At 42.6% G+C, this 72,089-nt stretch overlaps 2 protein-coding genes across 3 annotated transcripts; both read right to left on the reverse strand.

Moving 5' to 3' along the window:
• Window positions 1-17,708: 17,708 nt before the first annotated feature.
• sdc4 (syndecan 4) lies at window positions 17,709-34,354 on the reverse strand. 2 transcript variants are annotated; one of them, XM_045223125.1, is made up of 5 exons: window positions 34,103-34,354; window positions 19,208-19,400; window positions 19,078-19,121; window positions 18,770-18,953; window positions 17,709-18,386 (listed from the first exon to the last, which is right to left on the reverse strand). In XM_045223125.1, exons 1-5 carry the CDS (start codon window positions 34,157-34,159, stop codon window positions 18,235-18,237), a joined length of 630 nt encoding a protein of 209 aa, XP_045079060.1. In that variant the 5' UTR covers window positions 34,160-34,354; the 3' UTR covers window positions 17,709-18,234. The 2 variants fall into 2 exon arrangements, with proteins under 2 accessions (XP_045079060.1, XP_045079059.1); XM_045223124.1 differs by having other exon boundaries at window positions 19,208-19,403.
• A 5,491-nt stretch (window positions 34,355-39,845) lies between these two features.
• On the reverse strand, window positions 39,846-48,094 carry LOC121566668. Its single transcript, XM_041876624.2, has 2 exons — window positions 47,897-48,094; window positions 39,846-47,275 (listed from the first exon to the last, which is right to left on the reverse strand). Exons 1-2 carry the CDS (start codon window positions 48,092-48,094, stop codon window positions 46,511-46,513), a joined length of 963 nt encoding a protein of 320 aa, XP_041732558.2. The 3' UTR covers window positions 39,846-46,510.
• Between the last annotated feature and the right edge of the window lie 23,995 nt (window positions 48,095-72,089).

Below are 72,089 nucleotides of genomic sequence, written 5' to 3' on the forward strand. Positions count from 1 at the left end.
TATCCCACTGGCTATAAGGTGAATGCACCAATTTGTAAGTCGCTCTGGATAAGAGCGTCTGCTAAATGACGTAAATGTAAATGTAAATGTAAGTACAACACTGAATAATACTTAAAAGGCCAATTATATGAATACAGAAGGTATTACTGTAGGAATGCATTCGTAATTACAGATATATGATCACATAGGAGCTATTACTGTATGTCTACAGTACATTGTAAATACTTTTCTGTATTAGGTTATTACTTGTGGAAATTGGTATATCACTTAAGTAACTACAATGTTGGTAACAACTTCTAATGAATTGGCTAGAGCTATGGTATACAACTCTAGCAAGCTAAAGCAGCCAGCTTTTCTAGCTAACAGTAACAACCAGCAAATAGTTTGGCTAAGCTAACCACACTGACCGTTGACTAGCCTAGCTAGTAACATTAACCTTAGTTAGCTTATTAACTTAGGTTGCTAGCTAAATAGGCTACTGTACAGGCTAGTGACTGCATTTGCTTATGAAGGACATCTAATTTGATCTATTTGAGTGGGCTTCTATTCGGCTACACACGGCCAAGCTATAGCCAGGCTAAACATGACCAAGCTATAGCCAGGCTTAACATGACCAAGCTATAGCCAGGCTCCTTGCTAATGTTATTATAATGTAATTAGCTAGCTACCTACTGTAGTTAGCTAGCCATCAAAAAGTTAGTTGACAGTTGGGTAACCAATGTAAGCTGGCTAGCCTAACAACCCCTGTCAGCAAACTGGCTTATCCTGCTATGGCAACGATTAACATGCCTTTTGAATAATATAATTCGCAAAATACAACTAGCTAGCTACTGTTTGTGTAAACCAGCTAATGTCAGTTAGTCCTTAGCTAACGTTAGCTAGCTAGCTACCTACCTATGTTGCTAAAGACAGGATGGGACCGAGAACGAGATGGTCCCACAAAAGGAGCCTCACATGCAATCCACTGATTATCAAGACAAATTCAATAGTACATTTTAACTACATTAATATCTAATCATTTATTTTCCTTGGTTAATGTCGACTGTCACTGCGCTTTTGTCCTCGATGTCGTTCAACACCGTGAATGTCTTATTTTTTTTTGCAGAGTAAAGTTACTACAATTTCCTGCATGTGGGTATTTCACGGCAATTTCTACAATTCCCAGCTGGATAAATTTTTTTACTTATAAAGTGCTTGCCCAATTCCCATCCTGTTTTGACCTGACCCAAGGATGTTTTAATTGAACATGGCTTGTGTGCTACGTGATTCGGCAAAAAACTGCCGAAAAACTAAAAAGGTTACCAAATACCTTCAGATTAAAGGTCTGCTCAAGAAATATGTGAGGTGTTGTAAGGTATACACTAGGAGTCAGGAAGCAGGTGCAGAAGGTGAGTTTAATAAAGAGAATAAGCAGATAAACAAAACCGGAGCAGGGTACTAAACTTGAACAAAACCAATACTGACTGAGGCTACTGAGGGTTAAATAAAGGGGAAGTAATCAAGGTAATGATGAAGTCCAGGTGTGCATAACAATGGGGAGCAGGAGTGCATAATGATGGTTGCCAGGTGTGCGTAATGTGGGTTGCCAGGACCTGTGGTTAGTAGACCGTCCCAACAGCAGAGTCCCAACAGCAGTCCCAACACCTTACCACTGCTACACCTGGCTATCAGCTGAGCCTTGTCTGGCAGCGAAACAGTTCATTCAGCCTCATTTACTGCCTTAAAAAAAAAAAACATGGCTGACTTGCTTAAACAAATGTGGTTTCTACTGACAATTGAGATGTACAAACTATGGCATAAGGGTACAACGAGCAGATAAGAGGCAATCCGTAATTTTGATTAAGACATTAATGAGCGAGCTAGGATGGACGTAGTCAATATAACTATTTGTTCAGCACTTTTGAAATGTACAGCGACAGAATTCAGAACATGGTCCGTTCTTACAGTATTTTCCCTGTACACCAAGTCAGAACCGTAGGATAAATAAAGGGGGCATATATGCAGACAATCTAATCCGCATCCGGGAGGGGGATGAATGGAAGACCGCTTTCAGCACGGTGTCTGGTCACTACGAGTACTTGGTGATGCCTTATGGATTAGCCAATGCTCCATCAGTGTTCCAGGCATTCGTTAACGAGGTGTCCGGGACATGCTCGGACACCAGGTGGTCGTGTATATCGACGACATCCTGGTCTACTCGGCTACCTTGGATGAGCACATTGCTCACGTCCGAGTAGTCCTGGAACGCCTCCTGGCTAACCACCTATATGTCAAAGTTCCAATTCCATCAGGAAGCTGTCTCCTTTCTGGGTTACCAGATCGGCCCGCAAGGAGTGATGATGGACGGCAAGAAGGTAGATGCTGTCAGGTCATGGCCAGTCCCAACTACCATAAAGGGGTTAGAAAGTTTTTTGGGGTTTGCCAACTTCTACCACAGTTTCATCATGAACTTTAGCTCTATCGCCTCTCCTCTCACCTCTCTCCTCAAGGGTGGAGTCCTGCAGCCGACGAAGCCTTCCGCCTACAGAAGGAACATTTCACCTCCGCCCCGTTGCTCAAACACCCAGATCCTACACTGCTCTTCATGGTGGAGGTGGACGCTTCAGAAGTGGTCGTGGAGGCTGTCCTGTCCCAACGACAAGGTCATCCACAAAAATGTTATCCATGTGCATATTACTCAAAGAAACTGTCTCCTGCAGAGAGGAACTATGACGTCGGCGATCGGGAGCTTCTGGCAGTGAAGTTGGCATTAGAGGAGTGGAGACACTGGCTGGAGGGCGCCAAGGACCCATTTCTCATCCTCACCGACCATAGGAACTTGGACTACATACAGACAGCAAGGCGGCTGAACCCGCATCTAGCAAGGTGGGTCCTTTTTTTCACTAGATTTGACTTCACTCTGACATATCGCCCAGGTACAAAGAACACCAAAGCCGATGCCCTGTCCCGTCTCTACGACTCGGGAGAGATTCCTGCCCTGAGTGCACCCATAATTCCACCCTATCGAGTTGTAGCCCCCGTGTTCTGGGACGTAGATGTGGACATTCACCAGGCCCTGGAGAGCGAACCCACACCCACTACTTGTCCTCCTGAGCGCATCTACGTTTTTACGGGGCTAAGGGATCGGCTGCTGACCTGGGCGCACACCGCTGTCATCGCTGGACATCCAGGTATCACACACACTAATCAATCTATCTCCGAAAAGTACTGGTGGCCCACCTTGGCGCAGGACTTCACTCGCTACGTAAACTCCTGTTCCGTATGTGCCCAAACTAAATCTCCCCGGCACTCTCCAGCAGGGAAACTCCCCCTTCCCGTGCCTCAGCGTCCCTGGTCTCATCTGTCCATTGATTTTGTCACTGATCTCCCCTCCTCTGATGGTATCACCACCATTTTGGTGGTTGTGGACAGATTATCTAAATCCTGCCATTTTATCCCTCTCTCTGGTCTCCCTACCGCTCTCCAGGTCGCTGAGGCACTGTTCCAGCAGGTCTTCCGGCACTATGGCCTTCCGGAGGACATCGTCTCCGACGGTGGCCCCCAATTCACGTCACGGGTATGGAAAGCCTTCATGGAGAAGCTGGGGGTCACGGTCAGCCTCACTTCCGGGTACCGGCCTCAGTCTAACGGGCAGGTGGAGAGGATGATCCAGGAGCTGGGGAGGTTCCTGAGGAGTCACTGCCAGGACCAGCAGGGGGAGTGGGCCCGATTCCTTCCCTGGGCGGAGTACGCCTAGAATTCATTGCGTCATTCCTCCACCGGGCTGACTCTTCCAGTGTGTTCTGGGTTATCAGCCAGCCCTGGCTCCGTGGACCCCGAGCCAGACCGAAGCTCCTGCGGTGGACGAGTGGTTCAGGCACGCAGAAGAGGTTTGGAATGATTTCCACGTGAGGCTCCAGTGCACCGTCCGCCACCAGAAGGAGCAGGCGGATCACACCACAGTGAGGCTCCCGTGTTCCATCCTGGTTATTGCGTCTGGCTCTCCACCAGGAACCTCTCACTCCGCCTGCCCTTTGAGAAGCTGAGCCCCCGGTTTGTGGGGCTGTTCAAGGTTCTCCGGAGGGTCAATGAGGTAATATATAGATTACAGCTCCCCACTCTCTACCGGATCTCACCCTCGTTTCATGTTTCCCTCCTCAGTCCCCTGGCTGAATCCGTCCCCCATGATACCCCTCCGCCTCCCCTGGACGTTGAGGGAAGCCCTGCCTATGCCGTCAGATCCCTCCTGGACTCCCGACGTCGTGGGGGTCGGCTGCAGTACCTGGTGGACTGGGAAGTACCGACCAGAACCCGATAGCCATATCAATGACAGAGAACACAGTGTGAACAGGTGACAATGACAAAAAAATGGTTGAGGGGTTAGCCACCAGTGGAGTGAGCTTGGAGATGGTTTTATTTGAATTTCTGTAGTCCACTGTCACCCGCCAGTCACCGTTTGGTTTCCTCATTGGCCATACCAGACTATTAGAGGCAGAGTGTGTATTTTCAATGATACCCATGTCATATAGATCTTTAATCACTTCTTTAGTAGCGGCCATAGCTTCCTTGGTGATGGGGTATTGTTTTGTGCAAGGTGGGGCAACACCTGTCAAGCACACTGGTTCCATGTCCAACGTTCCATACTCATTTTTCTTTGTAGTCCAAATAGGATGGTTCTGAACTGTAGAGCCCTGCAGTTATCTAATTTGCCACGTCACCTTTCCTTCAGAGATGGTCATGCTTCACAAATCATGTCCAATCAATTGAATTTACCACAGGTGAACTCCAATCAAGTTGTAGAAACATCTCAAGGATGATCAATGGAAGCAGGATGCACCTGAGCTCAATTTCGAGTCTCATAGCAAAGGGCCTGAATACTTATGTAAAATAGGGTATTACATTTTTTAAAATAATTATACATTAGCAAACATTTCTAAATACATGTTTTCGCTTTGTCATTATGGGGTATTGTGTAGATTGTATATAGTGTTGTGTATGTTTCCTTTTCTTTATTTTATTTTGCCATTTTACAGCTTTTTGCTGTCTTTGAGAGTTTGGGTTCCTTATACTAACACCACATTCCATGTGTACATGTGTTTTTGTTCTAGTACGGCTATTCCCAAACTGGGGTACGCGCAATGCCATCAGGGGTACGCCAAGTAAAAATGTGATTCACATTTTCAAACAGTCCATTTAGATTTTCCAACAGGGCTATACATTTGGGTGATATTTTTTTATCACCTGAGTAGCCTTGTTTCACTGCCAAAAATAAAATTAAACCATCTAGTGTTCAGCGAAATAACAACACAATGTCAAATACAGTTAGCCTAGTCAAATAATTAACATCCAATCACATTAACCGTTACTATCTCGCGGGAATTCCACTAACGGTCCGTATGTAGCCAAATGTAGCTGCTGCTCATTCCTTTTGCTCAAAAATTGATAAATGGTTAAAAAAAAGTACGGCCCACGTCCATAGAGACACATACCATCTCTACTGGTAGTACTGCTACTACCAGCAGCACTACACCTGCACCTGTCGACGACACAAGTTGTTCTGCTTCCACGAGCACATCCAACGCTAGCATCAGAAATTCTACATTTGTTGCTAGCCCAGCTAGCACGGACACTGACAGTTGTGAATCTGATGCAGCCGAAGAGCTACTGCCCGCTTACCCCGGAAAGCACCGAACAACAGACAGGGACGTTGGAACATCGAAGTGGCGCAAATATGATGAGAATTACATTGATTTGGGGTTCACTTATATTGGGAGAAGTGCCTTTCCTCAGCCACAGTGTGTTAAATGTACAACAGTACTATCTCACAACTCGATGAAACCTTCACTCTTGCGCAGAGTCTATGATTAAGAAGTTGGAGGGCTTCTCTGTCTGCATTAACAAGGACAACACACAGGTCTTTCTATCATTGTATGATTTTTTGTGTGCAAATGAACTCAAGCTTACGGACAATGTCAAATGTGATATACCGAAGCACCTGAGTGAGCTGGGTGCGCAATTACGCAGGTACACAAACAACTGGATTCGTTATCCCGTTCATGCCCTGCCTCCAGTCCACTTACCGATATCTGAACAAGAGAGCCTCATCGAAATTGCAACAAGCGGTTCTGTGAAAATGTAATTTAATCAGAAGCCACTGGCAGATTTCTGGATAGGGCTGCGCTCAGAGTATCCTGCCTTGGCAAATCACGCTGTTAAGACACTGATGCCCTTTGCAACCACGTACCTATGTGAGAGTGGATTCTCGGCCCTCACTAGCATGAAAACTAAAATGATTTAAAAATGGAAAATGATTTAAGACTGAGACTCTCCCCAATACAACCCAACATTGCAGAGTTATGTGCATCCTTTCAAGCACACCATTCTCATTAACCTGTGGTGAGTTATTCACAATTTCTGATGACCAAATAAGGTTTTATAGGTAAGATGGCTAAATAAAGAGATTATTATAATATTATTATTTGTGCCCTGGTCCTATAAGAGCTCTTCGTCACTTCCCACGAGCCGGGTTGTGACAAAAACTCACACTCATTCTTAAATAAATGTATTGTATAGTGTGTGTGGCAGGCTTACAATGATGGCAAAAAACAATATTTGAGAGTGCACTGACCCTGGTGCTAGAGGGGGTACGCAGCTGGAGGTTGAATGTTTGAAGGGGTACGGGGCTATACAAAGTTTGGGAACCACTGTTCTAGTAGAAATACATCTATAACATGTTTTATTCAACCCTGCATTTCTATCTGATATTATGACACCTTGTGGCCCTTTTGGGTACTTTAGATTACCACAGGTGTCTGCAATTACCTCTGGATCAAAGTGTGGCCTTATTTGTCCCAATATTGTTTGTGGAGATACGCTCTGATGAAGGTCGACTGACCGAAAGCTCAGCTATATTAAAATACATTTGCATCTGACTGGAAGTGTGTGGAGACTTTTTCCTTTCTTGACACACTAACATCGGTGTGCCTGGCTGCTGCTACCATACCCCCTTCAAAGGCACTTAAATATTTTGTCTTGCCCATTCACACTCTGAATAGCACACATACACAATCCATGTCTCAATTGTCTCAAGGCATAAAAATCCTTCTTTAACCTGTCTCCTTCCCTTCATCTACACTGATTGAAGTGGATTTCACAAGTGACATCAATAAGGGATCATAGCTTTCACCTGGATTCAGCTGGTTAGTCTGTCATGGAAAGAACAGGTGTTCCTAATGTTTTGTATACTCAGTGTATATAAAAATACAAGTATACACTGAGTACAAAGTGCTATCCACCAGCTTTGGAGTAATAAGAAGAATGAGTAAGCTAGTTGTTCCTGGAGACTTCCAGTCATTTAGCAATGGCTCAGAAACTACCTTCAAACTGCACATAGGGACATACAAATGGTATCCATGAGTTCATCTGATTTCTGGGTTAGTTAAAAAAAAGGGCTTAGTTGCCAAAATGTTGCACTATTCCTTTAATGTTTTTGAACTTCGTGAACCTGTCTAAAAACGATGACAGGTTTGTACATGTTCCCTCAGAAGTTCAAATTATCTTAGGTCTCACTTTGTCAGTGGTTACTGGGGGTAAGGTTATACGTTATGTGATTTTATTTATTTATTGAGAGCTTTAAAAAAAATGCAAACAGGTAACCATTGTCATATTCTTTACTTTGTACTCTCATTGTAAAAAATCATGTAGAAGCAGGGTTCCTTCATATTCCTTTCTAAGATGTATTTATTGTTGCCTTTGCTCACATTTTGGTTCTCCCATTGATCGGGTTCCTGCGTATAAATATTTGGGCTTTTGGATTGACATACTGATGAGCTTGTTAAAAAGCAAAGATTTAAAGTGGGCTTCTTTTTTAGAAATAGACATTGGCCCTCCCCGAACAGCAGGAATCAGATTGTACAGTCAACTTTCCTGGCAGTTAGGGTTAAACCCTAAACGAATTAAGGAAAATCCCCTTTTAGTTTTAGTGCTTCTCACTGCTGAAACAATTTGCACAACTCATTACAATTGGATGTTCGGGTGCCGCTCGGGCAGTTTAGGAAAGTAACTATTTTTCTTAAATGTTGTGTTTTGTATTGATTGCTGTTTTGTTTTACATTGTATTGGTTGTTGTATTGCTGTGATCAGGGCACACTTGGGAATGAGACCCTGGTCTCAATGAATTTTCCCCTTGAACAAATAAATGGGGGCCAATCCTCATTGAAACAATAACAAAGTGACACTCCGCCTCTGTTTTGGTAAAAAGCTGTGATGGGCCTGGAGAAAGGTAACCACTCAAATTCATAGACAGAGCTATGGATGCAAGGACTGACCATCCAAGATATCAGAAATATCGTTTTTACCATGTTTTGAGGCTTTTTATTTTTTGTTTCTTTTTTTTATAACTTTATTTAACCAGGTAAGCCAGTTGAGAACAAGTTCTCATTTACAACTGCGACCTGGCCAAGATAAAGCAAAGCAGTGCGATAAAAACAACAACACAGAGTTACATATGTGGTAAAACAAAACAAAGTCAAAAATACAACAGAAATAAATATATATACAGTGTGTGCAAATGTAGCAAGTTATGGAGGTAAGGCAATAAATAGGCTATAGTGCAAAATAATTACAATTAGTATTAACACTGGAATGATAGATGTGCAAGAGATGATGTGCAAATAGAGATACTGGGGTACAAATGAGCAAAATAAATAACAATATAGGGATGAGGTAGTTGGGCGGGCTAATTTCAGATGGGCTGTGTACAGGTGCAGTAATCGGTAAGGTACTCTGACAACTGATGTTAGTGAGGGAGATAAGTGTCTCCAGCTTCAGAGATTTTTGCAATTTGTTCCAGTCATTGGCAGCAGAGAACTGGAAGGAATGCCAAAGGAGGTGTTGGCTTTGGGGATGACCAGTGAGATATACCTGCTGGAGCGCATACTACGGGTGGGTGTTGCTGGTGACCAATGAGCTAAGATAAGGCGGGGATTTGCCTAGCAGTGATTTATAGATGGCCTGGAGCCAGTGGGTTTGGCGACGAATATGTAGTGAGGACCAGCCAACAAGAGCGTACAGGTCACAGTGGTGGGTAGTATATGGGGCTTTGGAGACAAAACGGATGGCACTGTGATAGACTACATCCAATTTGCTGAGTAGAGTGTTGGAGGCTATTTTGTAAATGACATCGCCGAAGTCAAGGATCGGTAGGATAGTCCGTTTACGAGGGCATGTTTGGCAGCATGAGTGAAGGAGGCTTTGTTGCAAAATAGGAAACCGATTCTAGATTTAACTTTGGATTGGAGATTCTTAATGTGAGTCTGGAAGGAGAGTTTACAGTCTAACCAGACACCTAGGTATTTGTAGTTGTCCACATACTCTAGGTCAGACCCGTCGAGAGTAGTGATTCTAGTCGGGTGGGCGGGTGCAAGCAGCGTTCGGTTGAAGAGCATGCATTTAGTTTTACTAGTGTTTAAGAGCAGTTGGAGGCTACTGAAGGAGTGTTGTATGGCATTGAAGCTCGTTTTGAGGTTTGTTAACACAGTGTCCAATGAAGGGCCAGATGTATACAAAATGGTGTCGTCTGCGTAGAGGTGGATCTGAGAGTCACCAGCAGCAAGGCTGTACAGTGTTTGTTTACATTTGCAATGTTTACAAACATTGGAGTAAAACAAGCTTATATTTTGGGTTCTGATGGGGTACGACAGTAGAACAAAGCTCATAAGGCATTTGTAAGTTAAAGAATCAATGTGTGCATATCATTAATTTATACATCTAAAAATGGATGTAGCAACTGCAGATTGCCCTTTTAAGAGTCCAAATAGGAGCAGAAACACATCCATTTTACAGTGGCTTAATTGGGGCTTCTGTATACCCTCTTGGGAATATAACTTTATTGAGTCTCTTCATATTTTCATCAATAGCCCCCGGGCATTAAAAAAATCAACAAAAGATAAAGTCTGGTGCCTCAAAGCATTTGGTTATTTTGTCCTTGACTTCTAGGGGAAGACATTCTCTAGTACAGCTGCGATCGAGCAATTTCAAATGGAGCAAAACCACCAGAAAGATGATTACATTTTCCATGCAACAAGTTCCAAAACAATAAAAATGAAAAGAAAACAGAGGGCGGCGTGCACACAAAAGCCCTCATTGTTGTGCGGGAAAGGAATGTCTCAGACTGTGTCAGAGGTTGTGTGGAATTTGGTTTTTGAATGGAGACAAAAGGCTGCCTATGACTGTGGGAGAACTGCAGCCAGCACCCAGGCAACCTGCCCCTACACTGGGAGGAAAGGATAGCTGGCTCACACATTTTGGCCATGTGGATCTAATTTGTTTAATTGCCATTAGACCAGCCGACGCACTGCTTACCTGCTGTCCAATGTTTTTTGGAGCTCTAGTAAATAAAAAAGGACTCTTGGTGTATCATCCCCTTTGCTCCACTCCAGTTGGTTGTTGCCATGGAAACTAAACCACCCTCAATCCAAAATGGCTCTGGCAGCATATGGGAACTGTAGGTGAACCACAAGAAAGAAAATCAACTGCAAATGTACACTGTGATACCCCTGGCATGAGCTCATTATAGATAGATAATGCATTCAGTAGTGAGTGACTACATTGAAACTAATCGTGTTTAGTTCAATGAACGACTACCCGCGACCCTAGATTACAAATCTGTTGAATTTCAGTTGAGAATGCAAACCCCACAAAGCGCTCGAACTTCAGTGTAATTTCCTGGAATCCATCTTAATTTGCCCTTTGACCCGGGGGTGGGGGGGGGGGGGGGGGGTTGGAACCCTCTCATCTCATCCTTTATCCAGGACTTCCTGTTCATATATCAGACAGCTTTCAGGATAAATTATGGCCTGGGTGGGAAAATCAAGAACAGCTTGTGAAACGTAATAAGAATGAAAAACATAAATGTGATATTTTTGGCCTTTGATGCCCGAAGGCTTCAGATCAAGAGTATTATATTATGTCAGAGTAGTTTAAAGTTCTAACCATATTTAATTTAAGGAGGCCAATGAGCAAAATGTTCTACAGTACGAGTACATGTACATAATAGTACATTCAGTATTTAAAATCCCTCAACGTCACCTTCCACATCTTCCTTAAAGCATGCTAATGTATAAGGATACAGATGGCACTTACTTGATTGTGGCGTCAAATTCCTCCAAATTGAAATCATCGGTAGAGCTGTACTTGAGTCAAGACAAGTTAAAGCCTGTCTACCTCAGGGTTTCAAGTTCAAAGCTTTGGGAAAGATGTTGAAACACTCTTATGCAATTATATTTCTTCTAATATAATGGTTCAGTGGGCCTGGCAGTATGGCGTTTGGAAATTCCCATTTAAAAAAAATATCCACACAGAATGCAGTGCGTTCCAAAACTCTCAAAACAAATCTGAAACGAGAAACCCAGACAGGTTGAGTGAGGCAATGCCCAAATTAGAGGGACACGATCCAAGCAATGTACAGTTGAAGTCGGAAGTTTACATACACTTAGGTTGGAGTCATTCAAACTTGTTTTTCAACCACTCAACACATTTCTTGTTAACAAACTATAGTTTTGGCAAGTCGGTTAGGATATCTACTTTGTGCCTGACACAAGTAATTTTTCCAACAATTGTTTACAGACAGATTATTTCACTTATAATTCACTGTATCACAATTCCAGTGGGTCAGAAGTTTACATACACTAAGTTGACTGTGCCTTTAAACAGCTTGGAAAATTCCAGAAAATGATGTCATGGCTTTAGAAGCTAGCTAGGCTAATTGACATCATTTGAGTCAATTGGAGGTGTACCTGTGGATGTATTTCAAGGCCTACCTTCAAACTCAATGCCTCTTTGCTTGACATCATGGGAAAATCAAAATAAATCTGCCAAGACCTCAGAAAAAAATGGTAGACCTCCACAAGTCTGGTTCATCCTTGGGAGCAATTTCCAAACGCCTGAAGGTACCACATTCATCTGTACAAACAATAGTACACAAGTATAAACACCATGGGACCACACAGCCATCATACCGCTCAGGAAGGAGACGCGTTCTGTCTCCTAGAGATGAACGTACTTTGGTGTGAAAAGTTCAAATCAATCCCAGAACAACAGCAAAGGACCTTGTGAAGATGCTGAAGAAAACGGGTACAAAAGTATCTATATCCACAGTAAAACGAGTCCTATATCGACATAACCTGAAAGGCCGCTCAGCAAGGAAGAAGCCACTGCTCCAAAACCGCCATAAAAAAGGCAGACTACGGTTTGCAACTGCACATGGGGATATATTGAAGCAACATCTCAAGACATCAGTCAGGAAGTTAAAGCTTGGTCGCAAATGGGTCTTCCAATTGGACAATGACCCCAAGCATACTTCCAAAGTTGTGGCAAAATGGCTTAAGGACAACAAAGTCAAGGTATTGGAGTGGCCATCACAAAGCCCTGACCTCAATCCTATAGAACATTTGTGGGCAGAACTGAAAAAGCGTGTGCGAGCAAGGAGGCCTACAAACCTGACTCAGTTACACCAGCTCTATCAGGAGGAATGGGCCAAAATTCACCCAACTTACTGTGGGAAGCTTGTTGAAGGCTACCTGAAACGTTTGACCCAAGTTAAACAATTGAAAGGCAATGCTACCAAATACTAATTGAGTGTATGTAAACTTCTGACCCACTGGGAATGTGATGAAAGAAATAAAAGCTGAAAGAAATAATTCTCTCTACTATTATTCTGACATTTCACATTCTTAAAATAAAGTGGTGATCCTACTGACCTAAAACAGGGAATTGTTACTAGGATTAAATGTCAGGAATTGTGAAAAACTGAGTTTAAATGTACACTGCTCAAAAAAATAAAGGGAACACTTAAACAACACAATGTAACTCCAAGTCAATCACACTTCTGTGAAATCAAACTGTCCACTTAGGAAGCAACACTGATTGACCATACATTTCACATGCTGTTGTGCAAATGGTATAGACAACAGGTGGAAATTATAGGCAATTAGCAAGACACCCCCAATAAAGGAGTGGTTCTGCAGGTGGTGACCACAGACCACTTCTCAGTTCCTATGCTTCCTGGCTGATGTTTTGGTCACTTTTGAATGCTGGCGGTGCTTTCACTCTAGTGGTAGCATGAGACGGAGTCTACAACCCACACAAGTGGCTCAGGAAGTGCAGCTCATCCAGGATGGCACATCAATACGAGCTTTGGCAAGAAGGTTTGCTGTTTCTGTCAGCGTAGTGTCCAGAGCATGGAGGTGCTACCAGGAGACAAGCCAGTACATCAGGAGACGTGGAGGAGGCCATAGGAGGGTAACAACCCAGCAGCAGGACCGCTACCTCCGCCTTTGTGCAAGGAGGAGCAGGAGGAGCACTGCCAGAGCCCTGCAAAATGACCTCCAGCAGGCCACAAATGTGCATGTGTCTGCTCAAACGGTCAGAAACAGACTCCATGAGGGTGGTATGAGGGCCCGACGTCCACAGGTGGGGGTTGTGCTTACAGCCCAACACCGTGCAGGACGTTTGGCATTTGCCAGAGAACACCAAGATTGGCCACTGGCGCCCTGTGCTCTTCACAGATGAAAGCACTGAGCACATGTGACAGAGTCTGGAGACGCCGTGGAGAACGTTCTGCTGCCTGCAACATCCTCCAGCATGACCGGTTTGGCGGTGGGTCAGTCATGGTGTGGGGTGGCATTTCTTTGGGGGGCCTCCATGTGCTCGCCAGAGGTAGCCTGACTGCCATTAGGTACCGAGATGAGATCCTCAGACCCCTTGTGAGACCATATGCTGGTGCGGTTGGCCCTGGGTTCCTCCTAATGCAAGACAATGCTAGACCTCATGTGGCTGGAGTGTGTCAGCAGTTCCTGCAAGAGGAAGGCATTGATGCTATGGACTGGCCCCCCCGTTCCCCAGACCTGAATCCAATTGAGCACATCTGGGACATCATGTCTCGCTCCATCCACCAACGCCACGTTGCACCACAGACTGTCCAGGAGTTGGCGGATGCTTTAGTCCAGGTCTGGGAGGAGATCCATCAGGAGCATGCCCAGGCGTTGTAGGGAGGTCATACAGGCACGTGGAGGCCACACATACTACTGAGCCTAATTTTGACTTGTTTTAAGGACATTACATCAAAGTTGGATCAGCCTGTAGTGTGGTTTTCCACTTTAATTTTGAGTGTGACTCCAAATCCAGACCTCCATGGGTTGATACATTTGATTTCCATTGATAATTTGTGTGATTTTGTTGTCAGCACATTCAACTATGTAAAGAAAAAAGTATTTAATAAGATTATTTCATTCATTCAGATCTAGGATGTGTTCTTTTAGTGTTCCCTTAATTTTTTTGAGCAGTGTATTTGGCTAAGGTGTTTTTAAACTTCCGACTTCAACTGTAGCATGATAATTTTTTGATGAACCATCCTGAACCAAATTTGCCAAAACATCCCACAATATGGATATTCATTAAATGGTTTTACTCCTTGACAGGGTGATTACATGAAAAGTCCTCAACCAGCATTTTTCCCAGCAGCACACAACATCAGGAACAGGCATCGGCATGCCTCCCCATTCTGTCTCGGTGTCAACAACACAGCTACTCACGGTCCACTGCTGTGCGAATTACCATCCTTGGGGCCCTCATTGATCTTGTTAGTCAGTCTCACTCAGATGTATTAAAAACTGCAAACATTTCTATACGCCCTATGGCAAATTGAGTAGAATTGAATGAAATTAGTAATACAATTGCAAAATCTTCTCTATGCCCCATCGCAAAATGTGTAGAATTGCACAAAAAACTAAATAATTCTCTGCTGTCAAGAGGCGGGCTGCTAAAATGTTTTACTACCCAGACCAGTGAGCAAATGCAGCCCCTCTCCCCCTTCAAAGTTGCCCATCCCTGATGCATCAGGATGGTGAGGTCTCTTGTCAGGGTACAGACTATGCTGCTGGAAAGAGCTTGTGCCAATTTGGGGTGAGATCGATCTCTTCAGTAGAGTTCAAAACAGCTAGTGTTCTACAGTACACCAGTCCTGTACTCAAACATTAGGACACAAGTACAGGGAAGTATAATGTATCATGATGGGGACGTCTTATGTCAGGGTACAGGCCATTCCGTGAGGCTTAGTTGTTCGAGTATGGCGCTTGCAACACCAGGGTTGTGGGTTTGATTCCCACGGGGGACCAGTACGACAATGTATGCCCTCACTACTGCAAGTCACTCTGGATAAGAGCATCTGCTAAATGACATACATACACCTTGTAAGCAAGCTCTGGTGTTTTATAGCTCCTATTATATTGCTGGGTTAATAAAAACAGGTGAACTGCCAATAGAAGAGTAATGTATACGGGACGACCTCATGCTAATCTTTGTGTAGCTAGGAAATGTAACATTGATAATTGAAAACCTGTGGAATACTGAGAAACAAGACTGACCCAACCATTTAAAAAATGTTAATGTGCATAAAAATAGCTTTATTTCCAAATAAATCAGAACCTGCATCCAGAAATCAATGATTCATTGACTTCTACACTCGATTGGTGATTCACATCTCTTTTGTTGTGACAAAAAAAAAAAAAAAAAAGCAGCAGATTTTTCCCCATGCAAATGACACATGGCTCAATTCAGTTCCCCTGAACAATTACATAGCAATCCTTCTACAAAACATAAATATATACGGCTTAAAATTGTCTACAAGAAATCGAAACCCTTACAAAATAAAAAACCTGTTTCAAAACTATTTGCTTCTGAAAATCTTGAACTAGTGTACATAAAAATGTTATCACATACAACAGCTTAGAGGGGGAAGTGCCCCAACCTGAAAGGCAATAAAATATGACAGTTAAATTAATACCAACATTTTTTAACAAGTAATCTACTAAAACACTAAGAACAGACACAGAAAAAGTTAGTACTAGCATTGGTAGTTAAAAAACATATTTCCCACTATAGGCTTCTTAGGCATGAAGAAACCGATTATTCCAAGCATTTACAGTATTGATGTTAAACTGAAAGTATTGGGAAGTGAAGAAAAAAACAATTTTGGCATTTAAATATTTGGTAAATAAACATCTGCCAAGAAATGGCTAAGTACCAAGTTTAACATCTATTCAAATGGCTATATACAGATCCCTGGAAGCGTACAGTCCATGTGCAGTGACGATTCTTGTTTTCTGTCAACAGCGATAAACCATAACTTCTTCAAATAGCTTAGTTTACAAGTATGGTAATCACTTTGAGATAAGGCCTGACATAATTAAAAATGAGATCACCAATCATGTACGTGTGATGTCGTCGTACACATAACTGAGTGGTCTGTGGGTGGATTGTGGGTGTATTCACACAGTGATTTGTCAGAGGAATAACAGCATGTTGATTTGTGTACCGTCCAAATGAAATCATAACACCTTGGATAATCAAGCTTGGCCCATGCTATATTGATATTGTAGCATGTAAAGTTATTTTCATCAATCTGGGATTCACTTCAGTCAATCTGTTTGTTCTTGACAAAATACATTTGAATCAAAATGGAACCTTTCATGATACCACTGCACATGGAATATATATATATATTACACACACACTGCATTCGGAAAGTATTCAGACCCCTTCCGTTTTCCCACGTTATTACGTTACAGCCTTATTCTCAAGTGGATTAAAGAAATGTTCCTCAATCTAAAAATAAACAGAAATACCTTATTTGCATAAGTATTCAGACCCTTTGCTGTGAGACTCAAATGTTTCCATTGATCCTCCTTGATGTTTCTACAACTTGATTGGAGTCCACCTGTAGTAAATTCAATTGATTGGACATGATTTGGAAAGGTACACACCTGTCTATATAAGGTCCCACAGTTGACAGTGCATGTCATAACAAAAACCAAGCCATGAGGTCGAAGGAATTGTCCGTAGAGCTCCGAGACAGGATTGTGTCGGCGCACAGATCTGGGGAAGGGTACCAAAACATTTCTGCAGCATTGAAGGTCCCCAAGAACACAGTGGCCTTCATCATTCTTAAATGGAAGAAGTTTGGAACCACCAAGACTCTTCCTAGAGCTGGCCGCCCGCAATCGGGGTGGAAGGGCCTTGGTCAGGGAGGTGACCAAGAACCCAATGGTCACTCCTCTGTGGAGATGGGCAAACCTTCCAGAAGGACAAGCATGGTGGTGGCAGCATCATGCTGTGGGGATGTTTTTCAGCAGCAGGGACTGGGAGACTAGTCAGGATCAAGGGAAAGATGAACGGAGCAAAGTACAGCGAGATCCTTGATAAAAACCTGCTCCAGAGCGCACAGGACCTCAGACTGGGGCGAAGGTTCATCTTCCAATAGGACAACGACCATAAGCACACAGCCAAGGCAATGCAGGAGTGGCTTCGGGACAAGTCTCTAATGTCCTTGAGTGGCCCAGCCAGAGCCCGGACTTGAACCCGATCAAACATCTCTGGAGACCTGAAAATAGCTGTGCAGTGACGCTCCCCATCCAACCTGACAGAGAAGAATGGGAGAAACTCCCCAAATACAGGTGTGCCAAGCTTGTAGCGTCATACTCGAGGCTGTAATCGCTGCCAAAAGGTGCTTCAACAAATAACTGCGTAAAGGGTCTGAATACATACGTAAATGTAATATTTCAGTTTATTTTTAATACATTTGCAAGACTTTCTAAACCTGTTTTTGCTTTGTGATTATGGGGTATTGTGTGTAGATTGATGAGGGGAAAAACACAATTTAATCAATTTTAGAATAAGGCTGTAACGTAACAAAATTTGGAAAAAGTCAAGGGGTCTGAATACTTTCTGAATGCACTGTATATATAAAATGCAACAGTGACAGACTCCTGTAATACCAGTATCGACACAAGAATGGGTACCAAGGTTAGAGTAGGAGGGAGGAAAATAAATAGCTGTACCAATATTTGTACCATGTCACCTCACTGAGTGTGAAGTTCTCATTCACCTTGTTAGTGTCATTAAACAGAGAAGGTGGGAGGGAAATGTATTTACATGGGCAAGAAAAGCTAAATAAAAAAATATTGTACTGCATTGTTTGGCAGCTGAAATGATCCTCTTCCTATTAACGGATAGTTAATAAAGTGTTGCTTCCGATTCAAAATGAACCATTTTAGAACTAATGGAAGAAGAGAAGCAGTTTTTTTGTTTGTGATAGTTTCTCCCTCCGGGACTTCCCAGCTGCGCAGAAAGCAGACAAGAGGAGAGGTTTGCTTTCGAGAGGTACTGGAGAGCAAGCACGCGGCCCGGCGAAGGTGGGCTTTATGCGTAGATCTCTGTGGTGGGAGCCTTTTTGTAGATGGGCTTCTTTCCCAGGTCGTAGCTGCCTTCGTCCTTCTTCTTCATGCGGTTGACGAGCAGGAGGATGAGGAGGACAGCAAAGAGCAGCCCCACTGCTCCACCAGCAATCAGAGCTGAAACAAATCGCAGTGGAATTACAATTAGCCCCACTAATAAGAATAATAATAATAATAATAAGCCATTTAGCAGACGCTTTTATCCAAAGCGACTTACAGTCATGCGTGCATACATTATTTTTTTTGTGTATGGGTGGTCCCGGGGATCGAACCCACTACCTTGGCGTTACAAGCGCTGTGCTCTACCAGCTGAGCTACAGAGGACCACTAAAGAACATTCTTGCATTACTTTGATTTGACAAGCTGCAAATGAAGCCACATTTCTGACTAAGTGAAATTGAACTGCCACAAATGCTTCCCAAAAAGTGTTTTTATAGATTTTGTATACCTTTTTTCAAAGTTAAATAACAAACTCAACTTCAACAGTTCCGTTGCCTCACCTGCTAGGACCTCAGTCTTGTTGAAGATGCTCTCCTCCCCTGCATGGGCCATCAGTACGTTTGATGGGTGCTCCTCAGGCTTGGGAGAACCCCGCACTGACACTTCATTGTTCTGGACCAATTGGATCTCATTAACTGTGGGTTTGGGCCTCAGGTCTGTAATCTTGTTGTCGTTCATATAAGGCTATGGGACAAAAAGCAGTGAGAATTAGGCCTACAAGTCATTACACCAGAAAAAGAGGAAACAAAACATTAGCAATTTGTGGGCTCCCGTTTGGTACATGATAGCTAATTACGAGAAACCTTACCTTTGACTTCATGGTATTGTCGTTTTTGATTGTTATAGTTGGTACTGTAGAGAGAAGAGAAAACTGTTAACATTTAATTATATTCTATCAGCTAGCTAAAGCAAATGAAGAACTTCTTGCTAAAACCAACCTCCGTCTCCAGAGCCAGAGAAGTCGTCATAATCCTCATCGTCGTCCGTCTCGTCCTCGTTGTCAAATGTGTCGTGCTCCTCATCGGGGAAGCCAAAGTCGGAGCCGTTGGCGGAGTCTCCAGACGAGACGAGCTCGTCATGAGATATGGCTTGGGTCGTCTTCATGGGCATCCATGTCTCAGTCTCCCGCAACTGCTGGCACAAACACACACAGCACTTAAGAGGCAGAATACTAATCCAAGAGCAGCAAGTAGAAACAAAACACAGAACCTAGCTGGCATATGGCTACATTTCCAAAACCACTTTTCAACCGTGGAGAACTACGTCAAGTCTTAGCCTACATCTAGTAGCTTATTTTGAGAAATCATTTATTTTATAGGGCTGGAAATTGCCAGGGACCTCATGATACAATATTATCATGATACTTAGGTGCCGATACGATATGCATTGTGATTCGTACGATTCTGTGTATTGTGATTCGATCCTACAATTCGATACTGGCAATTACCAGCCCTAATATACAGGAAACTTCCAAAATAAAGGAAACACCAACAGTGTCTATAGAGCGTTGAGCCACCACAAGCCGCCAGCTCCTTGCTACATATTCTACAAGTGTCTGGAACTATTTTGGAGGGATGAGACACCACTCTTCCACGAGATATTCCATCATTTGGTGGTGGAAAACAGCCTCAGGCGCCACTCCAGAATCTCCCATAAGTGTTCAATTGGTCCCACTGTTCCTTGTGAAACAGCAACAAGTTGAGCAATCTTAGTCACTGAAACTCCTGCCAAACCATAACCCCCCTAAGTCACAGAGATCTCTTCTAGCCATGGTAGCAAAAATAATGGGCAACTGGGACTGCCCAGCATTTTTATACATGACCCTAAGCATGGTGTGATTAACTCAGGAAGCACCTGCTTTCAATATACTTTGTATCCCTCATTTACTCAAGTGTTTCCACACACACAAAAATATAAAACGCAGCATGTAAAGTGCTGGTCCCATGTTTCATGAGCTGAAATAAAAAAAAGATTCCAGAAATGTTCTATACACACAAAAAGCTAATTTCTCTCAAATGTTGTGCACAAATTTGTTTACATCCCTGTTAGTGAGCATTTCTCCTTTGCCAAGATAATCCATCCACCTGACAGGTGTGGCATATCAAGAAGCTGATTAAAACAGCATGATCATTACACAGTTGTCTCCAGCAGAAGGTGCACTAAAATCCCACAGATGCCTCAAGTTGAGGGAGCGTGCAATTGGCATGCTGACTGTAGGAATGTCCACCTGAGCTATTGCCAGAGAATGTAATGTTCCTTTCTCTACCATAAGCTGCCTCTGTCTTTTTAAAGAATTCGGCAGCCGAATAATTTCTGCACAAACTCAGGGAAGCTCATCTGCGTGCTCGTCGTCCTCACCAGAGTCTTGACCTGATGTGTTACGCTGCATGAGACAAATGGTGGTCACACCAAATACTGACTGGTTTTCTGATCCACGCTCCTACTACTTTTTTTTTTTGAAGGTATCCGTGACTAACAGAAGCATAGATTAGGGCCTAATGAATTTATTTCAATTGACTGATTTCCTTATATGAACTGTAGCTCAGTAAAATCTTTGAAATTGTTGCGTTTATATTTTTGTTCCATCTACAGTACCAGTCAAAAGTTTGGACACCTACTCATTCAAGGGTTTTTCTTTATTTTTACTATTTTCTACATTGCAGAATAGTAGTGAAGACATCAAAACTATGAAATAACACATATGGAATCATGTAGTTACCAAGTGTTAAACAAATCAAAATACATTTTATGAGATTCTTCAAATAGCCACCCTTTGCCTTGACAGCTTTGCACACTCTTGGCATTCGCTCAACCAGCTTATATAAAATAATATAGCCAAAGCGACTTAGTCATGCGTGCATATATATATATATTTTTGTGTATGGGTGGTCCCGGGGATCGAACCCACTACCTTGGCGTTACAAGCACCGTTCTCTACCAGTTGAGCTACAGAGGACCACATGAGGTAGTCACCTGGAATGCATTTCAATTAACAGGTGTGCCTTGTTAATTTAATTTGTGGAATGTATTTCCTTCTTAATGTGTTTGAACCAAACAGTTGTGTTGTGACAAGGTAGGGGTGGTATACAGAAGATAGCCCTATTTGGTAAAAGACCAAGTCCATATTATGGCAAGAACCGCTCAAATAAGCAAAGAGACATGACAGTCCATTACTTTAAAAAGACATGAAGGTCAGTCAATCCGGAAAATAAAGAACTTTGAATGTTTCTTCAAGTGCAGCCGCAAAAACCGTCAAGCGCTATGATGAAACTGGCTCTCATGAGGACCGCCACAGGAAAGGAAGACCCAGAGTTACCTCTGCTGCAGAGGATAAGTTCATTAGCGTTAACTGCACCACAGATTGCAGCCCAAATAAACGCTTCACAGAGTTCAAGTAACAGAAACATCAACTGTTCAGAGGAGACTGCATGAAAATCAGGCCTTCATGGTCAAATTGCTGCAAAGAAACCACTACTAAAAGGACACGAATTAGAAGACTTGCTTGGGCCAAGAAACACAAGCAAATGACATTGACCGGTGGAAATCTGTCCTTTGGTCTGATGAGTCCAAATTTGAGATTTTTGGTTCCAACCGCTGTGTCTTTGTGAGACACATGTGTGGTTCCCACCGTGAAGCATGGAGGTGGTGGTGTGGGGGTGCTTTTCTGGTGACACTGTCAGTGATTTATTTAGAATTCAAGGCACACTTAACCAGCATGGCTACCACAGCATTCTGCAGCAATACGCCATCCCATCTGGTTTGCGCTTAGTGGGACTATCATTTGTTTTTCAACAGGACAATTAACCAAAACACACCTCCAGGCTGTGTAAGGGCTATTTGACCAAGAAGGAGAGTGATGGAATGCTGCATCAGATGACCTGGCCTCCACAAATCACCCAATTGAGATGGTTTGGGATGAGTTGTAGCGCAGAGTGAAGGAAAAGCAGCCAACAAGTGCTCAGCATGTGGGAACTCCTTCAAGACTGTTGGAAAAGCATTCCTCATGAAGCTGGTTGAGAGAATGCCAAGAGTGTGCAAAGCTGTCAAAGGCAAAGGGTGGTTACTTTGAAGAATCTAAAATATATTTTGATTTGTTTAACACTTTTTTGGTTACTACATGATTCCATGTGTCATTTCATAGTTTTGATGTCTTCACTATTATTCAACAATGTAGAAAATAGTAAAAAGAAAAACCCTTGAAATGAGTAGGTGTCCAAACTTTTGACTGGTACTGTATATCACACAGAGTGTAAAAAAAACATCTGCCCTTTCCATGACGGACTGACCAGTTGAAAATGATGATCAATTTTTGATGTCACTTGTTAAATCCACTTCAAATCATTGTAGATTAAGGGGAGGAGACAGGTTGAAGAAGGATTTTTAAGCCTCGATACAATTGGGACATGGATTGTGTATGTGTGCCATTCAGAGGGTGAATTTGCAAGACAAAAGATTTAAGTGCCTTTGAACAGGGTATGGTAGTAGGTGCCAGGCGCACCGGTTTCAGTGTGTCAAGAACTGCAATGCTGCTGGGTTTTTCATGCTCAGTTTCCCTTGTGTCAAGAATGGTCCACCACCCAAAGGACATCCCGTCAACCTGACAACTTTGGGAAACATTGGAGTCAACATGGGTCAGCATTCCTGTGGAATGCTTTCGACACCTTGTAGAGTCCATGCCCCGACGAATCGAGGCTGTTCTGGAGGGCAAAAGGGGGGTATTCACACCCCTAAATCAATACTTTGTCGAAGGACCTTTGGCAGCAATTACAGCTGTGAGTCTTTCTGGGTAAATCTCTAATCCACACCTGGATTGTGCAGCATTCGCTTGTCATTATTTTCAAAATTCTTCAAGCTAGACAACCATTTTTCAGGTCTTGCAATAGATTTTCAAGTAAAAACGCTAACATTCAGTCTTCTTGGTAAGCAACTCCAGTGTACAATTGCCCTTGTGTTTTAGGTTATTGTCCTGCTTAAAAGGTGAATTAATCTCCCAGTGTCTGGTGGAAAGCAGACAAGGTTTTCCGCTAGGATTTTGCCTATGCTTAGCGCCATCCCGTAAAAAATGTTATCCTGAAAATCTTCCCAGTCCTAACGATTACAAACATACCTATAACATGATGCAGCCACCACTATGCTTGAAAATGTGGAGAGTGGTACTCAGTAATGTGTTGTATTGGATTTGCCCCAAACATAACACTTGGTATTCAGGACAAAAAGTTAATTGCTTAGCCACTTTTTTTGCAGTATTACAGGAGTGCCTTGTTGCAAACAGGATGCATGTTGTTTGGGAATATAGGTATTATGTATAGGCTTTCTTTTCACTCTGTCAAGTATTGTGGATTAACTACAATGTTGTTGATCCATCCTCAGTTTTCTCCAATTACAGCCATTAAACTCAGCAACTGTTTCGAAGTCACCAAAAACATAATTCCACTTTGACATTATGGGGTATTGTGTGTAGGCCAGTGACAAAACTACATTTACTCAATTTTTAATTGTAACAAAATGTGGAAAAATATGTCTGCATTTGTATTGATTAGATTCACAGTGCTTTTCAACAGTCAAATGTCATGTAAAAAACCCTTTATGGCAATATCGCAATGAGACGGTCATCACTAGTTACCACAGCCACAAATTCAGAAACCCCGCCTATTTCTACAATTTATCTTAACCACACTGCTAACCTTATGCTTCGCCTTAAATTAAATTAAAAGACCAAAAATCACAATTTTTGTTTACATGAATTTTTACGATATAGCTTTGTGGCTGTGGTAACTAGTGCAAACCCAATGAGCGCTTGTTATGACAAGCGCACGCTAGCTGTTTATGATGACAATGTTTTCTTACTGAAACCATAATGTAAATTACTGTAATTCAATACAAAATGTATTGGCTATATATTTCAACTGCAAATGGCATACACTGATGACAAAACTTTCATGCAGGAAAATAGTTGCTGCACTGGTTTCAATCACATTCTAATTACACCAGCATCAATCTTCTCATCATGAATGCAAAACACATTGAGTTGCGCCGCACAAACTGATGCGCCTGGCACCTACTACCATACCCCACTCAAAGGCACTTAAATCTTTTGTCTTTCCCAATTCACCCTCTGAATGGCACACATGCACAATCCATGTCTCAAGGCATACAAATCCTTCTTTAACCAGTCTCCTCCCCTTAATCTACACGGATTGAAGTGGATTTAACAAGTGGCATCAATAAGGGATCATAGCTTTCACCTGGTCAGTCTATGCCATGCAAAGAGCAGGTGTTCTTAGATGCAAGACTTAGCACTCACACAGTCACATACAGTATCTGTGCATGTGAACCAGTTCATTCATAGTTACAATGTGATAGATACAGGACCAAAACAACGGAGAAGTTGAGGCGCACGCTTCTAAACTCGAAATTCACCCATTCGGCAGTTTACTTTCTGCATCAACATTACATCGCTGAGTCTACAAAAAGTTAGCTAAATTGGTTTGTGTTTTTGCAAGTGGTTTTATCCAAGTTATTTGATTGCTCCTAGTGTCTGAAACTTTGACAGTGCCACAACTTGAGGTCAATTGTTTAGGTGGTAGCTAGCTAACTTAATCTTAGCTGGCTAGCTAGCTACATTTAGACATAGCTGCCTAACGTTACTTCACGTTGCCATGCATAGTCTGTTTTAAGTGCATTTGCAACAGACCAAACTTCATGTAGGCATAGGGCGCTAATCGAATTGAGATTAGGTTTAGAAAGCAGTGTACAGTTTCACTAAGGTTCAGATGACAACATTTAGTGGGTTAAAAGAGATTGCTGTCACCATGTTGTTATAATGAGAAATGACCCATGCGAAGCTAGCTACAATAGTTGATTTTGAAGTTTGCCTTGAAAATAAAAGTCCCTCCGTGAAACTGATGCAAATTGTGGAATCATGTCATATTTCAGCCAAATAATCCTAAACAAGATTGGAATAATGTAAAAGAATTGTATTTGCATTTATATATGTATGAAATGTTTAATTGTGAAACACTATCAACACTCCTAATGCACCTTTTCAGGTACTACTAACACTTTTGCCATATAACAGCTGCTCAACTAACTTCAACATTGACCAACAATGAATAACAGTACCTAGCTTGAACCCCTTATTAGAAGATACAAATTAACATGCAAATTCCACTGAGGTGTTAAGGGCAAGGACTGTGCAACTTGGCATGATGGTAAATGCCCATAGTCCAAACATGATGGCGCTATAACAAGCGATTGTAAATGCAAAACTTTGAAAGATACTCCTCTGGCACCGAATGACCGATCTGCACAAAACTTGATATATAGCATCTATGGACCAAGGTCTCAATGCAACATTTTTCAGGTGAACAACTTAAACATGGCAGCTATTGACCAATAAACATTCACGTGGTCTGGCACAAATGAATGTGAGTCTAGCTAACCTGTAGAGTATGGTTCTGTTTGGCCGCATGGGTGCGCTGTTGATCAGGATAATAATAATAATTATTATTATTATTATTAAAATCACCCAAGCAAGCTCATTTGCTTATTGCAGCCATATTGTTTGAACAAGAAAATTGAAAAATATTGTTTGAAGATGTGCATCCATAGATGCTATATACCAAAATGTGTTTAAAGTAGTCAACATCATTGAAAATTGTCAAAAATCTAAAGCTTATTTTATTTATATATCTATCATGATCAGTTTGATTTGGAGTTCTGATATTTGGCAAGCGTGAAACAGTACAGAAGTAGCTCTTCCTAGGGCAATGTGTCTAATTTGTCCGGATGGCGGCAGAGTTTTTGTAAAACGTGGTCACAAACTGAGGGACATTTTACCGTCATTCTGTTACCAAACTTTACATCTGCAATTTTTAGCTAAAAGTAGTTTTGATAGTTTGTTTTAGTTATGTGACAAATGGCAATTATATATATATATATATAAAAAAATTCTAGGTCCATTTACAGTGCAGAATGTATGACCGCTAGGGCAAGCAATGAAGTTATCTACTGCAACCCTTTAGACATAGAACACAGCTACAGTAACAGGTCGATAGCGACAATTGGTCACTTTTCAGACAATTCAAAATGACACAATTCTGCTCGGGCATGAAATGTACTGTATTTTTAACCTAACAATAAAACGTCGCTGATTGATGTGCTGCTGTATTGTTTTGTTTTTTTAAATGCTGTTTCTGGTATAGTAGCTAGACAAGTTTTATTTCTACTAAAAATATATTGAACAAACTTTAAAGTACCTTTTTAGGAGAGATTGTCTGCAGGCAGGCTGCGCGCAGCAGCTCAAGATTATTTGATTGACAGTTCTGGTCGCCTAGTGATGGACGTTAGTCCAGTAAAATGCCTGTTCATATCTCCAGAGAAGGTTTCGTGTCAGCATTTAAAAATACGTAGTGTAGCCTGCCCAAACAGACAGAAACAAAAACCGTAGCGCTTTAAAGGGGCCACGTTCCATTGTCTGAAAAGGGTAAATCGATAAAGGCTACCGGTAGCCTACTGTAATTTCATGAGGCAAAAATGAAGAGTTAGCTACCCCGTGCTCACAAGACTGGCCCAAAGACACCTCTGTATCCCGGCGACGTCAGTGCCATGAATAGGCTAGGATATTCTACACGCAACAGACCGAAAACTAAAACACACACTTGCATCATTAGCAGAGAGACAGAGCAGGCAGGCCAGCACGAGAGAGGGGCAGGCGAAAGCATGCTCATATGTTTTGGTAATCTGCATCTTGCAATGTTTTGTCTTGCAAATTCACCAAAGTAGCCTAAAGTTCGCCTCTTCCTCTCTGGTTATTTGAATTACACAACTTTCCCAGGCCTTTATAGCCTATATCACAGAAAATAATAGGGTTTTTATAACTGCACTGTGATTTTAATTAAGTGGGGAAGGGGGGGATTTCAGTTAGAGATTTTTATTAACGTTAAGGATCCCAACTTCATTTAAAAATGTTCACACCCCTAGTTTAACTGCAATCAATTGTTTATTTGGCATACTTTAGCGAAAAATCTGAGTCTCAGGCATCATTCTGGTACAGTGGAATTTGCCCCCTACTATGTCAATCCCTGCTGTATCAACTCAATTCTAATCCCATTTGAACCAGGAACACATTAACCCAAAAGGCATCGTCTTTCACAAGTATCACATATCATACAATTAGGTACAACTCAGTTCTTTAGCCACTTTTGAGACAAAAACTCATAACACATGTGGCTTGCTTATTATTATTAGTGTGCTCCCATCTGAAGTAAACTGCCTCCATTTTATATTTCCTACTACCCAAGAGGACTTACTGAAGCCTCAACTTTCCTCCCCCTCCTCACTAAACCAAAGGCAGTACTCGGCCTATAGAACCCAACAATGCTGCTGGGTGCCTGAAGTGCATATAAATTAACATGGTCGCTAAGCCCGGCTTTACCAAGGGCTGACTAGCCAGGGGATCAAAATCCCTCCATCTGCTAACAAATTGCAGAGCATCTGTTCCATTGAAACAAGTCTCTATAGTGTGTGTGGGGCTACCTTTCTAAAACATCTTACATTTCGGAAGTGTTTGACAATCTTCTCAGCCATTTCCGATGGACTCATTTCAACCATAAGCCAATTACTCAGAAGGGCATATTAGAAGTGTTAGCTGCAGTGGTCGATGCAGTAGCCTAATCCTTAACCAGACAGCATATTAGCCTAGATTGCAGCACGTGTACAGCAATTTCACTAACCGTCCTCATCAAGAGGACAGTGTAAATGCCATATTCCGGGACCCATACCCATGCAATTCTGACATCCTCAAAGAGGGGAGGGGGAAATCAGTGGTGTTCTTACATCCTTGCCTTGCCTCCCTCTTCCCCCTGCTGCCACTTGAACCAAATCGGATTTCAGATGCGCATTGTGGCTGGCTGATCACCTCACGAGATGCACTCTTCAGGCTCCAGCACTCTGCCGAGGGCCCCCGCCTTTCATTACACACACAGGGGCCTGATGGTGACAGAGCTCCAGATTCCTTCCACCTAGCACGCCGTTTCCAAACCAACTGTGTGAGCCATACTCTACACAGTTCATAGAGCCAGTGTCAGAGACAACACGCTTATGACATCTTCTATTGGGGTGGACTACATGAGAATTAGGTGTGCTGCTGAAACTAGCATGAAAAAACATGGCAGTAGTGTGTCAGTGCAGATAAAGCCATGCTTCAAACTAATATGTTGGGTGTGTTGATCTTATCAGCATTGCTGAAGATTTTAAACCACTTCCTTGGTGAATGCAGTGTATCGTAATAGAGGCTGATGGGTCACATTTGGGGGAAGTGACCAACGTTGACCCACTGATTGGATGACTCATGGCATTACAATTCCTTGACAGATCTTGCAAGACCCTCATGTGAAGCATGTTGTTATGACTGTTCTGAACGCACTCCTCCAGAGAAATATGTTACAGCCTTTCGGCCTAATCAATTACACTCGTCTAAAGAGAAGGCATTTTAGAACACAATGGAATGTAGCCTTTTTTATGTAATGCAATGGTTACTGAACCACAGTTGCACTAGCCTACACTCAAAAGGTGATACATGGGACAATATTTATCCCACATTGGATTCTGTGGGGCTGAAGTTTAAACATTGACCACACTTAGAGGTTATTCCATTCTTCAACCTAAAAACAATCCCTGAATCTAGTATACAGACTAAATCTAGGTACCATAGACTAGCATAGGGTCGTTCCATATGATTTTAATCACTTTGACTGCACCCCTGTTGATTTGAACAAAACCTGTCATACACGTTTGCCCATGGTGGAAGTGGTCAGAAAGTGACTTAGGGACTTGAATGCCAAAACATTGAAGAGGTGCTCAAAGTCACCCCATTTTGCATACACAACCCTACCATGAGAATTTCATGTAGAGGTCTTCACGGATCCACCTGTACCCGAATCTAGGGTTGTCACAACACCAGTGTCGCAATACTACGATACCAGATTTTCCATGGCAAAAAAGAAAACACAAATTAGACTATGGTCCTATAAAAACATACTTTATGTAAAATTGTGGGTGCTAACACACATTAAAAAAAGGGCCACGGTTTCACTTAGGAGCATTTGTTCTGGGTCTGATTTGTTTTTTTAAAGGCCTCAGTCTTCTGTTGGCAGCTTTATGGGAGTGACAAATGTGGAAGCAAAGAGTTTTATTTGAAGGAGTCACGATGCAAGGACATTCACTTAAGCCCAAATCAAGTAAGTGTGTGAAAGGAACTGCTGATATTTCACTTAAATTATGCAAAACATAAACATGATAATGTTCTGAATCAAAAAGGAACTAGTTTAGATCTGATAACTGAATATGGAATGATTAAGCAGCTGGAAAATACGTAATATTACACCAAATAGATAAAGATATGGTGCTAGTCAATACTTTGCCTACGCGTCGGGAGCCTGTTATTACCTTAAGCCAGTTAGGCTTAGGCCTATGTCCCAAACTATGCAGAGTTGCGTTATTTCCAGATATCATTACTGATGACCTCACTACAGGTCAACAGCATGATAAAGCAGGCCATGTCCAAGACTGGGCCTACATCAAAAGTAAGCCCGGAGGCCACATGGTATAATTCCCAATGGAAACAAATCATGGTTCAATTTCCATGCTTGGTGAAGACGTCATTTATTTCCAGTATTCAATCAAACCCGCAAGATCTTTCCAAGTAGAACCCAGAAATACACTAATTACTACCAACGTATCTACACTAAACAAAAATATAAAATGCAACAAGATTTTAAGAAAATAAGTCTAAATAAATAAATAAGGCCCTCATCTATGGATTTCACATGACTGGGAATACAGATATGCATCCGTTGGTCACATACCTTAAAAAAGGTAGGGCAGTGGATAAGAAAACCAGTCAGTATCTGGTGTGACCATCATTTGCATCATGCAGCACGACACATCTCCTTCGCATAGAGTTGATCAGGCTGTTGATTGTGGCCTGTGGAATGTTGTCCCACTCTTCAATGGCTGTGCAAAGTTGTTGGATATTGGCGGGAACTGGAACACGCTGTCGTACACATCGATCCAGAGCATCCCAAACATGTTCAATGGGTGACATGTGGTGAGTATGCAGGCCATGGAAGAACTGGGACATTTTCAGCTCCCAAGAATTGTGTACAGATCCTTGCAACATGGGGCTGTGCATTATCATGCTGAAACGAGGTGATGGCGGCGGATGAATGGCACGACAATGGGTCTCAGGATCTCATCACGGTATCTCTGTGTATTCAAATTGACATCGATAAAATGCAATTGTGTTCTTTGTCCTTAGCTTATGCCTGCCCATACTGCCACCATGGGGCACTCTGTTCACAACGTTGACATCAGCAAACTGCTCACCCACAAGTTGCCATACACACTGTCTGCCATGTACAGTTGAAACAGGGATTCATCCATGAAGAGCACACTTCTCCAGTGGCCATTGAAGGTGAGCATTTGCCCACTGAAGTCGGTTACGAAACCGAACTGCAGTCAGGTCAAGGCCCTGTTGAGGATGACAAGCATGCAGATGAGCTTCCCTGTGACGATTTCTGACAGTTTGTCGGTTGTGCAAACCCACGGTTTCATCAGCTGTCCGGGTGGCTGGTCTCAGACGATCCCGCAGGTGAAGATGCCGGATGTGGAGGTCCTGGGCTGGCGTGGTTACACGTGGTCTGCGGTTGTGAGGACGGTTGGACATACTGCCAAATTCTCTAAAACAAATTTGGTAGAGAAATGAACATTATTATTATACTCCCGAGTGGCGCAGTGGCCTAAGGCACTGCATTGCAGTGCTAGCTGTGCCACTAGAGATCCTGGTTCGAATCCAGGCTCTGTCGTAGCCGGCCGCGACCGGGAGACCCATGGGGCGGCGCGCAATTGGCCCAGCGTCGTCCAGGGTAGAGGAGGGAATGGCCGGCAGGGATGTAGCTCAGTTGGTAGAGCATGGCGTTTGCAACGCCAGGGTTGTGGGTTCGTTTCCCACAGGGGGTATGAAAAAATAATGTATGCACTAACTGTAAGTCGCTCTGGATAAGAGCGTCTGCTAAATGACTAAAATGTAAATGTAATTACTCTCTGGCAACAGCTCTGGTGGACATTCCTGCAGTCAGCATGCCAATTGCACGCTCCCGCAAAACTTTATATCTGTGGCATTGTGGTGTGACAAAACTGCAAATTTTAGAGCAGCCTTTTATTGTCCCCAGCACAAGATGCACCTGTGTAATGATCATGCTATTTAAATCAGCTTCTTGATATACCACTCCTGTCAGGTAGATGGATTATCTTGGAAAATGAGAAATGCTCACAGGGATGGAAACAAATTTGTCCTAAAAATTGAGAGAAATCATCTTTGTGCATATGGACAATTTCTGCGCTCTAATTTCAGCTCATGAAATGTGGGACCAACACTTTACATGTTGCATTTATGTTCCTGTTCAGTATATAATTACATTCAACTGCCAAAGTAGGAGCAGAGGGGAAAAATATATTTACCTTCTCACACAAGCGCTGCCTGGACAAAACCCCTGTTCTCAGTGCCAACATTCCGTCCTCCAAAGGGATTATATAGCCCAGTGGACAGCAATGCAGAAACATCCTGGTGAAAGTATTTATCATGCGCTCTCCACAGCCTTTCACTTGCCATTCAATTCGGGGGGGGGGTGGCGACGACAGGCTCATTATAGTGCAAACGCTTAATTCAAAACCTGCATTCCAACAAGACATCACAAATAGCCATGGTCCCAGCATTGGCAACAGGCAGCATTTGAATAGCAGATAATATAGGCCTACAGATTTGGATAAGAAGAAACAGAAGTGTTTACATTTGTATCCATACAGAACCAAAAACGTTTGACACAGTTGGATACCAAATGTAAAACACAGACCTGCTCATTCTAAGTCAACCTCAGATAAAGTAATTGTAGAGTCTCAGAACCAAAAATATGGTAGACTATGCAAAAAAATAAAATGGATTACAGAATGTAAGAACACGGATGCTCGTTATGCTGACAACAAGGACAGACTGATGTATAGAGGCCTATTGGTATGACACTTTCACCATGAAAATACAAACACAAAGTATTGTGTATAATGCTATAGACCCATTGTTCTAGTCAGGTGGAAGTCTATTGATTAGCTTTGACAAAAATAAAAAAAAGACATTCACCCATCAACTTCAGTTGGATGACAGGAATGAGGCTTGTCATAGTTAGGCGAAGTAGCCATCTAAGTAAAAAACTAAAAAGCCATGCATACAATTGATCAGAGGGCATTTTTGGTAAGAAAGCAGAAGAGCATGTTGGCCGGGTGTCGCTAAGCCAGCCTCTGGTCCACTAGCTGGGAAGCTTGGCTAATGAAAGGACCCTGGCCATTTAGATCCGTCCATGTGTGCGAAATTCCAAAAGAGGACCAGTCAAGGTCAGCAGTGGTCAAATTCCACAGGAAAACGCAAAAGGGAAAAATGAAAACTGGGGCAGTCTCTGCATTGATGAGGAATGTAGCAGATTCAACTCTTGGCTGCTTGGAACCTCAGTGTGGAGGCTAACACATGTAGCCTCCTCAGTGAAGTTGCTATCAAAACACTGGCCCAACTGGAAAAACAGAGGCCTGAGAGAGATAGATATATTCACACACACATTTGTAACCTTACAGTTTCTACTTTGGAGATATAGATAGATATATCGTGGTCCTCTGTAGCTCAATTGGTAGAGCATGGCGCTTGTAACGCCAGGGTAGTGGGTTCGTTCCCCGGGACCACCCATACATAAAAATGTATGCACACATGACTGTAAGTCGCTTTGGATAAAAGCGTCTGCTAAATGGCATATTATTATATATGAGGTCGAGAGTACAGTATGCTGTCATGCCATTCTCAGGTGTTTGTCAACAGATAAATAAAATAGCACACGGAAGAAAACCTAAATCCTGGTATGTGAAAGTTTGATTTAAATCAATTTCCAAACCAACTGTCCAAAACATAACTACACTGCACATTAGGCATACTGAATTGAGAACTAGGCTAAACATTGATAGAAAGTGTTGTGCCATGTTTGTTTAACTTGAGAACAGCTAACTTAAAATATCTGTGTCCCGAGATAGAACCTAAATACTTTCTGACATGGACCAGTTTATATAATCTAACTAGTTAGCCTTCTTTCTGAACCCTATGTGATTGTAGTCACTTCCATGATTATCACTCCACCTTCCAAACCCACCAGACAAATTTATCTAGCTAGGTAAAACAAGTTATCTTGCTAGTTACCACAATTGAAACGCCATTGCTTTCTCTTATAGGATGGGAGTCCAGGGGCCTCAAACCGTATGCCTTAGCTACTATTTAAAAAAGTAATTAGCATAAATAGTTGACTTCACTGGCCAAGTTAACTAACGTTGTGTTGACAAATACAATAGGTAGCTAACTGACTAGCTAGCTAAATAAACACTGCAAAATGTGTAGTTTGGTAACGTTAAACAATATGTACTTTGTAAACAATCAGGTTTAATAAAACTGTACCCTAATTGCCATTACATTAGCCATGTCGAAAACACTGCTCAAGTTAGCTAGTGGCTAACTGTAGGCAAGCTAGCTAGTTAACAGATTAGCAATCACAGCGCTGTCCTGGTTTAAACCAACAGAATAAGTGAGGCTAGCTGGCTAGCTAAAAAAAATGGTAGCTAGCCAAGTAAATTGAAAGGACCACATCAAACTATATTTAAATTAGTGAGTATTGAGTAAGCTAGCTAACGTTAACGGTAAAAGTTACATTACTAACCAATTAGCTAGCTAGCTAGGTAATATTACTTACCGACTCAGAGCAGACGGAGGCAAATAAAAACAAAACGAGGAGGTACACCTTGTGCATATTTCTTTTGACCGTTTCTTCAACAAAAGGTATTGTTAACTGGAGAAACAAGTGTGGAATACAATAATGGGTTCTTTTGAAAGTAATATTTCCACAAAGTTCACGTTACACACTTTATCGCCTTGATATTGCGCAACTTGTATTGCTGGCTACTTACTTCGCTCCAGTCACTGATCAAATACAAGCAACTTCAGATTGATCTGTCTTTTTCGCACGTTACACTCCACCCCCTCTGTAACAGCAACCAATAAGAGCTACTCAAAGGTCCTCTCCCGTCGTCATTATTCATAGTAAACTCGTGTTCAGAACCCCCTCCACCCAGACTCAACAGGTTATTTACTAGAAAATCTTTGCTTATTCGATTTACTAATTCTTGAATGATTAAAATGTGGAATCATATAGCTAGGATATCATTAATGTGCTTCCAATAGCAATAATTACTATTGAGTGGGGATACTTTTTAAAAAATCTGATGAACTTGGTTTGACAATAGGCAGTTAGTGGGAATAAAGAAAAAGAAATATTTCATAGTATTATTATTATTCATTTGTGGTAATCGATTTAAATCGACACTCAATTGAAAACTGTTTCATGACTGAAAAGTGAAATTGAAATTGCCATGTATGGTTTTACCAGTCTTCCCCTCACTTCTTTTCTCCATAATGACATAAAGAAAACAAAAATAACATTTACTGTAGTATGTGCGCCACTCTCATGGAAAGTCAGTTCATGGAATTGCTTTACTGACGTAATCTTCCCGTAAACTCTTTATGGTGCTTTCAAGACAACTGGGAATTTAAAAAAAACGAGAACAAATCATGACCTCAGTAATCGTCAGGTCGGAAAGTCGAAGATCTAGAAAGATTTCCGAGTTGGATGACCGTTCAAAAGATTTCTTCCATTCGTAGCTCGTTTTTCCCCGAGTTCACACAGTTGTCTTGAACGCACTGAAGTCGGAAGTTGGAGATTTCCTAGTCCAGAGTTCTGAATTCCCAGTTGTTTTGAACGCGGCATTAAAACCCTCCGCTTGCGCAGCACAAAAGCACAGATAGAACAATGAGGCAGATATGTCACCGGATGTATAAATGTGAAGCATCCGGTTGGCTTTTCCTCTCACTATCAAATATGGTAGTGAGTGGAAGCCCAGTGGCATGCAGTGGGAGAAGATGGAGCTAGATGGATTTTGGCCGACATTCTGCACATTTTCTCATTTGATCTCCATACAGTTTTCTGTTTCCAAAACTTTAATCTGTAACAAACAGAGTGCACTAAGTTTGGTAGACTCAATTACTTTGTTTAGGACGAGTGCATTAGATAGTGGGCGTTTTCCTAATGAACGTCATGCATATTCAGTAAGACACAAATGGTCTTCATCCTGTTCTTGGCGGTAGCTAGCTAGCTAGCGTGTCCCAAGTAGATATCTAGCTGGCTAGCTAATTCACCACACAAAAATATTAAAACATACTTGGCATAAATAGCTATAAATCGATGTCTTTGCAAGTTTTTCCACTACTAGTACTCCTTCTATGAATCAACTTTTTTTCACGATAAGAAACATATGTCATCAAGAAATACCTTGTTTACTGTAAAATGTTTTCTGTGCTTTTGTTTAGGGGGAGGGGACGCAATATAAAAAAACGACTCATTATGCAAAGCTAATTTCCCGCTTTTATCATGAAATTGTTGAGCTGGAATCTCATGTGTTTGTTGTTAAAGATACTGATAACTACTGCAATTATTACGAAGATACAGAAATGAGGCTATGTGCAGCAATCGGCTGCAATACTGTCCAGAGGAAGGGAGGAAAATCATTTTTCCAGTTTCCAACAGACGTATGTAATAAATAATGAGAAGATGCATTTGGAGTAATTATTGCATGGTGAGGCACACACCGTTGACTGTGTAATCAGTAATGTGCTGTATCCATGACTACCCATCGAATCAATCACCAAAGCAATGATCACTGATAGATAAAACATGCTAGCTACCAGTAATGAAACAAAACTATAGCTGGGTTTAACACAACTAGCATGAGGCAGCATGTCCAGCTAACGTTAGTTTACCAATGTGTCCAACTATATTACATCCAAGGCTATCCCAGGGTATGCTGCAAAATCAATAGAAGCCATCATTTGTGACACTGGGTCATTGCAAAGTAATTTATCGAGCTGTAGAACACCATTAAGTACCTCTTAAGTTATGGTAGATGTCTGTAAAACATTGTATAGGCAACTACTTATGTTCTGTTGCCCTATGATCAGATTAGGTCAGAATACCATAAAATATAGTCTACTATAATTATATGCATCTTCAGAAAATAGACAACTCAAAAGGTTGTACATTTATTAAATGCCCGTTAACATGGTGAAAAATATAGAACATATAGAAACCATGAAAGTAGAGCATTTGATCACAACCTGGAAAAACACATTCCGCATGCATCCCCTCAGTAGGAAAATGGTACAACAAAAGAAAGACATACACCATGGGTAGCATTAGAGCATCGCTTCAAAAGATCAATCAGGTTTAAGAGGGCAGCAACGGAAAATGTTTCATAGGATAGGATAAAGTGTGGATCTTTATTCAATTTTTTCATAGGACAGGATAAAGTGTGGGTCTTTATTCTATAACATTTTCTCTGTTATTGGGGGTGTTGCTAATCAGGCAATGGTTGTTATGGTGGTGTCTCTCAGAGAGGGATGTGTCCGTTTTGATTGAAGAGAAGGAGTGTGACTTAAACCACAGAAGTCTGCAGACTACAGGGATGGAGTCCATATACACTACTAAGTATAAATCAAATGAAATCAACAACAACAAATATTTGTCACATTTTGTTATTTGTTATTCTTATTTCATCTTTATTTCACCAGGTGAGCCAGTTGAGAACAAGTTCTCATTTACAACTGCGACCTGGCCAAGATAAAGCAAAGCAGTGCGATAAAAACAACAACACAGAGTTACATATGGGGTAAACAAAACATAAAGTCAAAAATACAACAGAAAAAATATATACAGTGTGTGCGAATGTAGTAAATTATGGAGGTAAGGCAATAAATAGGCTATAGTGCAAAATAGTTACAATTTCGTATTAACACTGGAATGATTGATGTGCAAAAGATGATGTGCAAATAGAGATACTGGGGTGCAAATTAGCACAATAAATAACAATATGGGGATGAGGAAGTTGGATGGGCTAATTACAGATGGGCTGTGTACAGGTGCAGTGATCGGTAAGCTGCTCTGACAACTGACGCCTAAAGTTAGTGAGGGAGATAAGAGTCTCCAGCTTCAGAGATTTTTGCAGTTCGTTCCAGTCATTGGCAGCAGAGAACTGGAAGGAATGGCGGCCAAAGGAGGGGTTGGCTTTGAGGATGACCAGTGAGATATACCTGCTGGAGGCAGACTACGGGTGGGTGTTGCTATGGTGACCAGTGAGCTAAGGTAAGACAGGGATTTGCCTAGCAGTGATTTATAGATGACCTGGAGCCAGTGGGTTTGGCGACGAATATGTAGTGAGGGCCAGCCAACAAGAGCGTACAGGTCACAATGGAGGGTAGTATATGGGGCTTTGGTGACAAAACAGATGGCACTGTGATAGACTACATCCAATTTGCTGAGTAGAGTGTTGGAGGCTATTTAGTAAATGACATCACCAAAGTCAAGGATCGGTAGGATAGTCAGTTTTACAAGGGCATGTTTGGCAGCATGAGTGAAGGAGGCTTTGTTGCGAAATAGGAAGCCGATTCTAGATCTAACTTTTGATTGGAGATGCTTAATGTGAGTCTGGAAGGAGAGTTTACAGTCTAACCAGACACCTAGGTATTTGTAGTTGTCCACATACTCTAGGTCAGACCCACCGAGAGTATGATTCTAGTCGGATGGGCGGGTGCAAGCAGCATTCGGTTGAAGAGCATGCATTTAGTTTTACTAGTGTTTAAGAGCAGTTGGAGGCTACGGAGTGTTGTATGGCGTTGAAGCTCTTTTGGAGGTTTGTTAACAGTGTCCAATGAAGGGCCAGATGTATACAAAATGGTGTCGTCCGCATAGAGGTGGATCCAAGCGTCACCAGCAGCAAGAGCAACATCATTGATATACACAGAGAATAGAGTCAGCCTGAGAATTGAACCCTGTGGCACCCCCATAGAGACTGCCAGTGGTCCAGACAACAGCCCCTCCAATTTGACACATTGAACTCTATCTGAGAAGTAGTTGGTGAACCAGGCGAGGCAGTCATTTGAGAAACCAAGGCTTTTTAGTCTGCCAATAAGAATGCGGTGGTTGACAGAGTCGAAAGCCTTGGCCAGGTTGATGAAGATGGCTGCGCAGTACTGTCTTTAATCGATCACGGTTATAATTCGTTTAGGACCTTGAGCGTGGCTGAGGTGCACCCATGACCAGCTCGGAAACCGGATTGCATAGCGGAGAAGGTACGGTGGGATTTGAAATGGTCGGTGATCTGTTTGTTAACTTGGCTTTCTAAAACTTTCGAAAGGCAGGGCAGGATGGATATAGGTCTGTAACAGTTTGGATCTAGAGTGTCACCCCCTTTGAAGAGGGGGATGACCGCGGCAGCTTTCCAATCTCTGGGGATCTCAGATGTTACGAAAGAGAGGTTGAACAGGCTAGTAATAGGGGATGCGACAATTTCGGTGGCTAATTTTAGAAAGAAAGGGTCCAGATTGTCTAGCCCAGCTAATTTGTAGGGGTCCAGATTTTTCTGCTCTTTCAGAACATCAGCTGTCTGAATTTGTGTAAAGAAGAAGCGGGAGCGGGGCATGGGCAAGTTGCAGTGGATGGTGCAGAGCTGGTGGCCGGGGTAGTGGTAGCCATGTGGAAAGCATGGCCAGCCGTAGCAAAATGCTTGTTGAATTCTCGATTATTGTAGATTTATTGGTGGTGACAGTGTTTCCTAGCCTCACTGCAGTGGGCAGTTGGGAGGAGGTGCTCTTATTCTCCATGGACTTTACAGTGTCCCAAAACTTTTTGGAGTTAGTGCTACAGGATGCAAATTTCTGTTTGAAAAAGCTAGCCTTTGCTTTCCTAACTGATTGTGTATATTGGTTCCTGACTTCCCTGAAAAGTTGCATATCGCGGGGGCTGTTCGATGCTAATGCAGTACGCCACAGGATGTTTTTGTGTTGATCAAGGGTAGTCAAGTCTGAGGAGAACCAGGGGCTATATCTGTTCTTAGTTCTGAATGTTTTGAATGGGGCATGCTTATTTAAGATTGAGAGGAAAGCACTTTTAACGAACAACCAGGCATCCTCTACTGACGGAATGAGGTCAATATCCATCCAGGATACCCGGGCCAGGTCAATTAGAATGGCCTGCTCGCTAAAGTGTTTTAGGGAGTGTTTGACATTGATGAGGGGTGGTCGTTTGACCGCGGACCCATTACGGATGCAGGCAATAAGGCAGTGATCGCTGAGATCCTGGTTGAAGACAGCGGATGTGTATTTAGAGGGTACATTTGTCAGGATTAATTCTATGAGGGTGCCCATGTTTACAGATTTTGGGTTGCACCTGGTAGGTTCGTTGATAATTTGTGTGAGATTCAGGGCCTCTAGTTTAGATTGTAGGTTGGCCGGTGTGTTAAGCATATCCCAGTTTAGGTCACCAAGTGTTAGGTTTAAACCCCCAACATTTATAAGAATAACCTGCACAAGAAAAGACACAGAGAATTTAGTATATTTTACTTGCAAGGAGAGTGCTCGGAGACTGCTCAGTTACAATCCTCCAAAACCACTCTGAATCAGTCTCCGCTCCTCTTGCATTTTATTAAGTTAGGAACGCCCTAGTTACAGAAGGTTTCAACTGCTAATGGGGAAGGGTGCATAAACAGATCCAGTTGAAACCAGTTCACATATTCCATTATCTGAGTATGACTTCTTCTATCTTGGCACACTGTCCGAGCGTGCCCACATTCTGAGATAAGTTGTTTTTCTAACTCATGCAGCTGGTTCCTCCTCGCTGGACGCGACCTTGACTGCTAATCTTCCTCACATTCACTCGTACACAAGCACACATTATGAAAACAACAATTCAGCACTGAAATGGCATAATGAAATAATAGTAAATGAGTAGAATAACTTATGTACAATTTCTCCAACATTTCCCTCCTGTTTATTCACTTTATTTGCTATATTCATCATCATTTGTAGACCTCTTCTTGTCAGATTTTCAGCCACAAATTCATCACATAGTTCAAAGTGTTACACTCAGAGGTTAGTTGCATAATCTCCCGGATCTGGGAATAGATCAGGGAAATGTAATGACGTTTCATCACTCGCCTCCAGCTTCTCATCATCATCATCATCATCATCATCATCATCACTGTTAGTCTGAAGGTCCCCGTCCGGGGTGAGGAGTGCATACATTTCTGACATCTCAGTTTTGACAGGTTGTATAGCGGTGGTTATCACTCTAGTGCATAATGCTCTAATGCAGGGAATACAACAACATCCACATAAGGTGAGGATAGCTGTAAACACAGCAATTGAGGTCAAAATAGAGAACACTAATTGTTTATATTTGCCAAACATGTCTCCAAATCCATCCCACATTGACGTGTCAACCCCAGAGTGGTCTTTCATCTTGCTGTTGAGAGATCTAAGCCCCTCCAAGGCCTTAGTTAGACTTCCATCAGCTGCAGTATTATTGGGAATAAATGTACAACATTGGTCACCAAAAATAGAGCAGACTCCTCCTTTTTCTGCTAGAAGCATATCGACAGCAATACGGTTTTGGAAAGCCATAAGGGAGGTAGCTGACAATTGTTCGTGGATGGCGGAGAACCCTTCTTCAGTTTTATTCCCTAATTTCTGCACGTTATAGTGGATGTAGTTGATTCTGTCTACATTCTTGTTTATTGTACACCACCAACATAATGAGGATTCAAAACCTGCTGCTACTTGGTTTATTAATTTATACTCAGTAGGAACTCCTCTTGGAATTCCAATGCTGTCTATGTAGGTGGGATCATCTGACATTACTGATCTCTTTGGCCTGCTCTTCCAGGTGTGTGGGTAAACAACGTTTACTGTGGTCAACAAATCAGTGACGGTGAGAGGTGTAATGGATACTGGCAATATCAATGACACTGAGGCGCAAAATCCTGTGGTATTGTATGGTAACCTGTCAAATAATCTATCATCTCCACACCACCACCAGATGTCACTGCGAGCCTTAGGTTTAAACGCCATGTTCACTGTTTCTACTGAGTAACATTGGGTGTCGTTTAATTTACCTAGTCTGACCCCAGCACCGGTTCTATTTATGCATGTAAAGTTTCCTACAGCTACTTTCTTTGAAAATAGAGGCTTTTGTTTTTCAGCAGTAGTCAAAGGATAAATTTTATCCCAACTGGAGCAGTTTTCTGACGGAATAGTTTTATTCATTACATCTACTAGACAGTCTAAACCCAGCGCTGAGGGCACCACTTGCAGCAGTGGTCTGGCTCCCATGCACACTACACAGTCTGCTCCGTATGCTTTAGCTGCTTGCTCTACCATTAGGAGCCAGTTGTTGTCAATGCGTGATACCCCTGTGGTTATTTTGAACCAATCATCAGTTTCAGGTTTTATGTAGATCTTAGGTTTAACGGGGGAGCTAGATTTTGGGCCTGGCGTGATGTCTGGCGGTGTTAGAGATAGTGTCGTATTTGTCATAGTGACATTTGGGCACAGCAGTAACGTGGTACAGGGATCTTGAGCGTGTGGCCTCCAAATACATAAAGCTAGTCCGTGACACGGCGGGTTCTGATGCTCACTGAAACTGTCGGGCTGTCCGAAAGGCATTTGGGTTGTATTAATGTTCAGCATTATCTTTCTGTTTGTTTTTGTCAAAGAGACCTGTTTTTTCCATTTTTTAGAATTAGAAGAAAACCCAAACGACCCCTCTGACCATTTTCCTGTAGTGGTGAACACGTTTCCCCACCAATGCCCTGATTGTTTCATGCCACTACAGTCCAAATACCAGTCATAATCATTCCAACTATTCCACCCACTGCCACCATCTTTTTATGCGCTTGAGTGATCATTCTGCTGTAGATTGGAACTCCTCCTATTTACCTACAACAGAGTGGTGGACAATCTTCACCGGGTTTGAGACAACTGCAAACTAAAATTACAGTTCCCTTTGTAACCGGACTTTCTCTGGTGGTACGTTGAAGAGCTACAACGCTACAGCAGATACCATAGAGTTATCACTATGAAACATATAAGAATGGTGACTACGAACAGTATGATGGAAATAGTTATTTTAGACATGTCCAATTATTCTTTTACAGTGGGTCAAATGAATCCATGTACTACGTTCTGCAATCTTTACTGCGGTACCTGTGGTTAACAGCACTTGGTAGGGTCCTTCCCACTTAGGTGAGTGCCAATGCTTCTTCTTTATACTTTTTATCAGGACCCAGTCTCCTGGTTCAACTAACTGGTCTTTCTGTAAGGACACAGAGGTTGTATCATCATCAGTTGATTCTGTCAATTGCTTTTGTTGTTGCAGCATTTTTCTCATGTAATCTGCTAGTGTGCTATCGTCATCAGTTTCCCATAAGTTTTTAAAACATGGTAATCTATAAGGTCTGCCAAACAACACTTCATAAGGGGTTAGACCATTTGTGCTTGTAATATTTATGTACAGTTTCACTAAATCCAGACATTTAGTCCACGGTCTCTTGGTTTCTTCTATACACTTTCTGAGTCTGTTCTTTATTGTTCCATTCATTCTTTCTACCAGCCCTGCACTTTGTGGATGATAGGCGCAGTGATTCTTTAGATCTATGTGGAAGGCTTGACCTATTTTAGTTACTGTCTGATTTACAAAATGTGAGCCATTGTCACTATAGATTTTTTCTGGAATTCCATAGCGTGGAATTATGTCTTTGCATAGGGCTTTAGCTACTGTTAATGCATCTGGATTCTTTGTAGGGAAAAGTTCTATCCATTTTGAGAATGAGTCTATTATTACCAAACAGAACTTTTTTCCCTCACTGTTGTTCAGTTCTATGAAATCCATATGTATGTGTTGAAATGGATAATCTGGTTTTGGAAACTGTCCTCTCTTTGGTCTTAGATTGCCTTGAGCATTATGTTTTGCACAGATTAGACATGCTCTACAAAAACTTCTTGAATAGGAGTTAAAGCCATATGTTGTATATATTTGATTTACTAATCCTACCATCCCTCCTGTTGAGACATGTGTCTTGCCATGGCTCAATATAGCTGCCCATTTATATAGGCTTTTGGGTAGGATTGGTTTATTTTCTGGTCAGATGTGGATTCCATCTTTAATTTGTGCCCCTTTTTTCTTCCACTGTTCCTGCTCTTGTTTTGGCGATTGTTGTTGCATTTCTCTTAATGTTTCATTTTCTAGGTCATTTTCTGTTAGGACTAGAACTTTCAGTTCTTTCTGTGCAGCTTCCTTTGCTGTTTTATCTGCAAACGCATTCCCTTTCGAAACTGGGTCAGTTCCTTTTGTGTGGGCTGCACATTTGCATATTGCTAACTGCTTTGGCAGTTGCACAGCTTGCAACAGTTCTGTTAGTAGTTTTGCATGAGTGACTGGTTTTCCTGTCGATGTTATCATGCCCCTGTTTTTCCAATGCTGTGCAAACGTGTGCGTAGTAGCATATGCATATTGGCTATCTGTATAAATGGTTGCTATTTTGTCTTTCATGAGTTTACAGGCTTCAGTAAGAGCCACTAATTCTGCAGCTTGTGCTGAAAAGTGTTGTGGCAGTGCTTCTGCTTTTAGGATTTTGTCATTTGTTACAACAGCATAGCCTGTTTTTGTTTTCCCTTTTTCATCTTTTTTAGAAGAACCATCTACAAACAGAGTTTCGCCTTGTTCTAAAGGAGTGTCTTTTAGATCTGCTCTACTTTTTGCTGTTTGTTCTGCTAGTGTTTCACAATCATGAGTTTCACCTTCCTCTTCAGTAGGAAGGAGCGTTGCTGGGTTGAGCACTGTGCACCTTTCTATTTTTAGGTGTGGTTGTGACAGAAGTATTGACATGCAAGACAGATGTCTTGCTGGTGACAGGAAACTCATCTTGGTTTGCAAAAGCAGAGCTGATACTGCATGTGGTACTTTTAACACAATCGGGTGGAAAAGTACTATATCTGCACTTGAGATTACAGCCAGTGACGCTGCTATCACTGCTCTCACACAGTGTGGTAAGGCGCACGCTACAGCATCCATTTTGGTTGAATAGTAAGCTATAGGTCTGAGTTTATTTCCATGCATTTGTGTCAACACGGATGTCATGAATTTTCCTTTGCAGTCTACCATTTGTACAAATTCTTTTTGATAATCAGGTAAGGCCAGTGTACAGCTGTTTACCATGGTCTGTTTTAACTTGCAAAGGGCTTCTTCCGTTTCAGGAGTCCATTTTAACCTGTCAGACATTTTTAGCTCTTCTTTGTACATTAGAGATTGCAAGGGCGCTGTTAGTTCTGCATAATTGGGCACCCAGCTTCTACAATAATTGGTGAGTCCTAGAAAGGACGTCATCTGTTTCTTTGTTAGTGGCTTGGGTGCTTGCAATATTGCCGCTTTTCTTTCTTCCATCATTGTCCTCCCTCCTGCGCTTAGTTGATGACCTAAATATTTTACTCTTTCTTGGCAAAACTGTAGTTTATTTTTACTGACTTTGTGGCCTTCTTTAGCCAAATGCTTTAGCAGTGCTATTGAGTCTTCTTCACAATCTGCCTGTTTTTCTGATGCTACGAGGATGTCGTCAACATAGGTCAACAGCTGGCTTTTGTTTGGAGGCTCGAAGGTAGATAAGCTCGAAGTTATCACCTGAGAATAGATAGTTGGGCTTTCACAGTAACCTTGGGGCAATCTAGTGTACGTAAATCTTCTCCCTTTGAATGTAAATGCGAACCAGTGTTGGCTATCTTTATGCACTGGTACCGAGAAAAATGCATTACTGATATCCACTACGGTGAAATATTTAGCCTTTGGGTTTAATGAATTTAGCAACGTGTGTGGGTCTGCCACACATGGAGATCTTTGGATAACAGCATTGTTTACAGCTTGTAGATCTTGAACCATCCTCCACCCTGTTGATGGAGGTGCCTTTTTTACTGGAAAAATTGGTGTGTTGCACGGCGACTCAGCACATTCAATTAGCACACCTGCTTTCTCTAAACCTTCAATCACTGGCTCTATTCCAATCATTGCATCTGGTTTTAGGGGGTATTGTTTTATCCTAGGGCGATGCTCTGTTTTAGGTCTTATTATTACAGGTGCTGCTCCTTTAACTAATCCCACATCTGTAGGTCCTTGGGACCATAGTTCTGAGGGGATTTGTTTCAACAATGTTTCCTGTTCTTCAGTAAAGTAGATTTGTCATTTTTGGTTTTTACCCAGATGTACCCCAGCCTGAACAATTACAGTCCAGAACAGTGCCTTTCTGGACAACTCGGTGGATTCGCTAAACCAGGTATTTACTCCTGTAACCACCCAATCACGTGCCCTTTCTCCTTTATCCACTAATTTCCCTATGTCTTTCCATTCAGTGTTTTTCCCTTTACATAGTGAGATATGAGGGTGGTAATGCTGTTTAAATAGTGACTTGACCTGTTCTGGCAAAATGACAGCTGCCGCAGCGTTAGCTGTTACGTCTGAGTAGACATAGGACACTGTCAGTTTGGCTGGAGTAACTTTATCAAGGCTTTCTTTGTACTTTTGGTCAGGGCTACTAGTGTACCACATAGTAACATGCAAATCATTTGGTGACATGCAGTCTTGTACATTTCTAACAGCTCTTTTCCCTTCTTCCACGAGATAAGCTCCTACAGAGCTTGGTGGTTTATTTGGTACATCTAGTGTATAGTAGTAATTTGGTTTTCCCACACCCTGTACTACGTATACTTCGTCTGGTTTCTGTCTGATTATTTGCAAACCATCTGGTGTTGGCATTATGGCTAGGCTTAGGGCCACTAATCCATCTCGTCCCAACAAATTTACTGGACACTCAGGTAGCATTAGAACTGACAGCTGGCATGATTTGCCTTCTGGGTCTCGGAGCCATAAGGGCTCTGTTTCTTGGACTCTCTTAGCGACGCCTTGGGCAGCTCGCACTATGACATGATTGGAGCTAGGCATTACATATGACAGGGTTTCTTTGATCGTGGTTCTACAAGCTCCAGTGTCACAGAGGAATCTAACAGGAGTGCCTTGGACTATCAGTGTAATTTCTGGTCTGATTTTTTCTTCATAAAATAAATCTTCTAAGTTTAGAATTTCTTCTTCGTCTTCAACTGATTTTTCCTCATGTGTTACAAGGAACTCCTCCATTTCAGTGACCTCAGGTTCTTTATCCTGATGTCCCTGTTTTAGTCATGCGTTCTGATTGTTGTGTGAGGGCCATGCGTTCTTATTGTTGTGTGAGGAATCGTTTTTGCAATCTCTGGCTATGTGTCCCTCTTTCCCACATGACCAACATCCTCTAGGATTGTCATTTGCACGTGTTCCCTGTCCTCTTCCCCTGCCTCTGCCTCGTCCTCTTCCTCGGCCTCTACCTCTAGATTGCTGATAATACACAGATATCCCTTCCTCTCCTTGGTAAAAGACGAGCTCCTTCTTGCTTTTCTTACTTTTTATCACTTTTTCAGCATGGATGGCATGGTTTATGTACTCTGCCAGTGTTCCTCCACTCATCCCTATGTGGTGACGATTTACCCACCCATTTATGTCTGGTAAAGAACCAGAGTGTAGCGCGTTTTTTAGCTGTTGTTTATATGGCCCATTCTCATCCTCAACTGGATCTAATCCACTGTGTACTTTAAACACTTTTTCCATTCTGATCCTATACTCATCAAATGGCTCATCTGGTTTTTGTTTACAGTGTCCTATCTCGGTGTAGTTTGCCCTTCTCCTAAATTTGGTTCTGATTCTGTCCAATAATGGGTTTATTTGCCCACGTAATTCCGCTGAATCGGGAGCATTTATGTTTTGGCCTTGTATTGGGGAATAGTTTCCCTTTACGTGATGCCAGTCTGGTCCTAATTTACACATCCAAGCTTGCTGCACTTCCATTCCATTTAGATGATACGATAGTCTCAAGTTTTCCATCTGAATTATGCTTTCCTCAATATCCTCTTTAGGACTGGGAATGCCTTCTACAGCCTTTTTAACATCTTCCTGTGTCCATGTTCTAAAGACTAGTGTGGTAGGACGTTGACCGTCTGCCCCTGCTTGAGGATTTGGTAATTCTATCAATGGAAAAACTTCCACTCCTTCTGTTTCAGTGTTTAAGGCTTGCATTTTTGGTAAGGGAGATAATAACCCTCCCATCGTTTTGCTCCAATTTCCCATACCCCCTTGTGATCGAGTGGATGGTCCACTTTTTGGTGTTTGTGACTGCATATTTATTGGTTGTGGAGTATTTGTCTCTGGGGGAGTATATTTTGGTGGCACTTCCTGTGGTGCGCTAGGTGCAGTTGCATTTACTTCGTATCCTCCCTGTGCCCCTTCTAACGGTTGCATAACTTGCCTTCTCAATGCACTGTAGGGACCTGAATACTCATTGTCTTCTCTCCTATGAAACATTATGGGTTTTTGTTTATCTTCATCTTCTCTATCTTTCTTTTCTCTTTCTTCAACCTGCTTTTTATTTTCTTCTCTTTCCTTTTTCGCTTTTCTCTCACCTTCCTCTCGCTGTCCTGCTATTTTCAACCATACCAATATCTGTTCATAACCTTCTTTCCTCATCCTATCCTCGTTCTGTCTGCATTTTATTTTTATTTTTTGTTGCAGCTCTTTTAGACCGGTGGTAGACAATTTTCCACTAAACTTGTACTTTTTTATCCAGTAACATAGGGGTTCTGTTGCTGTAGGATCTTCTTTTTGTACTACTTTCCAATCTTTGCACGGAAGGTTCTCAAGGAACTTTTGTTTTTCTTTGCTTTGTCCCTTCCCCATTTTGAACTAAATTTGGGCCCAGTGGGTTTTCAACACCTAGAGTGTTCTAACACTGGGTCTTAATCGAACAAGACGGTGATCAACAACCCTTTATGGTAAAACTCACTTCAACCTTTCCAGGTGGAGTTTTCTTGCCTACAAGCATCCACAAAGGTTCACCGTTTACACCTTGTTCGTTTGGTATGAAATACAAATACCTAGTGGTGTTTATATTTCCAGTCACACTCTTACACTTTCATACAACTTTTATATGATTTTCCGACACAGAGGACTCCGCCGTCCTACATAGAATTTAACTAGTTCAGTGACTAGAGGAGTCTACCCTCCACGGAATTTAACTGTTCGAAAACTACTTTACCTGATAGAGTCTAGAATTGTCAGGGTTTTTCTTTTCAACACAGAGGACGCCGCCGTCCTACGTAGAATTTAACTAGTTTGGTAACTAGAGGAGTCTACCCTCCGCGGACTTTAACTGTTTGAAAATTACTTTACTTCATTCACATTCATTCCTCTTTTTTTTTTTATGAATTTTTTACTCACAATTCTCTGCGTTCTTGGATCTACCTTCAACCATCGGATCCCAGCCCGCAAGGGAGGGACCAGTCCCGGAAAAGGGTCTTAATGCTGTGGCCACAGACTTGCCTGGATCTCACTCGCCCGCTGGGATCGTCAGGTATCTTGGCATCCGGCTCGAAGGACCATTTAAATGTTAGGTTTAAACCCCCAACATTTATAAGAATAACCTGCACAAGAAAAGACACAGAGAATTTAGTATATTTTACTTGCAAGGAGAGTGCTCGGAGACTGCTCAGTTACAATCCTCCAAAACCACTCTGAATCAGTCTCCGCTCCTCTTGCATTTTATTAAGTTAGGAACGCCCTAGTTACAGAAGGTTTCAACTGCTAATGGGGAAGGGTGCATAAACAGATCCAGTTGAAACCAGTTCACATATTCCATTATCTGAGTATGACTTCTTCTATCTTGGCACACTGTCCGAGCGTGCCCACATTCTGAGATAAGTTGTTTTTCTAACTCATGCAGCTGGTTCCTCCTCGCTGGACGCGACCTTGACTGCTAATCTTCCTCACATTCACTCGTACACAAGCACACATTATGAAAACAACAATTCAGCACTGAAATGGCATAATGAAATAATAGTAAATGAGTAGAATAACTTATGTACAATTTCTCCAACACCAAGCAGTACGAACTCTGAGGATAGATGGGGGGCAATCAGTTCACATATGGTGACCAGGGCACAGCTCGGGGCTGAGGGGGGTCTGTAGCAAGCGGCAACAGTGAGAGACTTATTTCTGGAAAGGTGGATTTTTAGAAGTAGAAGCTCAAACTGTTTGGGCACAGACCTGGATAGTATGATAGAGCTCTGCAGGCTATCTCTACAGTAGATTGCAACCCCACCCCCTTTGGCAGTTCTATCGAGACGGAAATGTTGTAGTTGGGGATGGAAATTTCTGAATTGTTGGTGGCCTTCCTAAGCCAGGATTCAGACACTGCTAGAACATCAGGGTTGGTGGAGTGTGCTAACGCAGTGAATAACTCAAATTTAGGGAGAAGGCTTCGGATGTTAACGTGCAAGAAACCAAGGCATTTACGGTTACAGAAGTCAACAAATGATAACGCCTGGGGAATAGGAGTGATACTGGGGGCTACAGGGCCTGGGTTAACCTCTACATCACCAGAGGAACAGAGGAGGAGTAGAATAAGGATACGGCTAAAGGCTTTAAGAACTGGTCTTCTAGTGTATTGGGTACAGAGAAAAAAAGGAAAAGATTTCCGGGCGTTGTAGAATAGATTCAGGGCATTATGTACAGACAAGGATATGGAAGGATATGAGTACAGTGGAGGTAAACCTAAGCGTTGGGTAACGATGAAAGAGATAGTATCACTGGAGGCACCGATTGAATCTGTCTCTGTGTGTATGGGGGGTGGGACAAAGGAGCTGTCTAAGGCAGGTTGAGCTGGGCTGGGGGCTCTACAGTGAAATAGCACAATAAGAAATAACCGAAACAGCAATAAGCAAGGCATATTGACATGGGAGAGAGGCATAAAGCAATCACAGGTGTTATTCGAGAGAGCTAAGACAACAGCTGGTAATGGCAACAAAGTTTGGGCTGAGGCTAAACATAAACAGGATGCGGTACCGTATAAAGGAACAGTCCAGCAGGCATCAGCTTTATAGCTGAGTTATCATAAGGTCCGGTGAACAGCAATAGGAGAGTTCGGAGGTAGTTCGGGGGCTGCTACAGCACTGGCGAGCAAGAGGCCCGGCTTGCGTGTGCTAGCAGGCCGGGGCTAGCAGATGGATCTTTGTGGTCGACGTCGTAACGGGAAGCCTGTTGAAACCACATCAGACGATTTCATCGGCAAACCAGTCGTGTTGGATCGGCGGGGCTCCGTGTCAACACTAGGAGGTCCCGTCCGGTTGACAGATAGAAAGTATATATTCACTTTTATTCCTCATGTGGAACTGCATGAAAATCATTTTTATTTTTGTTTCAAACCATTTTGAAATGTGTATCCTAATGTCACACACTGGCCCCATTATTTATAGAAATAACTATATATTCCCAGTATGCATGTAATAGCAACCAAACTCCATGTAAATCAGTTTATAGCATTCCATCATTGGTTACTCTGAGAGTTCCTCATATTGACATTGGCGGTGGCCTCAGGCCCTATGGTGCCAACCTTGGAAAAGTCAATCCAATTTCTACTATTACTAATAGGGATAGACCAAATGGGGCAGTTCTATGCAATCTTATAGCCATAAAAACTAAATTAATATCAACCATCAGACAGGGCCTGCAACCGCCTATTGAACATAGCTTGTTTGAGTTGGAGACTCCATGTGACTTTAAAAATCGTAAAGGACTTGTGTTGGTGCACCTGAATATTAGGAGCTTACTTCCTAAACTGGATTACACCAAGATCTGGGCTATGCAGACAAATCCAGACATTCTGAAACTTGGATCTCTGGGGATATTCTGGACTCTGATATTAATATTGAGGGTTATAATGTGTTCAGAGCTGATAGACAGGGTAGAGGTGGTGGAGTGGCCATTCTTATAAAAAATATTTTCTCTCTCTTTACTGAAATCCATGACCCTTGGCCAAAAATTTGAGCTACTATCTTTAAGCCTTTGTCTGGGGGAAAATGTATCCACAACTGTCCTCCCTCGGCTAACCTTTGTGCACTCGAGGAGTAAACTAGTTTGATGTCTTCTTTTACTAAATCAGAAGTTATTATCCGGGTGACCTAAATTATGATTGGGAAATGCAGGCTTCAGACAATCTAAAAGACATGTGTAATGATCTAAACCTAACCCAGCTGGTGACTAAGCCTACACAGCCCAACCCTAAAGATCCTTCAAAGTCCACTCTGATTTATCTTATTTTAATGAATACATCAGAGACATTAGTGACCATTGCCCAGTTTTTTGTAATAGAGATGTGAGAATACAAAAATCTAAGCCTCGTATCATCACAAAGAGGAACTTAAAAAACTTCAGTGAACAGGCTTTTTTACATGATCTTTATTTTAGTGACCTTGATTGTATTTCAGCTATCCCTGAACCTGACTTAGCTTTCAGCCTTTTTGCAGTTGTCTTCAATTCTATTGTGGATAATCATGCTCCCTTAAAAAAAATAAGGGTTAAAGGTAGATCGAATGCATGGTACACTCCGGAATTATCAGAAGTAATTCATAAAAGAGATTATGCTTGGGTCAAGGCCATGAACACAGGGTTAGACCCGGACTGGCAAACTTTTAAGCAACCGAGGAATCATTGTGTAAGAAAATCAGAAAGGCTAAATCCGATTATTATGTAACAGCTCCTTCAGATTTGAATTACAACTACTTCCTCCACTCTGACACAACAAATTAAATGTGCTGCTTCGTTTGTGGATAGTGTTGAGTGAAGGAAAAGCAGCCAACAAGTGCTCAGCATATGTGGGAACTCCTTCAAGACTGTTGGAAAAGCATTCGTCATGAAGCTGGCTGAGACAATGCCAAGAGTGTGCAAAGGTCTCATCAAAGCAAAGGGTGGTTATTTGAAGAATCTCATATATAAAATATATGTTGATTTGTTTAACACTTTTTTGGTTACTACATGATTCCATATGTTTATTTCATAGTTTTGATGTCTTCACTATTATTCTACAATGTAGAAAATAGTAAAAATAAAGAAAAACCCTGGAATGAGTAGGTGTATCCAAACTTTTGACTGGTACACTGAGTGTACAAAACATTAGCAACACCTTCCTAATATTGAGTTGCACCTCCTTTTGCCCTCAGAACAGCCTCAATTTGTCGGGGCATGGACTCTACAAGGTGTTGAAATTATTCAGGCAATGCTTCCAACAGTTGTGTCAAGTTGGCTGGATGTCCTTTGGGGGGTGAAACATGATTGATTTGATTTGATTTATTAGGATCCCCATTAGCCGATGCCAATGATGAAAGCTAGTCTTACTGGGGTCGGACACATAATGAAAAAGACATTACAGACAAAATACTTTACAATTTACATACACATAGGAACCTGTTGAGCATGAAAAACCCAGCAGCGTTGCAGTTCTTGACACACTCAAACCGGTGCACCTACCATACCCCATTCAAAGGTACTTCAATATTTTGTGTTGCCCATTCACCCTCTGAATAGCACACATAGACAATCCATGTCTCAATTGTCTCAAGGCTTCAAAATCTTTCTTTAACCTGTCTCCTCCCCTTCATCTACACTGACTGAAGTGGATTTAACAAGTAGCATCAATAAAGGATCATAGCTTTCACCTAGATTCACCTGGTCAGTCTATGTCATGGATAGAGCAGCTGTTCCCAATATTTTGTACGCTCAGTGTATATTTACATATATTTATACTTGAAGAACTCTTATAATTGCCACCTGGCACAGACAGAAGAGGACTGGCCAGCCCTCAGAGCCTGGTTCCTCTCTATGTTTCTTCCTAGGTTCCTGCCTTTCTAGGGAGTTTTTCCCAGCCACCGTGCATCTGCATTGCTTGCTCTTCGGGGTTTAAGGCTGGGTTTCTGTATAAGCACTTAATGACAACTGCCGCTGACTCATTGAAATAGAAATCTTCATCCAAACCGAGGTTAGTGTTCTGATGTCCAGAAGCTCTTTTCGGTCGTAGGAACATTACGTACAAAAAAAGTTAAGATCAGCGCAATTGAATAAAAAATAAATAAATAGCAGAATTGGGCAGGAGCTCGTAAAATGGCCGCTATACATTCTAGCGCCGTTCTAACACAACCAAAACATGGCACATGATAAGATAATTATTTAAAGTACTTCTAGGTTAATACATTCAAAATAAAGCACATGAGGAAATAAAGAAAAAGGACAAAATGGAAAACATGTGGCACAAGTGTTTAACTTACAGTGATGCAGTCTGGTCACAATAATTCCCATCCAATAGATTTTGACATACATGGCTAGGGAAACCTTGTATGACCATATTCTCCTCCTTCCTCAGGCTGATGACATCTTTACCCTGTTGATGGACACTATGCCTCCAGGACCTCTATATCAGGTGTTGTGAAAGGAAGGCCCGGAAAATCGTTAAAGACTCCAGCCACCCAAGCCATTGACTGTTCTCTCTGCTTCCGCACGGCAAGCGGTACCGGTGCATCAAGTCTGACACCAACAGGCTCCTGAACAGCTTCTATCCCCAAGCCATGAGACTGCTAAATAGCAGAATGACTACACAGACTATCTGAGTTGACCCTTGTATTTAGTTTCTGCACCATCTCTATGCACACTCACAGGACTCTACACACTCACGCACACTAACGCTCCAACACACACATAACATGCACACACATTTACTAACTTTGCACACACACACACGCACTTACATACAATCATCATTTACGCTGCTGCTACTCTATTTAGGCCATCAGACTGTTAAACAGCCATCACTAGCACAGAGAGGCTGCTGCCTACATAAATAAAGACTTGAAAATCACTGGCCACTTGAATAAATGGAACACTAGTCACTTTAATAATGGAACTTTAATAATGTTTACATATATTGCATTACCTGTCACGCCTCCTCCCGTTGCTCCCCTCTGGCGCTCTGATTCGCCGGTCTACTGAGCCACCGGTCTGAGCGCACCACCTCGGCAACACCGGAATGGAAACCCAACGCACCCTAATCACCTCCAGCGCACCTGAACCTCATCCTCTCATCAAAAAAGTATTTTATCCCCTGCTGATTTTGTATGTTTGCCCACTGACAAAGACATGATCAGTCTATAATTTTAATGGTAGGTTTATTTGAACAGTGAGAGACAGAATAACAACAACAAAATCCAGAAAAACGCATGTCAGAAATGTTATAAATTGATTTTCATTGTAATGAGGGAAATAAGTATTTGACAGAGGTCAGACGTTTCTTGTAGTTGGCCAACAGGTTTGCACACATCTCAGGAGGGATTTTGTTCCACTCCTCTTTGCAGATCTTCTCCAAGTCATTAAGGTTTTGAGGCTGACGTTTGGCAACTCGAACCTTCAGCTCCCTCCACAGATTGTCTATGGGATTAAGGTCTGGAGACTGGTTAGGCCACTCCAGGACCTTAATGTGCTTCTTCTTGAGCCACTCCTTTGTTGCCTTGGCCGTGTGTTTTGGGTCATTGTCATGCTGGAATACCCATCCACGACCCATTTTCAATGCCCTGGCTGAGGGAAGGAGGTTCTCACCCAAGATTTGACGGTACATGGCCCCGTCCATCGTCTCTTTGATGCGGTGAAGTTGTCCTGTCCCCTTAGCAGAAAAACACCCCCAAAGCATAATGTTTCCACCTCCATGTTTGACGGTGGGGATGGTGTTCTTGGGGTCATAGGCAGCATTCCTCCTCCTCCAAACATGGCGAGTTGAGTTAATGCCAAAGAGCTCCATTTTGGTCTCATCTGACCACAACACTTTCACCCAGTTCTCCTCTGAATCATTCAGATGTTCATTGGCAAACTTCAGACGGCCCTGTATTTGTGCTTTCTTGAGCAGGGGGACCTTGCGGGCGCTGCAGGATTTCAGTCCTTCACGGCGTAGTGTGTACCAATTGTTTTATTGGTGACTATGGTCCCAGCTGCCTTGAGATCATTGACAAGATCCTCCCGTGTAGTTCTGGGCTGATTCCTCACCGTTCTCATGATCATTGCAACTCCAGGGAGAGGGAGATTGACAGATATTTTGTGTTTCTTCCAATTGCGAATAATCGCACCAACTGTTGTCACCTTCTCAACAAGCTGCTTGGGGATGGTAGCCCATTCCAGCCTTGTGTAGGTCTACAATCTTGTCCCTGACATCCTTGGAGAGCTCTTTGGTCTTGGCCATGGTGGAGAGTTTGGAATCTGATTGATTGATTGCTTCTGTGGACAGGTGTCTTTTATACAGGTAACAATCTGAGATTAGGAGCACTGCCTTTAAGAGTGTGCTCCTAATCTCAGCTCATTACCTGTATAAAAGACACCTGGGAGCCAGAAATCTTTCTGATTGAGAGGGGGTCAAATACTTATTTCCCTCATTAAAATGCATATCAATTTATAACATTTATGACATGCGTTTTTCTGCATTTCTTTGTTGTTATTATGTCTCTCACTGTTCAAATAAACCTACCAATAAAATTATAGACTGATAATTTCTTTGTCAGTGGGCAAACGTACAAAATCAGCAGGGGATCAAATACCTTTTTCCCTCACTGTATTTGTTGTGGAATTGTTAGATATTACTTGCTAGATATTGCTGCACTGTCAGATCTAGAAGCACAAGCATTTCGCTACACTCGCAATAACATCTGCTAACCATGTATATGTGACCAATACATTTGATTTGATTTTGATCATATATCCTGATGTCTAGTCACCTTACCCATATACCAGTGGAGGCTGCTGAGGGGAGGACAGCTCATAATAATGTCTGGAACGGAGCAAATGGAATGGCATCAAACACATGGAAACCATGTGTTTAATGTATTTGATACTATTCCGCTCCAGCCATTACCATGAGCCCGTCCTCCCCAATTAAGGTGCAACCAACCTCTTGTGCCCGATACATATCTACCTCTATCACTCCAGTATCCCTGCACATTGTAAATATGGTATTGGAACCGACCCTGTATATAGCTTCTTACTTTCTCGTGTTCTTCTTATTTCTATTTGTCATGTGTTTTTGTTCTACCTTATGTTATTTTTAGTGCTACATTGATATTGATTATTGCATTGTACTTGTGCTGTACTAGTGCACGTGACATAAGTGGTGGGCATTTTTGTCATTTAGCAGACGCTCTTATCCAGAGCGACTTATAGTTAGTGAGTGCGTACATTTTCATACTGGTCCCCCGTGGGAATCGAACCCACAACCCTGGCGTTGCAAGCGCCATGCTCTACCAACTGAGCTACACGGGACTACGACAAAAATAATACATAAAACAAATAATAAAACAAATAATAAATACATAAAACACTTGAAACTTGAAGAAGGATCACCAGCTCAGTTCATCAAACTGTCCAATCTCTGGAGGGGACAACAAACATTACTCAATCTGCACTTGATTCGGCCCATGTGCCACCCAGTCGAATGGACTAACGTTTTAATGCATAAATCCTTTAGCTATTGTGTTTTACATTTTGTGTGTATTTCATGCAAATCAAATCAAATCAAATCAAATTTTATTGGTCACATGCGCCGAATACAACAGGTGCAGACATTACAGTGAAATGCTTACTTACAGCCCTTAACCAACAGTGCATTTATTTTAAACAAAAAAAGTAAGAATAAAACAACAACAAAAAAGTGTTGAGAAAAAAAGAGCAGAAGTAAAATAAAGTGACAGTAGGGAGGCTATATATACAGTAAAATAAAGTGACAGTAGGGAGGCTATATATACAGGGGGGTACCGTTGCATAGTCAATGTGCGGGGGCACCGGCTAGTTGAGGTAGTTGAGGTAATATGTACATGTGGGTAGAGTTAAAGTGACTATGCATAAATACTTAACAGAGTAGCAGCAGCGTAAAAAGGATGGGGTGGGGGGGCAGTGCAAATATTCCGGGTAGCCATGATTACCTGTTCAGGAGTCTTATGGCTTGGGGGTAGAAGCTGTTGAGAAGTCTTTTGGACCTAGACTTGGCACTCCGGTACCGCTTGCCGTGCGGTAGCAGAGAGAACAGTCTATGACTAGTCTAATTTTGAGGGCCTTCCTCTGACACCGCCTGGTATAGAGGTCCTGGATGGCAGGGAGCTTTGCCCCAGTGATGTACTGGGCCGTACGCACTACCCTCTGTAGTGCCTTGCGGTCAGAGGCCAAGCAGTTGCCATACCAGGCGGTGATGCAACCAGTCAGGATGCTCTCGATGGTGCAGCTGTAGAATTTTTTGAGGATCTGAGGACCCATGCCAAATCTTTTTAGTCTCCTGAGGGGGAATAGGCTTTGTCGTGCCCTCTTCACGACTGTCTTGGTGTGTTTGGACCATGATAGTTCGTTGGTGATGTGGACACCAAGGAACTTGAAGCTCTCAACCTGTTCCACTACAGCCCCGTCGATGAGAATGGGGGCGTGCTCAGTCCTCTTTTTTTTCCTGTAGTCCACAATCATCTCCTTTGTCTTGGTCACGTTGAGGGAGAGGTTGTTGTCCTGGCACCACACGGCCAGATCTCTGACCTCCTCCCTATAGGCTGTCTCATCGTTGTCGGTGATCAGGCCTACCACTGTTGTGTCGTCGGCAAACTTAATGATGGTGTTGGAGTCGTGCCTGGCCATGCAGTCATGGGTGAACAGAGAGTACAGGAGGGGACTGAGCACGCACCCCTGAGGGGCCCCCGTGTTGAGGATCAGTGTGGCAGATGTGTTGTTACCTACCCTTACCACCTGGGGGCGGCCCGTCAGGAAGTCCAGGATCCAGTTGCAGAGGGAGGTGTTTAGTCCCAGGATCCTTAGCTTAGTGATGAGCTTAGAGGGCACTATGGTGTTGAATGCTGAGCTGTAGTCAATGAATAGCATTCTCACGTAGGTGTTCCTCTTGTCCAGGTGGGAAAGGGCAGTGTGGAGTGCGATAGAGATTGCATCATCTGTGGATCTGTTGGGGCGGTATGCAAATTGGAGTGGGTCTAGGGTTTCTGGGATTATGCTGTTGATGTGAGCCATGACCAGTCTTTCAAAGCACTTCATGGCTACAGACGTCAGTGCTACGGGTCGGTAGTCATTTAGGCAGGTTATCTTAGAGTTCTTGGGCACGGGGACTATGGTGGTCTGCTTGAAACATGTTGGTATTACAGACTCAGTCAGGGACATGTTGAAAATGTCAGTGAAGACACTTGCCAGTTGGTCAGCACATGCTCGGAGTACACGTCCTGGTAATCCGTCTGGCCCTGCGGCCTTGTGAATGTTGACCTGCTTAAAAGTCTTACTCACATCGGCTACGGAGAGCGTGATCACATAGTCGTCCGGAGCAGCTGGTGCTCTCATGCATGCTTCAGTGTTGCTTGCCTCGAGCGAGCATAGAAGTGGTTTAGCTCGTCTGGTAGGCTTGTGTCACTGGGCAGCTCGCGGCTGTGCTTCCCTTTGTAGTCTGTAATAGTTTTCAAGCCCTGCCACATCCGACGAGCGTCAGAGCCAGTGTAGTATGATTCAATCTTAGACCTGTATTGACTCTTTGCCTGTTTGATGGTTCGTCGGAGGTCATAGCGGGATTTCTTATAAGCGTCCGGGTTAGAGTCCCGTTCCTTGAAAGCGGCAGCTCTACCCTTTAGCTCAGTGCGGATGTTTCCTGTAATCCATGGCTTCTGGTTGGGGTATGTACGTACGGTCACTGTGGGGACGACATCATCGATGCACTTATTGATGAAGCCAGTGACTGATGTGGTGTACTCCTCAATGCTGTCTGAAGAATCCCGGAACATGTTCCAGTCTGTGCTAGCAAAACAGTCCTGTAGCTTCATCTGACCACTTTTTTATTAACCGAATCACTGGTGCTTCCTGCTTCAGTTTTTGCTTATAAGCAGGAATCAGGAGGATAGAGTTATGGTCAGATTTGCCAAATGGAGGGCGAGGGAGAGCTTTGTATGCGTCTCTGTGTGTGGAGTAAAGGTGGTCTAGAGTTTTTTCCCCTCTGGTTGCACATTTAACATGCTGGTAGAAATTAGGTAGAACGGATTTAAGTTTCCCTGCATTAAAGTCCCCGGCTACTAGGAGCGCTGCATCTGGATGAGCGTTTTCCTGTTGATTAATGGCCTTGTACAACTCATTCAGTGCAATCTTAATGCCAGCATTGGTTTGTGGTGGTAAATAGACAGCTATGAAAAATATAGATGAAAACTCTCTTGGTAAATAGTGTGGTCTACAGCTTATCATAAGATACTCTACCTCAGGCGAGCAAAACCTCGAGACTTCCTTAGTATTTGATTTTGTGCACCAGCTGTTGTTTACAAATATACACAGACCGCCGCCCCTTGTCTTACCAGAGTCAGACGTTCTGTCCTGCCGATGTAGCGTATAGCCTGCTATCTGAATGTTGTCATTGTTGTCGTTCAGCCACGACTCCGTGAAACATAAGATATTACAGTTTTTAATGTCCCGTTGGTAGGATAACCGTAATCTTAAATCGTCAATTTTATTCTCAAAAGATTGAACGTTGGCTAATAGGATTGATGGGAGAGGCAGTTTACTCGCACGCCGTCGGATCCTTACAAGGCACCCGGATCTGCGTCCACGATATCTCCGTCTCTTCCTCACGCGAATGACGGGGATCTGGGCCTTGTTGGGTGTCTGTAGAATATCCTTCGCGAACGCCTCTTTGAAGAAAAAGTATTCGTCCAATGCGAGGTGAGTAATCGCTGTCCTGATATCCAGAAGCTCTCTTTGGTTATAAGAGACAATGGCAGAAACATTATGTACAAAATAAATTACAAATAACGCGGAAAAACACACATAATAGTACAATTGGTTAGAGGGCTGTAAAACGGCAGCCATCTTCTTCCGGCGCTGTTGTTCTCTTTGTAGTCATTATACTGCAGGTTAAGATATTATTGCTTTGTAACGCTCAGACATCTGTAATCATATCATGTAATCGATGTAAACAATGTTAAATGTTAAACTCCATTCTCTTCTATGCCGAGGTGAACTGATGGACAGTGGCCCAGCAGCAGTCAGCAAGTAACCTGAGACCACTGAAGGTGTTGGTGGTATTTGTGTAGAATAAAAAAAGAAAAAACAAGTAGGCGGCCAGTATAATGAATAAAACGGCAGTAGCTCAGACAGTTCCATCCCAACGCCGATGACCACGTACCCCAGAACTCCCTCATCCCCATACCACTCCTCCTCCTCCTGTATGTCCTGCTCGCCCATCAGGAAGACCCACTGAAGCTCCCTGCCCTGTCTCCAGCGACACCAGAACCTTGTGGTTGAAGCTTGGGCTGTAGCAGGCTTGAGCTTGACCAGGTGAGGAAAGGGGCTTGACGAGACGCTCATACAGGGCCTGGAGACTCCTGTTGGCTATGTTGCCCTCATCTGACTGGAGGTAAGTGGTGCACTGCCCTTCTCTCTCAGGGAAGACACATAGCCATACACTTTGGACAGGAAGCCCATCACGGAGCTCTCATTGGCGGGAGTCAACTGCGCTTTGTAGCCCTCTGCGAGGGGGTCGCTGGAATCCAAAATCTTGGCGATCGTGTCGAAGACCGCAAGGAATATGGCAGTGGGTTCATGGTCTGCAAAGGCCTGGAGCTTCAACTGATCACTGCAGAAGCGGAGCTCTGTGCTGTGCTGGTGCTGAGAGACAAATCGATGATGGCATCCACAAAACTCTGCTCTCCATTTATTCACGATGACCTTGGAGGACACCAGAGAGATCTTCAGCAGCCTTTGCATCTCCCACATGTCTAGCAGCGCCTGGATTCTCCGGTCTGGCTGAGCTGGGTCCGGAAAACTAGGGTCCAGGTCGATAGAGTTAGAAAGATTTATGTTTGCACCAAATTCATTCAGTGTTCGGACGTTCGTCCCTGAGCATCCACCATGTGTAATGGACACTGGCATTGTAATTGAAATTGTAGTAAAATGTCCTTTTGTGAAACACTTTAATAAAAGGGTAATATCGGTTACACAGAATAAATGTTTTCGCAAAAGTTGTCACTTCCAATTTAACTTCTCGGGGGAATGACATGAACAATTGTGATTTTCATTGTGTGAAGGAAGGAAGCAAAGTCTCCTCCCTCGCAAAAGGAAACTCTCTGCCAAATCCCTCACTTCTGCTAATTTCACCCGTGTTTATGATCCGTGTAGACACACGCGCAAAGCAGTAAACATGGAAGAAGTGAGTGAGGATGTTTTCAACACAGCTATTTTGAATTTTAGCAGTGTCCAGTCCATCCTGTTGTTTAAGCCACTGCAACAGATGTGCTTAAAAATGTTTACTGTCAAAGGGGACGTTTTAGCATGCTTGCCAACTGGCTTTGGCAAAAGTTTAATATATAAAGCGATGTATGGAGAAAAGTTATTCAAACAACCGTGTTCAGCAAGCGGTTGATAAGACTGGCAGTGGACGAATTGCACACAGTCTACATTTCAGACAAACTCCTGGCTAGCCATTGGCATTGCCATTGCAGCTAGCTAGCTGTATCATTCATCCTATTTTACTATCAATTGGCCAGCTGTATCACGCAGCTTTAGATGCGAGGGAAAACTAATATATTTTCTAGCAATCCATCTGATTGATGAAGTTGAGAAAATGCCATTAACTCGTTCGCTAGATTGAAACTGCTGAGGGGAAACTAGCTAACGTACATTCACAACATCAGTCTGAGTTGAGTTCACCTTAGCTAACTAAGTGGACTGTAGCTAGGTTTCTGGAAAATAACTAGCTATATAATTGCTAGCTATATTTTAAAGAATAGTTACTGACTATTGAACACTTTTTGTCAAACTACTTAGTTCCCCTGCCTGTTTATTGATGCATTGGAGACTGAAAAAGCTGGCAATATAGCCAAATGCCCTTCCTGATTTTACTGAAAATAGGTTGTGTTGCTTTGATATAATTTTGGTGATTAGGCTTGTGCACATTTACCTGAGTGTTAGTCATTAGCTAAGTTGCTGCCTAGGCTAATGCTAATTCTTATTCATGTGGTTGTTGCATTTCAAGTGGAGAGGAAGTTGGACCACAGAAAGCAGCATGCTGCTGACAGACAAGGGCACGTATTCACAAAGCATCTCAGAGTAGCAGTACTGATTTAGGATCAGTTTAACCTTTTAGATGACAATGAATATTATTACATTGAGAAGGGGGAGCTGGTCCTAGATCCCATTTCCACTCTGAAGACACTGTGTGAATATGGGCCCTGGAATAAAGCTGTTCCCAATACCTTTCACAGCTGTAATTCCACCACAGGATCCTATAGGTATTACAGTCAATGCTTATGAACTCAATTTCCATATATCAATGACACTAACAAATCGGTTGAATTGTTCAGCAACATGTGCAGCAATGCTAACATGGCTTTGGTGATGAAAGTTATTGTAAACTCCCTATCATGCCACTGCAAGCCGTGACATGGGCGTTGATGGTTCTTCAAGCTGCCTGACTGAATACTGGGGCCTTCAGTGCTACCAGAATCAAGGGCTTTACCTGGGAGCACAGCAACAGTCTCTCTTTCTCACAGCCATTCTGTCAACATGTATTGCATGTAACCACTCAAATTCATACAAATTATTACAGGCAAAAGCACTGACTTATACTCACTTTGTCCATTTGACCCATTCTTCAATCTTGACTGGGATATACAGTGAGGGAAAAAAGTATTTAATCCCCTGCTTATTTTGTACGTTTGCCCACTGACAAAGAAATGATCAGTCTATAATTTTAATGGTAGGTTTATTTGAACAGTGAGAGACAGAATAACAACAAAAAAAATCCAGAAAAACAAATGTCAAAAATGTTATAAATTGATTTGCATTTCAATGAGTGAAATAAGTATTTCACCCCCTCTCAATCAGAAAGATGTCTGGCTCCCAGGTGTCTTTTATACAGGTAACGAGCTGAGATTAGGAGCACACTCTTAAAGGGAGTGCTCCTAATCTCAGTTTGTTACCTGTATAAAAGACACCTGTCCACAGAAGCAATCAATCAATCAGATTCCAAACTCTCCACCATGGCCAAGACCAAAGAGCTCTCCAAGGATGTCAGGAACAAGATTGTAGACCTACACAAGGCTGGAATGGGCTACAAGACCATCGCCAAGCAGTTTGGTGAGAAGGTGACAACAGTTGGTGTGATTATTCGCGAATGGAAGAAACAAAAAATAACTGTCAATCTCCCTCGGCCTGGGGCTTCATACAAGATCTCACCTCGTGGAGTTGCAATGATCATGAGAACGGTGAGGAATCAGCCCAGAACTACACGGGAGGATCTTGTCAATGATCTCAAGGCAGCTGGGACCATAGTCACCAAGAAAACAATTGGTAACACACTACGCCGTGAAGGACTGAAATCCTGCAGCGCCCGCAAGGTCCCCCTGCTCAAGAAAGCACATATACAGGCCCGTCTGAAGTTTGCCAATGAACATCTGAATGATTCAGAGGAGAAGTGGGTGAAAGTGTTGTGGTCAGATGAGACCAAAATCGAGCTCTTTGGCATCAACTCAACTCACCGTGTTTGGAGGAGGAGGAATGCTGCCTATGACCCCAAGAACACCATCCCCACCGTCAAACATGGAGGTGGAAACATTATGCTTTGGGGGTGTTTTTCTGCTAAGGGGACAGGAGAACTTCACCGCATCAAAGGGACGATGGACGGGGCAATGTACCTTCAAATCTTGGGTGAGAACCTCCTTCCCTCAGCCAGGGCATTGAAAATGGGTCGTGGATGGGTATTCCAGCATGACAATGACCCAAAACACACGGCCAAGGCAACAAAGGAGTGGCTCAAGAAGAAGCACATTAAGGTCCTGGAGTGGCCTAGCCAGTCTCCAGACCTTAATCCCATAGAAAATCTGTGGAGGGAGCTGAAGGTTCGAGTTGCCAAACGTCAGCCTCGAAACCTTAATGACTTGGAGAAGATCTGCAAAGAGGAGTGGAACAAAATCCCTCCTGAGATGTGTGTGAACCTGGAGGCCAACTACAAGAAACGTCTGACCTCTGTGATTGCCAACAAGGGTTTTGCCACCAAGTACTATGTCATGTTTTGCAGAGGGGTCAAATACAAATCAATTTATAACATTTGCAAATCAATTTATAACATTTTTGACATGCGTTTTTCTGGATTTTTTTGTTGTTATTCTGTCTCTCACTGTTCAAATAAACCTACCATTAAAATTATAGACTGATCATGTCTTTGTCAGTGGGCAAACGTACAAAATCAGCAAGGGATCAAATACTTTTTTCCCTCACTGTATATTTTAGTTGACACGCCTGTGTGATCTGTCTGATATACAGTACCGGTCAAAAGTTTGGACACACCTACTCATTCAAAGGTTTTGCTTTATTTTTTACTATTTTTTACATTGTAGAATAATAGTGAAGACATCAAAACTATGAAATAACACATATGGAATCACGTAGTAACCAAAAAAGTGTTAAACAAATCTAAATATATTTTAAATATACTTTGCACACTCTTGGCATTCTCTCAACCAGCTTCACCTGGAATGCTTTTCCAACAGTCTTGAAGGAGTTCCCACATATGCTGAGCACTTGTTGGCTGCTTTTCCTTCCGACTCATCCCACACCATCTCAATTGGGTTGAGGTCGGGGGATTGTGGAGGCCAGGTCATCTGATGCAGCACCCCATCTCTCTCCTTCTTGGTAAAATAGCCCTTACACAGCCTGGAGGTGTGTTGGGTCATTGTCCTGTTGAAAAACAAATAATAGTCCCACTAAGCCCAAATCAGATAGGATGGCGTATCGCTGCAAAATGCTGTGGTAGCCATGCTGGTTAAGTGTGCCTTGAATTCTAAATAAATCACAGACAGTGTCACCAGCAAGGCACACCTGTTAATTCAAATGCATTCCAGGTGACTACCTCATGAAGCTGTTTGAGAGAATGCCAAGAGTGTGCAAAGCTGTCATCAAGGCAGAGGGTGGCTATTTTAATATATTGTGATTTGTTTAACACTTTTTTGGTTACTACATGATTCCATATGTCTTTTTTCATAGTTTTGATGTCTTCACTATTATTCTACTATCACGGATCCCCCCGGTACTGCTGCTCATTCCGCTCACCAGTTCCGGAGGTCTAAGTCACTGGCTTTCTAGGCGTCACTGACATGGATCGTTACCACCAACCCCGGACTGTCTTGTCCCATGTCCGTTGGTCTCGTGAGTACCGTGTATAGTGCTGTTGTTGTTTAGGGGTCTCGTCCCATGTATTGTGTAGAGGTTATACCTCGCTCTTTGTTTGGGTTACATTCCTTTTGTATATACTGTGGGGAGAACAATTATTTGATACAGTGCCGATTTTGCAGGTTTTCCTACTTACAAAGCATGTAGAGGTCTGTCATTTTTATCATAGGTACACTTCAACTGTGAGAGACGGAATCTAAAACAAAAATCCAGAAAATCACATTGTATGATTTTTAAGTAATTAATTTGCATTTTATTGCATGACATAAGTATTTGATACATCAGAAAAGCAGAACTTAATATTTGGTACAGAAACCTTTGTTTGCAATTACAGAGATCATACGTTTCCTGTAGGTCTTGACCAGGTTTGCACACAATGCAGCAGGGATTTTGGCCCACTCCTCCATACAGACCTTCTCCAGATCCTTCAGGTTTTGGGGCTGTCACTGGCCAATACGGACTTTCAGCTCCCTCCAAAGATTTTCTATTGGGTTCAGGTCTGGAGACTGGCTAGGCCACTCCAGGACCTTGAGATGCTTCTTACGGAGCCACTCCTTAGTTGCCCTGGCTGTGTGTTTCGGGTCGTTGTCATGCTGGAAGACCCAGCAACGACCCATCTTCAATGCTCTTACTGAGGGAAGGAGGTTGTTGGCCAAGATCTCATGATACATGGCCCCATCCATCCTCCCCTCAATACGGTGCAGTCGTCCTGTCCTCTTTGCAGAAAAGCATCCCCAAAGAATGATGTTTCCACCTCCATGCTTCACGGTTGGGATGGTGTTCTTGGGGTTGTACTCATCCTTCTTCTTCCTCCAAACACGAGTTTAGACCAAAAAGCTCTATTTGTGTCTCATCAGACCACATGACCTTCTCCCATTCCTCCTCTGGATCATCCAGATGGTCATTGGCAAACTTCAGACGGGCCTGGACATGCGCTGGCTTGAGCAGGGGGACCTTGTGTGCACTGCAGGATTTTAAACCATGACTGCGTATTGTGTTACTAATGGTTTTCTTTGAGACTGTGGTCCCAGCTCTCTTCAGGTCATTGACCAGGTCCTGCCGTGTAGTTCTGGGCTGATCCCTCACCTTCCTCATGATCATTGATGCCCCACGAGGTGAGATCTTGCATGGAGCCCCAGACCGAGGATGATTGACCATCATCTTGAACTTCTTCCATTTTCTAATAATTGCGCCAACAGTTGTTGCCTTCTCACCAAGCTGCTTGCCTATTGTCCTGTAGCCCATCCCATCCTTGTGCAGGTCTACAATTTTATCCTTGATGTCCTTACACAGCTCTCTGGTCTTGGCCATTGTGGAAAGGTTGTAGTCTGTTTGATTGAGTGTGTGGACAGGTGTCTTTTATACAGGTAACGAGTTCAAACAGGTGCAGTTAATACAGGTAATGAGTGGAGAACAGGAGGGCTTCTTAAAGAAAAACTAACAGGTCTGTGAGAGCCGGAATTCTTACTGGTTGGTAGGTGATCAAATACTTATGTCATGCAATAAAATGCAAATTAATTACTTAAAAATCATACAATGTGATTTTCTGGATTTTTGTTTTAGATTCCGTCTCTCACAGCTGAAGTGTACCTATGATAAAAATTACAGACCTCTACATGCTTTGTAAGTAGGAAAACCTGCAAAATCGGCAGTGTATCAAATACTTGTTCTCCCCACTGTATATACATGTGTGTGTTGGGTGGAGTAAATAAAACCCTTAATACAGTGCCTTGCGAAAGTATTCACCCCCCTTTGCATTTTTCCTATTGTGTTGCCTTACAACCTGTAATTCAAATGGATTTTTTTTTTGGGGGGGTTGTATCATTTGATTTACACAACATGCCTACCACTTTGAAGATGCAAAATATTTTTTATTGTGAAACAAACACGAAATAAGACAAAAAAACTTAAAACCTGAGCATGCATAACTATTCACCCCCCGAAAGTCAATACTTTGTAGAGCCACCTTTTGCAGCAATTACAGCTGCAAGTCTCTTTGGGTATGTCTCTATAAGCTTGGCACATCTAGCCACTGGAATTTTTGCCCATTCTTCAAGGCAAAACTGCTCCAGCTCCTTCAATTTGGATGGGTTCCGCTGGTGTACAGCAATCTTTAAGTCATACCACAGATTCTCAATTGGATTGAGGTCTGGGCTTTGACTAGGCCATTCCAAGACATTTAAATGTTTCCCCTTAAACCACTCAAGTGTTGCTTTAGCAGTATGCTTACGGTGTAATTTCGGAGTCACTTTAATTGTAAATAAGAAAAAAATATGTTTCTAAACACTTCTACATTAATGTGGATACAATCATGATTACAGATAATCCTGAATGAATTGTGAATAATGATGAGTGAGAAAGTCATACCCCCCATAAAATGTTAGCATGTCTTGGGGTATGATATTTGTGCTTTTGTTACTTTCTCACTCATCATTATTCACAATTCATTCAGGATTATCCCCCCCCAATGGCTTAGACTTTTAGAGGTTAATACACATACAGTATAAGTTAATTTGTCCCAATACTTTTGGTCCCCTAAAGTGGGGGGACTATGTACAAAAAGTGCTGTAATTTCTAAACGGTTCACCCGATATGGATGGAAATACCCTCAAATGAATGCTGACAGTCTGCACTTTAACCTCATAGTCATTGTAAATAAAAATCCAAAGTGCTGGAGTACAGAGCCAAAACAATAACAAATGTGTCACTGTCCCAATACTAGAGTGACTAGGTAACAGGATAGATAATAGCAGCAGCGTATGTGATGAGTCAAAAGAGTTAGTTCAAAAATGATCAATGCAGATAGTTAGGGTAGTTATTTGGTTAACTATTTAACAGTCTTATGGCTTGGGGTATAAGTTGTTCAGGTTGCTGTTGGTTCCAGACTTGGTACATCGGTACTGCTTGCCATGCGATAGCAGAGAGAACATCTATGACTTGGGTGGCTGGAGTTTTTGACAATTTTTAGGGTCTTCCTTTGCCTGGTATAGAGTTCCTGGATGGCAGGGAGCTTAGCACCATCGATGTACTGTGCCGTACGCATTACCCTCTGTAGTGCCTTGTGTTCCGATGCCAAGCACTTGCCATACCAAGCGGTGAAACACACCACCAAAGCTGTAGAACCTTTTAACGATCTGTGGGCCCATGCCAAATCTTTTTAGTCTCCTGTGGGGGAAGAGATGTTGTCATGCCTTCTTCACAACTGTGTTGGTGTGTGTGGACCATGTTAATTCCTTATTGATGTAGACACCAAGGAACTTGAAGCTCTCAACCCGCTCCACTACAGCCCTGTCGATGTGGGTGGAGGCATTCTCGGCCCTCCATTTCCTGTAGTCCACAATCAGCTCCTTTGTCTTGCTGACGTTGAGGGAGAGGTTGTTGTCCTGACACCACACTGCCTGGTCACTGACCTCCTCCATATAGGCTGTCTCATCGTCGGCGGTGATCAGGCCTACCACTGTCGTGTCGTCAGCAAACTTAATGATGGCGTATGTGTTATTGGCTACACTCAACACCTGGGTGTGGCCCATCAGAATTGGAGTGGGTCCAGAGTGTCTGAGATGATGGTGCTGATATGAGCCATAACCAGCCTTTCAAAGCATTTCATGGCTACAGATGTGAGTGCTACGGGGTGATAGTCATTTAGAAAGGTTACCTTGGTGTTCTTGGGCACAGGTATTGCAAAAACATGGATCAGGGAGAGGTTGAAAATGTCAGTGTAGACACTTGCCAGCTGGTCAGCGCATGCTCTAAGTATGTGTCCTGGTAATCCGTCTGGCCCCGCAGCCTTGTGAATGTTAATCTGTTTAAAGGTCTTACTCACATCGGCTACAGAGAGCGAGATCACATAGTCGTCCTGAACAGCTGGTGCTCTCATGCATGGTTCAGTGTTGCTTGCCTTGAAGCGAGCATAGAAGGCATTTAGTTCGTCTGGGCAGCTCGCAGCTGGTTTTCCCTTTGTAATCCGGGATAGCTTGCAAGCCCTGCCACATCCGATGAGCGCCATAGCCGGCGTAGTACAATTCGATCTTAATCCTGTTTTGAAGCTTTGCCTGCTAGATGGCTCATCGGAGGTTGTAGCGGGATTTCTTATAAGCGTACGGATTAGGGCTGTTGCAGTGACAGTATTATCGCCACACCGGAGTCATGAAGGCAGTCAAATTCCACGTGACCGTTTAGTCACAGTAATTAGGCTTCTCCAAGCTCTGATGCTGCTGCTGGTCATTAGTAGCCTACCAAACTTGCTAACTGCAAATGTGATCGAAAATCTTATCAAACACTTCATGAGAGCCCATGGGTTGTGCAACATTTCTATAGGCTATGTGTTATGATGAGTTTCTGGTATCGAGAAGTTCAGGATGTAAGAGAGTAGTCGAATCAGATGGAGAGTTGATTCATTATTATTTATGGTTACAGTACTGGATTCAATGATAAGCGGTACGGGCGTAGCCCCTTGTCATACGAATGACTTCCATAGAAAATCTCTCAGTTTATATAATGTTCTCCGAGCTACTTCTGTCCCACAGTTGCCAACCATTATTGAGTGTCACTCATCTCCTACAATAGTATCCCCATACGTGGTATCGTGTGGTACCCTAGCCAGGCCATTCCATCACGTACCCCTCCTAAGATTAGCACCAGTGGCCCCCAATCTATCTTGAAACACCGACCCTCTGTCACTCACCCGTGACATCAATAACACATGGCGGGTCCTTGTCCTCTGTCACTCACATATAGCTTATGAGTTTACAGACATGAACAAATCCTGTATCCAAAAGTCGTTATATCAATCCCCCCTTTTCATTATTTTGATGCTGTAAGTGAAATTCCACAGATATAACATTACTTGAACCAAACAAACCAAACATACAAATGAATTCCTAACCTCCTGACATCATTCCAGAAAATACATTGATTCATGACAATTTGTAAGTTACATGTAGACTACAATATCGACTGAGGTAGTCTTGTTTCCACATTTTCAATCCTGTTTTTCTCTAATATATTTCCCATAGCTTTAGTTAATTTCCCATAACCTTCCTATTCTGATGGCCAGTATGTACAACATGCATCTCCCCCTATAAAAGCATACATTCCCCCTTTATCTACTGTAATAGCATCCAATGCTATGCGATTATCAATTGCATAGTGTCCAATGAGTGACATTTCAGACCCAATTGCTTGAAAATCCAAGACTGTTAACAGGTACAATGTTCAACTCTGTTCAACCCCCGACTCTGTTCCTCTAATATGCCTGAGGAGAGATACACAGGATAACACTCTGTTTTAACACTCAGTTAAATCAGTCCAGCGTTGGATTAGTTAAGATTGAGGAATTCAACCAAAGGTCAGATCAGATGGAAATAGCATAAACATTCCTATGTCACACACACCAAACCCCATGATAGGAACCAATTAAGTTCTTGCCTAGCAACAGAGATATTAACCACTCTAAAAATCCACATCAGTCCCCCCTCTTCGGGAATACATAGTCACCTATCAATACCTCCAAATACTTCAAAATGTATATAGTGACTAATATGTGAATACGGTAACCTAATAATCAACATGATCATGATATCAGTCACAATCCTTAGATTAACTTACATGTTTCAAACAGTAAGATTCAAAAGTTTCTACTCTAAATACATCATATACAGTGGGGAGAACAAGTATTTGATACACTGCCGATTTTGAGAGACGGAATCTAAAATAAAAATCCAGAAAATCACATTGTATGATTTTTAAGTAATTAATTTGCATTTTATTGCATGACATAAGTATTTGATCACCTACCAACCAGTAAGAATTCCGGCTCTCACAGATCTGTTAGTTTTTCTTTAAGAAGCCATCCTGTTCTCCACTCATTACCTGTATTAACTGCACCTGTTTGAACTCGTTACCTGTATAAAAGACACCTGTCCACACACTCAATCAAACAGACTCCAACCTCTCCACAATGGCCAAGACCAGAGAGCTGTGTAAGGACATCAGGGATAAAATTGTAGACCTACACAAGGCTGGGATGGGCTACAGGACAATAGGCACGCAGCTTGGTGAGAAGGCAACAACTGTTGGCGCAATTATTAGAAAATGGAAGAAGTTCAAGATGACGGTCAATCACCCTTGGTCTGGGGCTCCATGCAAGATCTCACCTCATGGGGCATCAATGATCATGAGGAATGTGAGGGATCAGCCAAGAACTACATGGCAGGACCTGGTCAATGACCTGAAGAGAGCTGGGACCACAGTCTCAAAGAAAACCATTAGTAACACACTACGATTTCATGGATTAAAATCCTGCAGCGCACGCAAGGTCCCCCTGCTCAAGCCAGCGCATGTCCAGGCCCGTCTGAAGTTTGCCAATGACCATCTGGATGATCCAGAGGAGGAATGGGAGAAGGTCATGTGGTCTGATGAGACAAAAATAGAGCTTTTTGGTCTAAACTCCACTCGCCGTGTTTGGAGGAAGAAGAAGGATGAGTACAATCCCAAGAACACCATCCCAACCGTGAAGCATGGAGGTGGAAACATCATTCTTTGGGGATGCTTTTCTGCAAAGGGGACAGGACGACTGCACCGTATTGAGGAAAGGATGGATGGGGCCATGTATTGCGAGATCTTGGCCAACAAC

Source organism: Coregonus clupeaformis, chromosome 10 (assembly GCF_020615455.1).
Source record: "Coregonus clupeaformis isolate EN_2021a chromosome 10, ASM2061545v1, whole genome shotgun sequence".
NCBI lineage: Eukaryota > Metazoa > Chordata > Actinopteri > Salmoniformes > Salmonidae > Coregonus > Coregonus clupeaformis.

What these genes read in the sequence shown, in the direction of transcription:
- LOC121566668 (XM_041876624.2), bottom strand. Translation starts at nt 48,094, where the DNA reads ATGGGGAAGGGACAAAGCAAAGAAAAACAAAAGTTCCTTGAGAACCTT. An exon ending in TAAAAATAAAATGCAGACAG is followed by an intron (nt 47,276 to 47,896) that starts AACGAGGATAGG and finishes ATTCCCAGTCCT; the next exon opens with AAAGAGGATATTGAGGAAAG.
- sdc4 (XM_045223124.1), bottom strand. Translation starts at nt 34,159, where the DNA reads ATGCACAAGGTGTACCTCCTCGTTTTGTTTTTATTTGCCTCCGTCTGC. An exon ending in CTCTGGCTCTGGAGACGGAG is followed by an intron (nt 19,122 to 19,207) that starts GTTGGTTTTAGC and finishes TTCTCTCTACAG; the next exon opens with TACCAACTATAACAATCAAA. An exon ending in ACAATACCATGAAGTCAAAG is followed by an intron (nt 18,954 to 19,077) that starts GTAAGGTTTCTC and finishes TTTGTCCCATAG; the next exon opens with CCTTATATGAACGACAACAA.